Source organism: Platalea leucorodia (assembly GCF_965183815.1).
Source record: "Platalea leucorodia genome assembly, chromosome: 4".
In the NCBI taxonomy this organism is placed as follows: domain Eukaryota; kingdom Metazoa; phylum Chordata; class Aves; order Pelecaniformes; family Threskiornithidae; genus Platalea; species Platalea leucorodia.
This window is the reverse complement of record NC_138826.1, coordinates 70140453-70210692: the sequence shown is the minus strand read 5'-3', so window position 1 is coordinate 70210692 and position 70240 is coordinate 70140453. Positions and strand designations below refer to the sequence as shown.

Sequence of the window (70240 nt, the reverse complement as noted above, 5' to 3'; positions counted from 1 at the left end):
CCTGGTTCTGGAGCTCTCCCTTGTCCATGATTTGCCTGGCATGCCCACTGAAAAAGCCTTGCAGGCTGGTGCTTGTGCTGTTCTTTGGGTTTTTTTTTTTGGGGGGGGGGGGATTGTTGTTTGTTTGTTTTTTTCAGATAAAGGTCTAGATCCCTTCTTGCCCGTTTTCTCCTGGCTCCATTGTGACCCCCTGACCCAGTATCCTCACAGGGGTCTGACAGGACTCCACAATTCTTCTTGCCTCCTCCTTCCTTGCGTCATCTGCTCACGCTCTTCACGTTGCTGTATCCAGACATCTCTCACCCGTCAGCCTCACCTTGTACCTCCATCCTGATCTTGGCTTGTAGGCAATAGGGCATGAAGTCCTGCCACTCTCAAGTAACCTCCAGCAATCCAGACCCAACCATCCCTCCTTCCAGCCTCACCATCAAAAGCTGTCAGAAGAGTGCCATTATAAGGGATGGAGCAAGGAAAGAGACCAGAGACAAGGACATGGTCTCACAACGATCTCAGTACTGAAGACAAAACAAGGGGACAAAGAGGCCAAGCAGCAACGGTTCTTACTCTACTCTCCATCATTCTCTGTCCTCCAGGTCTGATCTTACATGTTGTTCTTGGACAGGCTGTGGCTTGGGGGAGGAAAATTTCTGGCCTGTCCCAGAGGACTTGAGCATGTCCATATCTGGAAGAAGCAGTTCCAGGCTTTTTGCAATCCCAGGGATTTTTCTGCTTGGTGCCTGAACACTATGTTGGTAAGAGACATCACAAATACTAGCTCATTCTCCTAAGATAAATGGCTGGATTCTTCCTTGAAAAACAATAGACAGGTACAATGGAGACATCAAATTGCAATTTCAGATGTTTTAAGAAAACTATCTGAGGATTCAAGATAAACTTAGTACGGCAAATACCACGGCTAGGAGTCCTCTCTATCAGAATCCATTACATCCTGTAAAAAGGGTAAAAGGTGTAAAAATAAGGACTAGAGGTATGGTTGGAGCAGGTCTAAAACAGAAAAGCCAAAACAAAATGTGTGCTGCCAAGAAATCCGTGCTGACAGGAAGTTTGTGGTGTGGGCCAGAGGTGGTGCCTTAGTCCCAGCCTGTACCAGAAAGTCGGGTTAGGGTTCATCACAAGAGACAGCCTAGAGTTGCCATTGTAGTGGGGCTGGGATGGAGCTGCCAAGGCACTATACGTTCTGCCAAGAGAGGTCTACGTGAGATAATGACTTTTCATACCTATGCTTTACTACAGAATTATTTTTACATAGTGACACCTTTTAAAGACCTTGTCTTTCTAGGTGCTTTGACGAACACTTACCTCCTTTATTCGAGCTTCCAATCAATTCTTCTTCTTCCATATCTATTGTCCTTTCAGACTTCTGCTCATGCCTCTGTGCCTTACCACCTGTTGATTTCTTTTCTTTCTTTGTACTTCTTTCTTTTACCTCTACTTTGCATATGGACAATGTGACAATGCGACAATGCTGTCTGCCTGCAGGGAGGAAACTTTTATTTCTTCTTTTTCTCACTGAAGTGAGAGTCTCCTTAGTATATCCTATTAAGGTGGGTCCCAGACAGAGAGTGTCTCCCCATCTTCAAGAAAACCCAATCTGTGGGGTTTTTTCCACTTTCTAGCATAGCTATAAACTTTTTAACAATCTGTCTAGCATCTTTCTAGAGAAGGGTCACTCAAGCACGTTTGTGCATTCTACTACTTCTCCAGGTAGAATGATTGACAGCCACTTTGATTCAAACTCAGTCTAATACAATAGTTCACAGACCAAGAAATTGAACAAACTTCAGGCTAAGGCTTGTTTTTCTGAAATGGTTTTCCCATCGTTAATTTACCTAAAGTGGGAGCAATAGCAAAGGTAAAAACAACTCACCCATGCTTTTGAGACCAGACCAGGTTACTGGGTGAGCAGATAGAAGCAGCTCTGTCAACTACATGTGTTTGCTTTGGATTCAGTAGCCATACAACTTCATACCAGTGTGCTGATAAATTGTGCATATATATACAAACTCCTTCATCACACACACTAGAATATAACTGTATAAACACTGCCCGCCAGCCTGCCTGACCCAGCCCTCAGTCACAACTGCCATAACCAACACATTCAGAGTATGGCATTCAGAGGTATTAATTAGTGTCAGGGCCCTGATTAGTGCACTAATGAGCCTTAACTGCCCTGACCAATCTCACCTGGGGCTTCCACCCACACATCCTATACCCATGGCCCCAGAGGTCTGTCTAAGCTCAGGCCAAGGCACCCACTTGTAGTGTATGGTAGTTGTGTTGCTCCTGAGTGGATATGAGATTTGTTGCATCATCTTGGTTGACCAAAGTTTGTTAATAGATCTTGTTGCTATCACTAGCCCTGCTCAGGTAGCGTGGTATCTCATCCCAGCCTGTGGGGTCACTGCCTTGCCCATGCTTATGTTACCCTTGGCTTCTGACATCCTTTTTCATGGAGCAGTGCTCCTCTTGTTGCTCCCTGACAATTGATATTCATCTTTCTTTCCAACCATAACAAATACATATTTGCCACTCTTACCTGTCAGGTGAGGACAGTATCACCTGAAAATAAGAGAGGAGAGAAAACTGCCAGTGTTATAGGGTGATCAGAAACACACTTATACTTGCTTTACTGCAAAGAGGTGGGTATTTATTCGTTATGAACACAAACAAATACACCATACTGTACTGCCAGCAAATCCTTTCTCCATCCTTAAGCACATGCCCACAAACATGTTCCCCAATACTTCCTCACTGCGGTAATATAATGACTGTAGTGTACTGTGCTGGGTAACTATTGCCTTGTTTTTCCTTTTCTCTGAATCTCTGTGGGTGGGAGGGGAAAAGAAGATGGATCCTGATATCAAGACTAGGAGGTAGATCAAAATGACTGTGGGTGAAGGCACATGGGTCTGTAGCAGCCTTTGAGACTTCTTGGTTACACATATGCATTGGTGCTTATGGTCACCCAGCCAAAATGGGAATCCTGATATAATCTTCCTCCTATCTCTGATGTTTGACACCTGCACAGTCAAACAGCAGTGCAGAACAAACTGCACTGTTCCCAAAATCATTCCCTTTCTTTGCCTGAGTCACTTAAAACCATCTCCCCAGAAAGTCCTTTGCAGAAAGCACTTCTCTTGCTTGTCCTTCACTTCCCTTTTCCTGAAGACTCTTCAATGCCTAAAAAACTCTGAAGGCCCATGCACACAGCCCTTTGTGGTTACAGCTATGCTGAATTCATCCCGTCTCCAGTCTGAGCACTGTTCTCAGGCTGTTCACACTGCAATTGTTAGCCCACTCCTGAGCATGGCTGTGGCTTGTGCAAATGAGCAATCTGCTATATGAGGTTCATGCCTGGCTTGAGGGAGAGCCAATGCCAAGGGTCATTATATGGCCTCCTGTTCAGGTAGAGGAAAGTAGAGTTTAACTATCTGAGTATAAGCTGTCTCAGGTCACTTGGATTTGGCAAGTAGGATGTTGAGTCTATGGCAGCTTGACCAATGCATAGAGGGCCAGCTCCATATTCTAACCTGGTCACAGACGTCTAGAGTAAATCCTACTCACTTTCCTCACCTCTGTTCACCCCCTACAGAGGAGCACCAACCAGTCTGCTTTTGGATGCTCAGTAGTCCAAGCTAGTGGAAGGATGGCAGGGATGGCTTTGACAACTCATTTGCACAGTGCCTCAAAACCAAATCTTGGCAGGGGATTCTGCTGACCCCTGCAATGCAGCCAAGAGGGAATGCCAGAATCTGTATTTCAAACTTTCTCCTTCCTTTACTCCACTTAGTGCTTCATATCTGTTTCTTGGAGGCAGAAGAAAGTAAGTCTTGCCTTCTGTCCTTTGCTAGGTATATGTCTGAGTGTGGGTTCATGTGCATTGCGTAGGGAGTCACTTTCTTCAAGATACAAAAATCTTTGAAAAGGAGTGGAGTGAAAGACGGCAATGACAGATTTGTTGAAGAGGGGGGTTGAACCTGAGATAACTGTTGTTGTCGGTACTGGGAACACCAGTCAGGCTGGGCTGGGGAGACAAAAGGAGGGATGGTAGGGGTTGGGGCTAGGGATCAGGAAGGGAACAGTCCGTGTATCTCAGCTAATGCTCTCTGGCAGAGTAGCAACACTAATGGATATTAAAAGTGTCAGCTTCAAGATTTAGCAAAATGGTACCTCTCCTGATGCATCTCATCCTGGCACACAGAGCCCAGAGCAGAGGAGAAATTAGGGCCAACAGACTGTATGTGCTGAGTACGGGGTTGCCCTTTCCTCTTGTCAGGGAGCTTACTCCTATGACTCCGCATCTCACAATGACAGTCCTGTGCGGTGCTGTTTGCTCACAGCATGCCTGTTTCTAGGTGGGAAGCCATTCTCCAACACTGACACAGATCTGCTCTCCTCCTCTGTGCCCAATGGTGCCTTGCCCTTGAGAAGAAAAAAGGGAGACATGTCCACCCTTCAAAGGGAAGGATATGGATATTGGATATGGAGCCATCTCCCCCTGCCCCTTGGAGTGGAGTGAGGTGGAGATGTGGCAGGAGTGGCTGGCCGCTGGCTGGAGCCCTATGAGTTGAGTCTTTCCTGCCTGTCCTGGTGGCAGTACCATCCTCAGTCAGGTATGACTTGCCCCTCTGCTTTGTGGCAGAGCACTGGCAAATGAAAGATTGTCATTCCCCAGCCCTTGGAGACCCTCTATGGAGAGGTGGTGGAAGGAAGGGATTCACCTGCTTTTCCTCACTGAGCAGATGGGACACCACTACACATGGGGTACCAAAAGGAAAAAGGGACGACCAAGAGCATTTAGGGATAGGTGGAGCAATGTACCCTTCACTAGTTCCACCCCTGCTTCCCCTCAGTCCGCCCTGCCCTCACCTTGTATCTGTTGTGGTGGGGTTTTGGCACAGCAGTGGTTACAACTGGTGTCTGATTTGGGTGCTGGGAGGGAAGGCTAATGAAGGGGTAGGTATGATGTCCCAACCCTCTCCTGCTCATAGTGACACTAGGATTCACCCCTATCTATCCATACCCAGGCCTCACCTTCCAAGGTGCCAAGGAAAAGACCCAACTGAGTTTTGTCCTTCTACTGCTATGCAGCCGCAGCCTGGCCTGACAGAGCTGGACTCCATTTCCCTCCCTGGTTTTCCTTGGCTGTGTTATGATTTGATCCGTCTTTTTGCCAAGTGGCTGACTGCCACACTGCCAGCACTGGAGACGGATGCTCTTGTTACCCAGCCAGCTAGGGAGCATTGCCCCTGGGCCTCTGGCCAGTCAAGTTGTCAGTGACCCAAGCAATGCGGTTTTCCTTGCAAGCTTACTCACAGCTGAAGAGCAAACCCTCAGGTGCGTTCCTGGCTTCCTCTGGGCTAGAAAGGAGCAGTGCGCACAGAAATGCCTCATACCTTCCTTGTGTTAATGCCCTCCGTGTCAGAGGTGGCCACCCTAAATATTCCAAATTACACTGACAAATCTTCCCTTACTTTAACCCACTTCTCTTTCACTTCAACTCAGGCTTATATTTTGGGTTGAGGGGGCTGGAGAGGGAAGGAGGCTAACTCTGACTCTGTCATGATGGCCAGGCCTTGGGGTCAGATGGGCTTTTGGGGCATGCATCTTGATGGCAGATAAACCAAACCAGTGTGGCAGGGAGGTTCCCCAGAGGCAGCCTGACAGTTCCCTCCTACTCTCCCTGCCTACCTCCTCATTGTAGTGAAGGAGAAGCCACGCTGGCCAAGAGACAGCCATGTACAATCCCACTGAAGAGCTCAGGAGAGAGTTAAGGAGTAACCATTGAAAGAGAGAGTGGGCAAAGCCTCAGAAGAGTGGAAAAACATTGGAGAAATAGGAAGAAATTATGTATAGGTAGGAATCAGGTTCTCCAGAAAGTGAATCAAATTGTGATTGTGCTTATGATGAAGGTATCTGTGAGTCTGCAGCCCACCCTCTCAGTTATGAATAGTAGAGTTATTTCCAGTAGCCCCAACAAGAATAACAGTATCATTGCATGCGGGCACTGTGCAGCTGTAGTAACTGCCTGACCCCAAAGAGCTTGCAGCTCAGTAGATGAGGCAACCCATGGAGAAGTGAAAGGGTTACTTCAGTATAATGTCGCATTTTATAGAGGGAACATAAGGAAAATGTAAAGATGAAATAGCTAACCCCCAGCAACACTGGGAGATCTGACACTCAGCTCTCCACAGGTGAATATTGCCTTCTAATTCAAGGTGAATTCTTGGCCTTCAGGTGCTCAAGAGGTAAGGGAGTGAAAAATCCTTCTTGCTTTTAAGAGAGTTTTTGAAGGGGCTGTTGCGCCCTAGTTCCTCCTGGCAGTCAAAACCTCTCTTGATGATGAGGTGGTTTCCTCCTGCCTCATATTCTATGCTCTGATGAGTGGCCACTACATGTTCAGGCTAAAATGACCAGGCAAAGGGGGAGTCCATAGCAACACCACTAAATAAATGTGAGCACAGGCTGCCCTGGTGCCTCTCTCTGTGGATCTGCCTGCTTTCTTCTCACTTTTTCCTTCATTTGTTCTACCTTGCTCATCTTCTCTTTCAGTCCTAATCTTGTCCATACTCCTCCTTTCCATCCTGGGCTCCCAGCAGACCCATACCCCAGGTCTAAGCAGGTTCCCCAACCCTGGAGCTGCACCCCAGAGTCAGCTCTGTGGGACAGAGACCACTGTAATGCCTGAGGTGAAGAACTCCTGATCCAAAACACACTCAGAAAGCAAGGCAGGAACAGATGTTCTAATCAGGCTTCTCAGTTGTGCAAGCCCTGCCACTGCCTCTCATCTCCCTGATGCACAGGCATCTCAGGCCCTTGCCCTTTATATGTTCTCCTTGCTGCAAAGTGTGGGTCTCACCAATAGATTTGGGTGTCTGTGAGTTAACCAGGCCACAGGGTTTGGGAGGGAGCCCCAGGCCTTCCCTGCCCTCACCCCTTCCGGGCAGCTGCAGAGCTGGGCAGGTAGCACAATCAGCCTAGGGTGGTAGCACACAGCCTTGGAGTGCCATGCAAGATGGAAGGAGGGTTTGCTCTCACATCCACACTTATTTCTCATGTTGTCTTCTTCCTTTTAGGTATTACAGCCTGAACTGGGTGGAGGATGGTGGGGTGTGGTGGTGGTGGTGTAGGGTCTCTGCAGCAGTAGGGAAACAGCTTTGCTAAGTGTATCCCCCAGAAGGCATTTGACCTCCTCACCTTCTCTGGTGCAGGGGTTTTAACAAGATGAACTCTCTTAAACGGTTTGCAGAGGAGAGGCAGAACCAGTACAGCAAATCCCAGCTTCCTGATTACAAAGTGACTTTTTCTAAGAGAAATTTACCCTATGGGAAATAATGCAGATATCCCCTCTAAATGCACACACCCCCACCCCTGCGCTCCCCTGATGACAGACTGCAAACCCTTGTTCAGACCCAGTGCCTGCCCTCTCACAGCCCCATCTCCTGGCTACCTTTTCTCCCAGACCCCTGTCCACACCCTCCTTATTCTGAAGACATCCCTCCCCAAAGCCATTCCTAGCTCTTTCCCTGGAGCATTCCTCCTCCCATTTTTCCTCCATGCTCTTTCTTCATGTCCCATTTGTCATTTGACCTGCCTCTTCCCAAGCTTCCTTTCCACATACGTCTGACCCACCTCCCCAGAAACTCACTTTCTTGCTCCTTCTTCCTAGGGAGCAATTCTGCCCTGTCCCTTTCACCACTGATGTATTCCCACCTATAAATGATGCTTATCACATTTGTAAAAGGAGCAGAGGAAGAAGCCAACAAGCCTATGGGACTTGGGTGGGCCTGAGGGTTAAAGCCCCCCTTCCTCCTGTACAGATAGACGTCCTTCTGAAGCCTTAGGGTTGGGACATGCACTGCAGGTAGGGGGAGAGGGACTGGAGGAAGAAGGAGGTATTGAAAGCATGCCTGATGAGGCAAGATGCTGAGCTGGTTTGGGTATTCTGCTCGCAGCAGCATGCAAAATCCCATTATGGCTTTACTATGGTGAGTTTAATACACTGAACCCTTTGTTGCTCCAGCTGCCCCTGACAGGCATCTCTGAAATTCACAGCAACAGGTTTTCAATCTCTTAGCAATTCCCAGCTCCCAGGAGCAGCCTGCCTGCTCAGGGAAGGGAGAGAAAATATGCAGCAGCTCCCAAACCTTCCTAGAGGACAGAGGCTTTCTTCTTCTCCTTCGTCCCCCACAGCAAAGACCCCATGGGTTTGCTAAGGGTTACCAGAGCCCCATGGTTTCATCTGCAGCTCTGGGTTTTGGCTGCTCAGGCCAACAAGCCTGGCTCTGGAAGGGGGAGAGTTGCCCACAGCCTAACAGTGTAGCTGGGTAGTATCCTACAGCTAAAGGACTGGAGGTTTTTCAGAAGGGGGTTGAGCTGTGGGCTGTGCAAGTGTAGGGATTTGACATGAAAATGGTAGCCTTGCTTTCTCCTAATCAGACTGAATGACGTGGGATCTTTTAGCAGCCTGCTGAACGCTTTCTAACACTTTCTGATTTTCCTCAGGGTACATGCTATAGCTGCTTCCTTGATGAATTTAGGAAACAGGCATGAGGAGGTATCATGGAAGAGTCTGTAGCAAAGCTGGGAATCATGGAGATGTCTGTGGGAAAGCTGGGAAGAGACTCTGTATCTTGCCCTGTGGCAAGATAAACATTGGCCTAAACAAAAACAAAAACCAGAAACCAAAAGAGTATTTCTGTGTGTGATTGCAAAGGACTAAGCAGAGCTGCACGTGGTGCATAGATGTTTTGGTTGGGTGCACACAGGAGGGAAAGCATTTGGGAGAAGATCTGAGTGTAAGAGCATGCCTTACAGCAGGAGTAGAGGTGTCCGATGAAAGGATTGCAAATTGAAATGATGCAACCTCTCACCATTTTGTCCTAAGCATGATGTTAATATTTTCCTTAAAGCCCCAGCACCTAGAGTCAGTGGAATCAAATGACAATTTTAATTCTCATACCAAATACAAAAAAGGAAGGACGGAAGCACGTTTCTTTCTCTTCTCCAGAGGGACAAAATATTCTCAAAATATAACTAGGCAAGTGTCCCTTGGACATTCAGATAAAATCCTGTGATTTTTTTAAAGCCCAGTTTTATGTTTGGGGAAGTTGTTATATTTTGGTCTAGCTTGGGAAAGATGAGATGTGGTCAAATGGTAAATGGGTATAAGAAGGTACTGTAGTGGAAAAGGAACATATGTGTATGTGCATGAGTTCATAGAATCATCGAATGGTTTGGGTTGGAAGATACCTTCAAAGATCATCTAGTCCAACCCTCCTGCCATGGGCAGGGACATCTTCCACTTGAACCGTTTGCTCAAAGCCCCGTCTAACCTGACTTTGAACACTTCCAGTGATGGGGTATCCACAACTTCTCTGGGCAACCAGTTGCAGTGCCTCACCACCCTCATCATAAAAAAATGTCTTCCTTATGTCCAATCTAAATCTGCCCTCTTTCAATTTAAAATAATTGCCCCTTGTCCTGTCACTACAAGCCCTGGCAACCCCTTTAAGTAATGAAAGGCCGCAATAAGGTCTCCTTGGAGCCTTCTCTTCTCCAGACTAAACAACCCCAACTCTCTGAGTCTTTCTTCACAGGAGACGTGTTCCAGCCCTCTGATCATTTTCATGGCCCTCCTCTGGACCCGCTCTAACAGGTCAATGTCTTTCTTGTACTGGGGACCCCAGAATTGGATGCAGTACTCCAGGTGGGGTCTCACAAGAGTGGGGTAGAGGGAGAGAATCACCTCCCTCGACCTGTTGGCCACGCTTCTTTTTATGCAGCCCAGGATATGATTGGCTTTCTGGACTGAAAGCTCACATTGCTGGCTCATGTCCAACTTTTCATTCACCAGTGCCCCAAGTCCTTCTCTGCAGTATGGCTCTCAATCCGTTCATTACCCAGTCTGTACTGATATTGAGGATTGCCCTGATTCAGGTACAGGACTTTGCACTTGGCCTTGTTGAACTTCATGATGCTCACATGGGCCCAGTTCTCAAGCCTGTCAAGATCCTTCTGGATGGCATCCCTTCCCACTAGTGTATCAACTGCACCACTCAGTGTCATCCGCAAACTCACTGAGGGTGCACTCAATCCCACTATCTATGTCATTAATGAAGATATTAAATAATATTGGTCCCAGGACAGCAACACAACTCATTACTGGTTGTCTACCATTGGTTAACTACTGGTTGTCTACACACACCAATGTGTTGTCTACCATTGCATGAATTTTAACTGTATCAGAGCAAATGCATCACTGTATGGGCACCAAGCCGTGTGAGGTGAAGCTGTGCTTGCCTGGGATTTAGGGTCAGCTGGAATTTCCAGGAACCTCTGAGTGCACTTCTTCCCCACAGCACGTGGCTCTGAGCTGCTTGCTCCCCCTGCCCTTTCCCACTGCCTCTCTTGAAGTCCCTCAAGCCTCTTTGTGTGTGAAGCACACTTTCTCCTGCTGAATGCCCTCTGGAGAGGAGGCCAAGCAGCCCATTAGCTCCTGGATATTAAAATCACGGCTCCAGAGCACAATGGTGGAGCTGACAAGGAAAGTCAAGGGCTGCAGCAAGGAAAACAGAGCTCTGCAGAACAGAGCCCTCGTACACTGTGATAATGATTTCAGGCTTGCCAACCCTCCCTTCTCTTCCCTCCCCTGATACTTTGTTGTTTATTCTGGGTCTATTATTGGCTCCCATTTTTGTATTTTCCTAGTCCTGTATTGGCTCAAGGCCAAGCATAATCACATGAGAAGAAGGGGATATCTGTGGTGCAAATTTGGAGGACCTTCTCTCACCCTGCCACCAAAAGCCACAGATTCTACCCATGCAGAAAGTAAAAATGTGGCCTTCACTGTGCAGAGCTGTCTCTGTCCTTCTCCCTCCACTGAGGGCTGGTCCTGGAAGCCCTGCTGGAATTTGGGGTGTTTTTCCCAGTCAGAAGGCAGCAGGCAATGGGCAAATCACTGTTATCTGTGTCTCTTCCTTCTCAGAGAGGGCTGTGTATCTTTTTTCATTTAGGTAATAACAGGCTTCTGGCAGTGCCTCCAGCACAAACCCAAGCTGCAGGTGAGCAGCAGGAGCTGAAGAGTTTGGCTCAGGTTTAGCAACTCACTTTCCACTGATAATAGGGGGGTTTCCCAGAGCTCTGCCAAGGCAGACCGAGCTCCCAGAATGGAGTCTGTCCAGGGAGCAGGAGAGCAGGAGAAGTGGCATCGCCTGTCAGGAAAAGGGAAGAGGGGGGTTTGTTGAAGGTGAGAGGACAGTAGCAAGTTTATGGAGAGGGAAGAGCAAAGCACAGAGGGCAGAAGGCACCGTGGGAAAGAGAGGCCAGGGACAGAGGTGAGGTGAAAGGATTAGAGCAGGGGGAAAGCAAAGGGGGAGAATGGGGGATTCTGGAAAGGAGAACAAATATGGGCAAAGTTGAGAAGCATCACAATTCTGGTGATGACAGAAAGTCCAAACAGTAGTATTTCTTGAGGAAATAAAATAATAGCTTTATGTACACTTTATGCCATGTTGGAGGAAGGGTCAATGGCAAGCTCCAAGAAACCCCTGAGTATTACATGACTCTTCAAACAGTTGCAGGAGTTTATATTTCTCTTCTCTTTATTTTCTCTCCCATGTTGCAATAGAAAGTAAATGAGAGAGCACAAATAAAAAAAAAGAACAGGCTCAAACTCAATCATGGGTTAAGTCTGTTAATATATCAGACTATTTCAAGGTGTCTCTCCCCAGCCAGCCAATTTTAAAACTTCAGTTTTTCCTCCCCTGAAAAAGGATTAAATAAAATTCTCCAGTGGTTCCTGTGCCTCCCATGTGCAGCAGGATGGTTATACCTTTTGGGCCTTTTGCCCAGTGGGAGGTCTGTGAACCCCAAAGGAGGCTCTGGTTTAACTGTGAATGTGATTCCAATCAGATGGGGCTTCACTGTCACTCAGGAGCTTGCTGACTAGCAATAAATATTCATAGAACTGATTAGACATTAATTGCGCAAATCACCACCTCTTCAGCCAACCCCAGGAACCTTGTTGCCACCCTCCATAGTTAAAGAGGCAGCAGAAAATGTCTTTTCTGTAGGTGCCTTAAGGTCAGCCTAGTACCTCAGAAGGAAGAGGGGACTGTTAAATGCCTTACCTTGCACTGTCCCTCAACATAGCCACCACAGTCCTTCCCCAAATTCTGTCCCAGGTGAAGGGCTGTGTTCCCACTAGTGTAGCCCCCATGGGGCTACACTATGGTCTACACTACCCTATGGTCTCTGTGGACCTTACTGCAGTCTGTCCTACCTCCCTCTCCCCACATACTGCTTGCTATCCAACCCCAAAAGGACTGCCCTTCCCTGCTGCTGTGTGATCTCTGTTCTTCCCTTACAGACTGTTTTGCCAGAGCCCTTCTGCAAGGAGAGGGCAAGGAGAGGCATTGGGCTGGGATGCATGTGGATTGCGTGTGTACCTGTGTATGCACAGATGTTCTTGGGTATGTGTGACTATAAGTGTGCAGGACAGCACACACACACATATGTCTATACCTGTGTTTGTACTCACATGCAGAAAGGGACATGTAACCCCACTTATTCAGCAAGGTAGAGGAGCAAAGACATGCTGCGCTAGCAGGGCATATGGTCCTCTCCCTGCACATGCTGTGCCCTTGAGGGCCCAGATGTGATGGCCACCTTGCAGCACCTCCACTCTCTCCCTGCAGCGTTGGGCTGGCAGGTCTAGCAATACCACTCTTCAACCCCATGGAAAGAGGAGAGCTGTTGAGATATGGAGTGCCCCTTGGTGGTGTGACACAGTAGCTGCGGTAAAGGTTGCAGGCTGTTCAAGGGATGTCATACCTTGCTCCTGACATTCATGGCGCCCCTGCTCTGGAGCTGAGGTGAAAGCCATGTTCTTGTCACTGCAAGTCCTTCGTCATCAACTGCCCACAGAAGACCCAGACTCCTCCACCCTCCCTAGCTCTTTCCTTGTAGTCCCCTCTGTCCCACCATACACAGCCTCCTTGCAGTTAGCCCAATAGCATCAGCCTTCAGGAGCAAACTGATATCTGTATACAGGCTCACACACACAGCAATGTGATAACCTGGGTCAGGCCACATTCATCTTCATCGTAGGGCTGCAGCAGCATTGGAAATGGCGTGGCGAGATGAGACTGCTGCATGCCCCTGTCGCAGGCACTTAGAGCAGAGCCTCTGCAGATATGATAGCAATAACACTCCAAGAAACCCTGGTCAGGTCTCAACCCCAGTCTGCCTGGGCTTCCTCCAGCCCCCAAGACTGGCCCTCTGTCAGGCTGGAAACAGAAGTGAGCCAGAACAAGGCACAGCAGAGAGACCATGGTGCCTTTGAGAGCCATCCTGCCCTTTAGATTTTTGATCTGTACTTTCCATGTAAAACACATTTTCAAAGAACGTTTTAAGAGGGAGGAAGTGCAGCAAGGGATCCCCTACCCTCAGGTAGTGAGTTGCTTTCCAGCTACCAAACATAAGGGATGGGAGACAAAAAGAACTGCTCCTGTTGGCCCCACAAATCTGACTGCACCGTTCAAACCAGCTCCAATACAGCGGGGCTGTGATCCTTTCCATAGAAGTGACTGATCCCAGAGGGTAAGAAGACTGGCTTCCATCCCTCTGAGGCCCTTGTAATAGCCTTCTGTTCCTCCAGGTTTATGGGACAAGCTGGCAAACCTGTTGACCCCTCTTGGTGGCAATCCCTGCATTGCTGTGGAGGGGCAAGGTGTGTGGGCTCACATGGTGTATCACAGAGGGAATTGAAAGGCTGGCAGTCCCATGCCAGATAACCCTGTTTAGCTAGCAGAAAAGAGCTGCTTGATTTTCCCTTTGCACTGAAGGGTGTGTGACACACAGCTGAGCACTTCCAGGCCTGCCAATAATGGACCATATCTCAAATGGGTGCTCCCACCCCACCACTGAGCAATACTCCTGGCCAACTCACTTACAGAGTCTTACCTTCCCACAGGCCTCTATTTGCTCATGAGCTCCCATCACCAAGGGCATTCATCCCCTGGAGAAAGATAGATTCAACTCATGCCTTTTGATTGGTTCTGAATCCATAATTCAGGTCAGTCTGTCTCCATTCGTACACTGCCCTTCCCCTCCACCTCCTAGAGTTTTTCTCTACCTTTTGCTAGATACCTAAGCTGTACTGAATGAGACTGATGGCTCTCCTCACAGCTGCTCCATCTCTGTCACTGCAAACAGTTTCTAGAAAGCCTTTTAAAAATGTATTAGCCTTCCAAAAAGGAGCTGATAAACAGGGGACAGGAGGAATGGAAGAAGCGGGGAGGAGGCAGGATGCAGTGATGTAGTCTGTTCCACACATCTGCAGTATTATCCTCCCAGCCCTTTTATTAAAATAGATGGACATTTATTATGAAAATGAATTACTGGGCGTGCGCAGGAATTGTTAGGCAGGCAGGGAATAAGTGTCAGTCTTCTGTGTGTATGTCTGTGTGAGCCACATACGCTGGCTATGATGAGAAAGAGGACCACATCTACCAGCTAGCAATCCGTCAGATTTAGTACCTGAAGGGCTCTGTGTGTGTCTGTGTGTCTGCATTCATGTGTGTGGTGCTGCAGTTGCCCTCAGCAAAGGGAATGTGTGAGGGTGGCCAGTAACACATTCCCGGTGGTGCCATTCTAGTTGCACAAGTTGTTCCCATCATAAATTTGCAAGGGCTCCAAGCACGGCTGTCAAAGCACATGGATATGAGTGGATGATCAAGTTTTATAGACCTGTCCTGAGACACCCTGGCCAATACAAAATGCATTGGTATTCAGCAGGCATGAGGTCAGGGATACCACTTGGAGAGTGCACATGTTGCATTGCTGGTGAGCAACATCAGGTACCATTGTGTTCATGGCACTGAGGAGATTGTGGCAGGGTATAGCAAGGAGTTTGGAAATTAATTTTCTGTGCTGGAGCCAAGGAAAGGCAACAGAAACTCAGACTTACTTTCTCTCTCTCTACCTCATTCTCTAGGAGAGAGGAAACCTGGTCCATCTCCACCTGACTCTTGTGGTTAGTTTGATGGATGGAAATTACACAATTGCCTGACCCTGTGCATTGTTTTGCCTCTCACAAATTGTCCTTCCCACCCTGTCCCTGCTAGGAATAATTCTGCTCTGCAGTGCGTGGGTATCTGGAGGAAGAAAGGAGGGGAAAGGATATAGGCAGCCTGAAGAGAATTGCAAGGATTTGGGATGAGGAGGGACTGGGAAGACCTTGGATAGACCCTGCTGTCATAAGAATGATCCAGGTTAATTCTAGGGAGGGCTTAGCCTGGATTCCCTCACCCAAGACCAGATTGTGGGTAAAAGAGAGACTCCAGGCTACATTTTGATGGTTGTCACACAGAGCATGAGCCTGAGAGGCACTAGAACAGACATTGCTCACCCAAATCCTAGGCTCTGGGGCATCTTTCACCAATATCAAGTGCATATTTATATTTCCCTTATATATATCGGAGACGTTGCCAAGATAAGGGGCCATATTCTGACTTCTCCTCCCACTGCTGGACGCAACCCTGCCTCCCTGCATTGAACTCAAAGCAAGAGTGAATGTGTGTGTAAGCACATGTGCTCTAGAGCAGTGGGCAGCAAACTCACTCTGTATCACATCAGTGACAAAGAGATTCAACGCCGGAGACATTTGCAGGCGCGAGCAGAAGAAAACCTTCACGTTCCTTCTCCAGGGTGAGCGCGTGCTTCAACTCCGAGATACACTCCCTGCCTCTTGAAATTAATTCAACATTCCTGTAGCTTGGGCAAAAATAGCTAGAATGAATAATCGGGCTGTGCTGGCCCGGTTGCAGATTGCGTGGTAGATAGAGCCCTCTGCAGGAAGAAAAAAGGCAAGAGACTGAGACAGCACCAGTGTTTACTAGAACAGACCTGAAAGGTAACAGATGAAATAGCAATAGCTTATCACGTCTTTTAACCCTGCAGGTGTAATTGTCTCTAGCGAGTCTCTGATATTTACCTCCGTGCTCTTCCGAGCTTACAGTGTTACAGGTCCCTGCACCTTTCCTCTTGTCCCATTGCCTGCTCCTCCCTCCCACGCTGCCCAACAGCTGCCTGCTCGTGCCATGCGCTCAGCCTGCCTGCATTTTGGGTGCAGTGCAGAGCTGCGGTGGTGCTCAGGCTGCTTTGCTAGGCACAGGAACACGACACTCTTATCTCACATCCTCTGCCTTTATCACTAAAACGATCATGTTACCCTGAGTTTTGGGCTTGTTTCAAGCACTTTTATTTCTTTCTTTGCACAAGACACAAAAAACCCCAGACTCCAGATGAAACCAATGTGTGAAGATGGGAATGCCTCTGTGTGTGTGTGGTGTGTATAGAATCATAGAATCATTAAGGTTGGAAAAGACCTCTGAGATCATCGAGTCCAACCACTAACTTAACTGCCACGTCCACCTCTAAACCATGTCCCTAAGCACCACATCCACACATTTTTGAATACTTCCAGCCACTGTGATTGCACCATTTCCCTGGGCAGTCTGTTCCAATGCCTAACCACTCTCTCCATGAAGAAATTTTTCCTAATATCGAACCTAAATCTCCCCTAGCACAACTTGAGGCCATTTCCTCTCGTCCTGTTGCTTGCTACCTGGGAGAAGAGACCAACCCCCACCTCGCTACAACCTCCTTTCAGGTAGTTGTAGAGAGCAATAAGGTCTCCCCTCAGCCTCTTCTCCAAACTAAACAACCCCAGCTCCCTCAGCTGCTCCTCATAAGACTTGGCTCTAGACCCATCACCAGCTTCATTCCCCTTCTTTGGACACGGTCCAGCACCTCAATGTCTTTCTTGCAGTGAGGGGCCCAAAACTGAACACAGTATTCAAGGTGTGGCCTCACCAGTGCCAAGTACAGGGGCACTATCACCTCCCTGGTCCTGCTGGCCGCACTATTTCTGATACAGGCCAGGATGCCATTGGCCCTCTTGGCCACCTGAGCACACTGCTGGCTCATGTTCAGCCAGCTGTCGACCAGCACCCCCAGGTCCTTTTCCTCTGGGCAGCTCTCCAGCCACTCTTCCCCAAGCCTGTAGCATTGCTTGGAGTTGTTGTGTCCCAAGTGCAGGACCCAGCACTTGTTGAGCCTTGTTGAACCTCATACAGTTGGCTTCAGCCCATCGATCCAGCCTGTCTAGATCCCTCTGTAGAGCCTGCCCTCCAGCAGATCAACACTTCCACCCAACTTGGTGTTGTCTGCAACCTTACTGAGGGTGCACTCGATCCCCTCATCAAGACCATTGATAAAGATATTGAACAGAACTGGCCTGCACCTCCAGTTTTTCATGCCTTCTGGCTGCAGGCTTTTCAGCTGCAAAGCCCAGGCCTCTGGGGTGGTACAAGGAAGCAACCTTTGTTGGGGAGCCATGAGCCAGGAGGAGAGCTAGTGTTTGGGTTTCTTCCCTATGGAGACCTGTGGTGGTCCCTGAGTCTCAAAACAGAGTGACAAAAGACCCAGAGCCGCTTCCCTGGTCCCACAGCCTCTCTACACTCAGTTACCCCTTCTCTCCCCATCCAACATCTTTAACTTTCTAAAACCTATGACTCAGTTACAGAGCAGGGACTTCCCAGGTTTACAGCCCTCATGGCTATAGGAAGAGGTAGAGAGGCCTCTCTTCTGAACAGAGGGCTTCTTATCTTCCCTTGAACTCTGGTTTCACAGTGAGGTCTTAAATATCAGTGTTCCCTTCTCCAAAACCACTACACATCTGTTTGTGGAAGAGAAACCACTGGGGTTTTTCTGCTCTGCAACTGACTGGACCATGCTTGGCTGCTCCGAGAGCATCTGCATGGTTCCTTACAGAAAAATACCCAGGCCTAATTTGATGGTTGGATGGGCTGGAGACATTCTGGAGACATTCTAGTCTCAGATCCTGTCCTACATTCCTGGGGCTATATGGGAGAACCCAAAGGCCAGTTGCTCTTAAGCCTTTATGTTCGGACATGGGAAACACCATGCCCGCAGTTCTGGCAATCCTCAGTGGATTGCACCCTGCACCTCCGCCTTCAGTTTGGAAAGGGAAGAAGCATATCTGGCAAGTTGTCCTGTCAGTCATCTTCCTGCCAAGTGGGAGGCAGAGGGAACCAATGCTCCCAAATTTCTTCACTGGAAGAGCCCAGCATGGGAGGGAAGCTGTCCAATGACTCCATCTTCCTGCTGCCAGTGACCAGGTCAGAGCTCAGTTTTTGCTGGCAATCTTTTTCTTACGGGCAGAGACCAGATCATAGAAAGGATCCTGTGTGATGCTGGTCCTGGAAATAAGAGGAAATGGGAGCAAAAGTAAGAGATTTAATGCTGCAGAGCAGCACAGGCTACCTAACTGAACTTGCACAGAGACACCACTCACCAAAATGTAGGACCGGAGATCTGCAGACCCACAGCAGAGAATTTAGCTGTGGCTAGAGATTCTCTAGAAGGGCCCTTGAAACTCTTTGAAGTCAAGAGGTACCATAGTTGCTAGACTGAAAACATTTCTTTCCACCCCCTTTTTCAAGCTCTAATAGCCAAACAAACTTCATGGCCATTTGTCCCTGGGGCTGATCAAAGGCAAGCTCAGGCCTCCAGTTTTGGTCTCCTCACCGTATTGCCTCAATCCACTCATCACGTTCTGCTGGTGTGGCTGCTGAGATCTTGTAGGACTGATGCTTGCCTTCAACCACCTTCCCATCCCCATCTGTTTTGCAGGCTTTGATCTTCTGCCCTTTGCAGTTGGGATTGAAGAGCTCAAAGCAGTTCTGTCAGAAAGGGAATAAAATGGAGCAGTAGGGGAGGACAGGGTGGACCAAGGAGATTATGCTGCTTTCAACCATGGGTGACAGGCTCAGAGAGCTTCCAAAGGGGAGGAGAGCATTCTGCCTCTGAAATGCAACAGAGCCTTTCCTTTCCCACTCCAAGAATTCCCCTATGACTTAGATCTCCAGGCCCCCTATGACTTAGATCTCCAGGCCACCGCTCTTAGGTAAATACAACCCTCCCATGAAGGACTGGACACTAAAACAGGCTTTATGGAGAGATGGATCATCAACAGTTATCAGAAATCTAGTATCTGTCACTCTGCTCCACTCATGAAGATCTCTTCCCCCTAATTTTAAGCAGATGCAACATCCTCTCTTCTGCCTGCCACCATGCAGATAGAAGGCGCTTTTCCCAGATTCATGACACATCAAAGAGTAGGTATCCACAAAAGACACACAGACAAAGAGTGTCACTTCCTGGGCAAGTTTCCTAACACCACAGCACTGTCTGGTCTACATGTGCTGTAACTCATGGAGAGTCCCAGGGAGAGAAATTGAACCCACATCTCCTGGTGCAAAATGAATAAGCAGTCAGCTGTGTGCACTCAGCTCTGCCCCCCTACACATACACACACACGTGAAAACCTACAATACAGCCAGCCAAAGGACAGCTCTCTATTCACACCAGGTCTTCCCCGGTAAAATACAATCATGTTTAGATTCCTCACGTTTAGATGGGGGGACAAAGAGGTTTGGAATGGTACCTTCCCTCTGAGAAACATGGTAAGAGTAGGGTGTGTGCACCCTCTCTTCCCTCTGTCTGCCTGAGACCCTGTGTTGGCAGAGTACCAAGCAATGGAGACTTACTGGCTTTTTGGGATCATCCACCTTCCGGACTGATAGGTTCTCCAGGGGGATAATGCCCAGAGGCTCTTTGTCCTGAAGGCAAGGCAACATGAATTAACATCCAACATGCTCCCCACATCTATGCCACTATTTACAGCCTCTCTGATTTCCCAGATATGTGCCTTTGTAGGGGTGACAAGGGCAGTGTATGCCTGGGGAGATCCCCCTCCAGTTACACAGTGGGAAGCTTAGTTAACAGGAGATCACAGCAATAGCTGCAGTGTCCAGCCTCTCTCCTCCTCAGGACCAGAGGCAAGGAAATAGCACAGGAGAGAAGGGAGGTCTGAGTTCAGTCTGGGAGCATAGGGTAGAAGGGAAGAGTTTCCCCCTACCCTCTGCTCCTCCCTGGCCCCTCAGAGGCTCGTAACCACCCAGAACACAGTTTTCCCATGAGGAGTTAAGCCTTTACCGTGGTATATTCAAAGTAGTACAGGCAGTTATCAGTCAGAATGAACCAACGGCGTTTCCAGGTTTTCACACGTCCTCCTAAAGGCAGTGAGGTTCAAAAGCCATTAATCACACATTTTGCTGTCCTTTCTGCTCCCCCCAACCTCCAGACTTGCAAACACAGGCATACCCTGCCAGCTCTCCCTGTAGATCAGCCCCAAAAAGGCAACCGTGGTGCTCACCCGCTGATGTGATGCCATATGGTGGACACGCACACACAGGGAGCCAGTTTTGCTCCGATGGGGCTGGGAGTGGGGAGGGGTGAGGGATATCTTTTTGAGTCCCTTTTTGAGCAGACAAAGCCTGCAGGAGCTGGGAGGAGAGAGCAGGCGGCTGGTTTCAACAGCAGGTGTCAGCCTCACCCCACCGCAGCAGACAGGAGGGAAGGACAGCGGAGATGCTGGTGGGTTCCTGGGGGAGATTTGTGATGGGGGGGCAGGCAGGCAGGGAGTTCAGAGGAGCTAGGGGAATACTCCCCCTTACCTAATTTCAGGAGCCAGCCCTCACGGTTAGGGTTGAAGAAAGTATGCGTGAGGTCGTTCCCATCATCTTCTGGTATGGAGAACGGCTCATTCTTTATGCTCTCAAACAGATTCTGCCACAGCGTGTTGGTGGGGGAAAGAGAGAGGGAAAGAGAAAAAACGAAAGACAGATTTCTGACAAAGCTTATACACAACTCTCCTAGGTCCATCTGGTTCATCACTCTGTTTCCATAGGGGCAGGCAGGTGAATGGGGAGGGGAGCGGGCAATGAGCACTGGGGTACAACAGCCCTCAGTCTACACCTTGCAGGGTCTCAAGGGGGATCACCAGCTCTTTTCTGCATCCTGCGTCAAAAAAAGAGACCCAATTTGGAAAGCCACAAAGACAAAAGTGTGCACCCATATCAAGAGAGGCTGCAGTGACCAAACCCAGCATGTCACACTAGTGCCACTGTGGGTAGTACTAAGGCATAGAGAGGGGACAGGACATGGCGGAGACTGCAGCCCCATTTAGGCCCTGGGGTGGTGGGGCCAAACACTCTGCTGAGACCTTGTATGTAGAGACCAATACACACATCTATACGACCACAACGAGACACATTTCATAGAACCAAGGCTTTTGCACTGAGGGACACACAGTGTGACATGCATAACAGTAGAGTGACAGGGAGGTAGGTTAGTAGCTTTCAAGGGATACAAAAATGTTGCTCACATCATTGGTCTGCCATCATTTATTACATAAATCCCAAGAAAAGGAAAAAAAAACTACAGGCTCCTGCAACTTCCCTCAAATTGCCTGAAAGAAGCGGCACTCTGGAGAAAAATCTAAAGCCTTTACCCTGAGGGGACGCTGCTCAGCAAACCCAAGTGTAGGGTGTAGGCAGCCTCTTTGACACAAGACACAAGCTATTCTCCCCAGGTTTGTTGGGTGAAGGCACACATGTAGGCAGGCTGCCCACCTCTACCTTGCCTCATAGGGCAGGTCCCATGCCTACTGAGCCTTTGGGAAAATGGTAGCTCCAGCTTTGCTAATGGATGCATGCCCTGTCTGTCTCCCCCGCTCTGCATCTTCATCCTCTGGGATCAGAGACACCATGGACCTGCTGAGAGCTTTACAGATGCTGGAAGAGACCCTGACACTCATTTGAGGCTTTTTGGTTCTACTCACTCAAAGATATATGCTGGTGTAAGAGAGGTTAGGTACTGGTGTCCTGACTGATGTGAACACTGGAGCCAGCTGAGATATTTAGATACAAAGGAAAGGGTTTCATAATCTGGGCCATGGTGACATTGTCTCACACACACAGGGACACACAAGAAATGGACAGTCCCCTTGGGGGCTCGGACTTCCAAAGCTGGCCAAAAGACTCAGGTGCCCAGCTACCTCCCACAGAGGTGGGTGCCCCATTCACACAGCTTTATACCTACACGACACACAGACACCCGCAGCTCATGTCTTCCTCTCTCACAGTTACAGTATCTGCTTTTCTCTCACATAGGCACACTTAAAAGCCCAAACTTAAATCAATACTGCTATTCCCTGAATGTCTCCAGCCCTGCCTCTCTTGCTCCATGTCTTCACCAACAAGCATATGTGCAGCCCCTTTCCGAAGCAGTTTCCACATTTTCCAGCTTTGCTTTTGTACATACTGCCCTCTTTCCTAGTACAGCCCTTCCCCTTGTACAGCAGAAGGTCAGCTGGCCTGTATTATACTGAGACTGTGGACCTTTGCTTCTCAATGGACACCAAGCCAGAGAGAAAAGAGGGACTGATCGGAAAACAGGAGGTCTTCTTACCTTTAAGAGCTCTTCTGGCAGGTCACCTCCATTGTCAATGCCTCTGTTGATGGATACAAACCTTTCAAAGGGGGGTTTGTCTTTCACATTGGGGTTGTGCAGGCTGGTGTTAAGCATGATGATAGAGAAGGAGAGTATATAACAGGTATCTGGCAACAAGAAAGAAAATGAGGATGGGTGGCACTTGTCTTAGAGGACAGATCAATCCACACCCTAACAGGTGGCTTGGTTTCCAGTCATTGGAGAACATCATCATCCTCTCATCTGTAGGAGGAAAAGGAAGATGTCCCCTCTGCTAGGAGAAAGAGGGACAGAGTTGATCTCCTATGATCAAGCGATCCAGTCCCCTTGGGGTAATGGGGCAAGTCAGGTAGATCTGGTCCGATAATGTCTCTGCCAGCAGGAAAGTTTCTACACGCCCATGTCTGTCAGTGCTATCCTTGCTGTGATGAGGGGTACCTCATGTGGGGCTGGGAGCACTTCTTAAGTCTATTGCCCATGGGGATGAACTGGAGCACAGTAGCAAAAGGAGGACTGAAGACCCTCAGCCTATTGAAAAGCTTCACAGGAACTGGGCTGCCTCCTTCAGCTTAAGGGGAAACATCCACACTTCCAAGTGATGCCCTCTGCGCTTTGTGAATGGAAAAGGAAGGTTCCTCTCTCTAGCAAACAGTGGAGCTAAGCTTTACAGGCCTTCTTCTCCCCACAATTACCTGTGGACTGGAATACTCCCGGGTTACACTTGCAGTACCAGTTGGCAAAGGCCTCCATCATCCGGTCAATCTTCTGTGCTTCCCCAGGCAGCCGGAAGCTCCATAGGAACTGTCTATCAGGAGCAGCATGCCAGAGAGTCAGATTGGGTGCAAGGGACATTTATCCCTTCCCTCAGCCCATGAACCTTTAACCCTTCCCTCAAACCATGAAAATAAAAGAAGTCTCATCACACTGGGGAGACAACACAGTGCAGGAAGCAGGAGCTCTGCTCCGCTCACTAGAAATTGCCTGGGCTCATCAGCCTCAAACACCCTAAAAGCAGGAAGCAGAACTAAGCATCCTGGAAATCATGGCTCCTCTTCCCTAAGGAGTGTCCTGCAAGGCAGCAGAGACCTCAAGAGAAAGAGTTCTGCCAGGAGGCTGGTGTATAAGAAAACAAGATGCCCTAAGACAGAGTCACTGACATAATGGGCACTGTGGGCAGACATGTTTCCTGGTGCAAAAAACAACTTGCCCCTTCCCCCCAGCCTTTGAAGCCACAGTGACCCACTTTGCTTTTCCCACCTTCTCTGCACATGGCCAGTCCAGTCAAGGTGCCATGAAAGAGTTCCCCCAGGAAAAGGTGTTAACAACTCACAGAGCAACAGTCTTTGAGCCAACATACGCAGCAGGGCCTTGGGAAGCCCTATTTCAGCCCCGTAGGGCTTCACAACCTTCCTGGGTGATAAGACCCAGTGGCTGAGCAGGCTCCTGCTCCATCCGCTGTGTCCTGCATGCTCACTCACCTCAGTGCCTGCACCAGGTTGAGGTTGGCAAACTGGTGACATGCCACAAAGGCTTGGAGGATCTGAATGTTTGTGGGGTCCCTGGGAGAGGGTAGAGAAAAACAGTCAGAAGAGAGCTTTGACCCTGCTCAGTTTGGATGCCCCTTGGTGTGACAACATGCACCTGGCTCCATCCCAGCCTCCACTTCCCCTCTGACCAACAAGAAGCCAAGATGCACACTCTTGTCTGGGAAGACTGACCCCGTTACAGGCAGGAGGAAAGGTAGCCCATACAGCCAGCCTTAGCCACACTCCAAAGGCCCCCCTCCCCGGGTGTACTGCCCACCCAGCCCACTGCAGTTCGAGGTATCTTCAGTCTTGGCACCTGACTGAGGTCTGCCAGGGGTCATCTAAAATTGTATTTGATAGGGGCCAGGCATGACAGGGCCTCCAAAGGGCTTCCTCATCTTGGCTGTGTTGCTCACCTCCCACCCAGGTAATCCCCAATGGCTGTCTTGTTCAGGCCTTCACCCTTGTGGAGGAATTTGGCGATCTCCTGCAGGTCTGAGGACAATACCTGGTGCTCGATCAGGTACTGGATCCCCTGGGGGAGGAGAAACAAGATAATGAAATAAGACAGCTTTGTGGGCTGATGAGAAAGTAGGACCCCAACACGCTGATATCAGCCTTCCTTGGCTCTGATGATGTTGCCTCCTCTGTTACTCCGCAGCACCTTTATGGGAGACCACAGCCATGTTCCCACCCTTATTGCATCCCTCTTCATACCCCATGGTGGGTCAGTCCCACTTCCATTTCATCCCTAGATTTGGATAAATGTTTCACTGGGATGGAAACTCAAAGAAACAAAAAATGGCAATGTACGTTAAAAGTCCAAAAAGACAAAGTCAAAATAGTTCCTTTTAACATTTTCAATCAAAATATCTTAGTGTTCTGTTCCTAAATGTAATTTTTTTCTGAATTAACTTAACTTAAAGAAAAAAATGCTTTTTTAAAAGGAGACATAATTTAGAAATGTACTCAGAAAAAAATATGGGCTTGAGACAACTTCAAATTATTTTTTCCTAAATTTTCTTTTACGCTACAGAAGCCTGCGATCTTTTCAGCTCCATCCTCCCCAGCCAGTAAGGATGGAATATGTTTTTTTAAGGAATATAGAAGGTCTGAGTTGGGCTGCGCAAAGAGTCAGAATCCTATTTTAGAGGGAATTTCATGATTTTCAAAGTCACAGAAAGTTGAGGCTTTGCTCAGATTCTTAACAATATCTAAAACCACTGCAACTCTCCAGATCACTTTGCAATTCTCCTCACAAAATACAATAAAGGAATGAAAATTGGTTTAGATCCATCAAAATGTTCTACTTCAACTGAATCAATTCACTTGCCTTGTAATATATAAGAAACTATTTCTAAAATGCCCCAAAGAAAAAGCAGTTTCAAAAGAAGAAATTGAAACATTTGTGAGATTTTTCCACACTATTTTCCTTTCTTTTTCCCCAGACAGAATTTCAGTAAGATCAATTTAATTTTGCAAAACATTGCTATGATGATAGGTCTCCATTTTCCAGAAGAAAACGTTTCTCCCAAAAGGTTTTGTTCAGCCAGATTCCTAATGCTTACCTCCTCTAGCCTCCAGAACTTGCCCTGAGATCTTGGAGATAGGAACTAATTTAAAGTATCAGCATTGCATGGATGAAGTGTAACCTTAGCAAGGAGGGGCAAAGAAAGTTCCTTGCATTGCAGCATCTCTCAGCCTATGGCATGTAGCAAAAGGGAAGCAATAAACAGATACGCATAATATAGGCACATAGTATAACATTTAGGCCTGGCTGATTGGCATTGAACTAATAAAGCTGGATTGGTTTGGGGTCAGAAGTAGTTCAGGTATTTCTGCACAGCATGGCACAGGGCCACCAAGAGAGATGCCTCTGGGGCCTCAAACCAAGGTCAGACAGAAAGACAAAATGAAACCTGCTCTCACGCAGGCTGTAAGTACTGATATTGCTGCTCTGAGACAGCTTCCGCTGGCAGAGGGACGTCCAGGGGACTGGCAAGCACTCCAGCTGTGATGTAGACACTGGGGAAGACATCTTGAGGGTCTCATCAGGGCAGAGGAGGAGGAGGCATGAAAAGTTGTCACTCAGACCAGCAGCCACCCAAGACGCTAGCTGTGGGGGTTAGCTGATGATGAGCAATCGTTCAATCGCAGCTTGTGGTTTTCCTTACAGAGCTCAAAAAATGGTCCACCAGTGAGGAGGGAGGAAGAGGAAACTGTCTTTGTCACATCTTGTCTACTTAATCATGACAATCTTAGAGCTTTCTGCAGAGGGCTGAAGGCTATGGAGTCTGAACCCCACTGGTCAGAGTCCCAGAAAGTGGAAAACCTGGATTCACTCCACAGTCCAACCAGTGCTACCAAAATCAAAACTACTTCCAAAATGACAAAGGCAGCTTGTCCTCTTCTGTTCTGAACGAGCCAAGGAACCTGACACACTCTCAAAACTTCTCACCTTCTTCGTACTTCATATGTATGGGGGGAGGCAACACAGCTTGATCATATCAGAAGACCTTATTCAGGGACAGGATGGAGGGTGCTACTAACTGGAGCCTTAGTGAGGTAGGAAACCAGCCCCACACTCCCATGCCGTAGTTCCTTTGACATGGGTGGCTGCAAGTGGACCAGTGGCCAACAGAAGCTCTTCCTCCCAGGTTTCTCCTCATAGGTGGAATGAGCAAATCCTACCTTTGCAGGATCCATGTTGAATTTCTTCCGGCCCAGGGACAGAAGTTTATCCCGCTGTGATAGCTTGCTGCAAACACGAAGAAGAAGGGAAGTCAGACTTAGAATAAAGGGCCATGTTTCAATTCACTCGCAAGGTAACTCAGATATCTCAAGGACAGGTGTCTGACTATCCAGGAATAAAGAGAAATCTCAGAAGAGAGAAGGATATTCCTTTCCCTGTCCTTGTTGTGATCCAAATCCCATCAGTGTTTTTGTTTTCTCAACATCAAGAGGGAGACTTTGTAAACAAAGGAATACCCATCTTGTCCCACTTGCCTGGTCTGCTCCCCAGGATTATTGTCTGCCTCTTGCCTCTCCTCTGCATTTTGGAAGCACTCAATCTCTGCAAACACTTCAGCAATCTCTTCCTTCAGCTTCTGCAAAAGAAATATCAGGAGGATGAGGGCGATGGAGGGAAAAACAGCAGACACATACAAAGTGTGTCTTACTTCTTCCCTCAATCATAGGAAAAGTACAGGTCAGATGGACACGACCAGCCAAGGATGTCTATGAAATGGGCATGGCTCTGGGGTGACCCTGCTGGATGCCAGATGAAAACAATGGGAGAGAGGGGCAGAAGGATGTTCTCATGTCTGTTGTCAATGAAGGCTGGAAAATCAAGCTTAGCCAGTGTGGAAAGTGTCAGAGAAATCACCCCAGTGTTGATTTCAGTTCCTCAAACAATGTCAGATGTGAGACTCCTTCCATCGTGCCCATTTCCTTCTAGCTTTTAGTTTGCATAGCTGTGCTACACATCCAGGAAAGGAGAAGTGGAACCAGCAACTGTGAGGTCAATATGAACCTCAAGTGGCCACACTGTGAAACACAGAGTTTTTACAGTACCTATCATTCAAATACCATTGAGCAGATACCTGTCTTTAGATGGAGAAAGAAGAGAGGAGGAGTAAAAGAAGAGTAATGACTGCCAAATTTTAAAAAATCAATTGTAGAATTCAGTTTCCTTTAGGCCCATGACAGACCATGGCCTTCTTGGCTGGATATTCTACATTAACAAGGAAATGAAGATGTCTGTATCTCCATGCTTCCATCCTGCAGTTATGGTTCTCCTCAGAGCCAGAGTGCATCACAGCTCTCTTCCAGGAATCACTCAAATTCTTCCCCATGCAAAGCAGAACAGGCAGCGGAAAAAGGGTTGTTTTATGACAGATCTTGCTTCAACAAGGAGTGAGGATGTGGCCACAGTATGCACCCAGATAAAGAAACTGAAGTTCTCCAATATCCTGTAATTTAAAAGAGCTCCTGGATTTCAGTTTTGCTCTGGCCTTCATTCTGTTGTGCTTCATCAGCCTCCAGAGCTGGGAGTGTTCCTTACTAAGCTTTAGCTATTGCACAGATGTAACAAAGCTGTGATCTTAGCTCCTGAATTTCAAATGATTATCAGTTTTGTTATTTTATGCACTGCTGTCTTTTGGCGGTGTAACCGGCAAGTCTAGAGCCATCCTCTCCCCCCACCAGACATCCCCCCAAGCCTTTGTATTAAAGGGTATTGCTAGATACTTTCTGAAGAAATCCACCTGGGAAATGTCTCTAGTTCTAGGTACTCTTCCACCTAAACTCATCCTGCTCCATTGGACAATGCATATCCCATTGGTTAACAGCTTTGGGATTTAGAGTATGGATCTGTGTAGTCTAGCAGCTTTTCTCTGTCCATAGTGGGTAAAAAATGTAGTATTCCTATTCAAGTATCCTGCCTCCTGCAGTGCCCATTGCCTATTCTAAAGATTGAAGAGATAAGAACCACATGCAAGCAAACAACATGCACATACATTCATAGCCCGTTTTACAAGAAGGGACAAGACACCATTCCAATTTGCAGCAGAGATGGTGAGTCTAGAAGCCTGAGAAGCTTAATCGTTTATGCAAGGAAATATAGCACCTATTCCCCAAGGATCTGGACATTTTCATGTTGTGGGAAAATCAGTGTAAGTGCAATGATTCAGTGCAATAAGCTCTCTCAAATGGGAGATCACATTCCACAGTGGTGGAGGCAGAACAGAATAGAAAGCATACGGCACCATGCATGACTGCCATGCAATATTACTGACTGATTTTGAATATATCACTTTCTGACATTTTAGGATTCATTGGAGAAATGTTTGCGTCTGCTAAAAGAAAAGAAGAAAAGCAAGTTAAACTACGGAAACTTGTGTGGAAAGTCCTGCAATCACACCTCTCTAAAGAGACAGGATCCTTCATGGAGGACTTGTTAGAGGTCCACAAACCAAAAAAACAGTTTAATGAACACAGGGGGATGCAGTGGGTGACTAGGACTGATATGTCATTAGCAGGTAATCAGTAATCAAAAATAATCATAAATGCTGCGCCAGATCCCTGGCAGTATGACTTAGTAAAGTCATACTCATTTCCTTAATCCTAAATATGCAATCCCAGCTCATCCCTGCTAATGAACTGACCAGCCTTTCTCAAATATCCCATTAAGGTAGTTGATGACTCCTGCAGCAGCGAGTACCACAGGTTGGATGTTACTGGTGGCAAATCTGCCAGGGCAGCCTGAAGTTCAGAATTCAAGTTGGATCATGCCAGAGCAAATGTCTCCTGTGCAGGAGCACTTCTGCATGGCCTAGACTGTTATGTGAAGACTCTCCTTTATGAAGACTCTGCTTGGTGAAGACAGTTTTGAGAAGGCTAGGCAGACAGGATGAACAGGATGGTCCTTACCTTAATGTCCTCCAAAAGCTCCTGTCTGTGCTGCCTGATTGTCTCTATTTCAGCTTCTTCAGCCTCACTCAAGTCAGTTGACTCTGGAAGAACAAAGATGCCTGTGAGAATAGTGCTAGGGCCAACATATCACAGGAAAAGCTGCCTCAAACTCTCAGCACCTATCCTCTCCTAGGGTCATGCTACAGCAACTCTGGTTTCTGTGTTTCAGCATCTATGTTTCCTGCTGTTTCAGCCACTGCACCTCAGCTTTGCCCTGCAAATGGTTCTCGGTCCCGAGTGAGCAGCACAGACCCTCCTAGCAGCCAGCCGCTGTGCTGGTAGCCCTCTGATCTAACCCTGCAGCAACCCACCCCGCCTACTCAACCAACTTTGCTTGCTGCGAGCACAATGAAGAGGTCCTACCAAATGGTCTTTGGTGGTTTTTATGTCAGTCATCTTTATGTACTGAAAAGCTGTGACCTGAATACTTCATCTACATCCAAACCTCCCGTGAAGAGCCACTGGCTTCATGGACTGATCCACCACAGCTAGAGTCAGAAATGGCTTAAGAGAGAGAATTGAGGTTTTTCAAGTCTGAGGGCAGGATCTGGGGGGATGAAAGCCTTGCTGAAGAAGGAGCACCTGTGGGAGGCTGCTGTTCTGTGGACTACAGACAATGCAGAAATATGAGTAGGCTTCCTTGTAATGTACAGGAAGTTAAACAGATACCATCAGAGCCAAGGCGACCACAAAATGATTCATAAAAGACTTAGAAGAATTGGGGTGACAGCACTGCTGCCAAATATAATCCAGGTGAAGCACAGCCTCTTCAGCAAGGAAAAGAGAAGACTGCAGCCCTAGAGAGGCAAAGCAGATTGTGAGCCCCAAGAAAAAACAGGGGGATCACACAAGGATGAGAGCACTGGAGCTCCTGGGAGGTCACTGCAGAACTTGCAGACAGGGTCCTTGCTGCACCTAAGCACTGTGAGACAAAGCTTCCCCAGAAGCTAGGTCAGGTCACTGGATGCCCTGCTCCACTGTTTCATAAGCCAAAAATCCCTGGGCCTCTCATCTTCCTGGAAAAAGGGGAAGTGGTGCCAGCTGCTGTGGAAATTCTCTTAGTGTGGATCTCACAAGCAAAACAACTGCTATAAATATGAGTGGGGAAAAAAGGGGAAGGAACCAGCCAAGACAGGCAGAAGGAAAAGGGGACAAAGGCAGTCATCTCAGAGCCCATATGCTTCTTTCCTGTCATGGCCACAACAGCTCAGCGAGACCTGCCTTCCCCCATGCTAATCCTTCCCCCATCCTCCTGGCTGGTTGGGTTTCCATGTGCCAAGTCTGTCCTATTACTTTTCTCAGGCTGCAGCCCCTCTTCCTCCTGCTGTTTTCAAGCATTGCATTCCCTGGGGAGAGGCTGCTGAGCCTCAGGGAGGAAAGCACTGGGCAAGGAGCCAGCACAAAGCCAGGACTGGAAAGGACCCATGTCCCCTCCCAGCTCTGCAAGCAGCCCTCGTGAAGAGCTGAAAGCAGCTGACTGATTGCTGAAGCTGGTCAAGGGACGAGGAAAACCTGTGGCATCCAGCAACTTGCAACAGCCAAATCTGTATGCGAGGGGAAAACAAACAAACAAACAAGCAAGGAAGAAAGCAAACAAACAAAACCAACCAAACAAAAAGAAACAACAAAAACCCCTATGCAGTGGCTTTGCTGCTTGTTAAGCAGGATGCTGACTTCCCCTTGAATGTCAGCCCTGCGCATGTGAGGGGTGCCTGGGTATTTCAGCTTACTTTATGTCTCCCACCATTCTGGTGTCTGCAGGAGATGAGGCCAGCCTCTTGGTCTCCTCAGCTTTATCTCTCTCACCCCTACGGGGGCTGGTAATTGTGGAATCACTGAGGTGGTTCTTTGACAAATAACCTCTAAGACCCTTTGTCCTGTATTTCTTTCCACAAAAGCACTGTTACAGGACATACCTGAGGAACCTCCCCTTCCCCCACCCCATCAGCAAAGTCTGTGGTGTGGCTGGTTTCTTTGCTTCATTTGTTCTGTGTCTACTGAAGCAGCCTAAAGCATCTCAAAGAGACGTGAGGCTCCCAGAGGACACCATATCACCCACACGACCCCCACGGAGACTGTAAATAACTCAGTCCCCCTTTGTCCTGAGCATCTGAAAACCCCAACTCCCAAGTGTCAAATCCCCAACCCCAACCTGCCCAGTTTGTCAGAATGAGGAAAGTGTGGGAAGGGCTGTGTGTGTGGGGAGGGCGGGGGGCAAAAAGCATACAAGTCATGGAGAAGGGGACGGAATCAAGGGATAAAAAAACAGGAAAGGGTGACGTAGTAAGGAAAAATACGGATGGATCAAACTTTCAGAGCAATTTAGATTGAGCTGCAGAGAGGGTCCTGGTAATGTTTCCTAAGTTTTTTAAACAGCTTAAGTTCCTGATTGCCTTGGAAAAGAATTCTGCACGTTACTCTGCTTCCCTAACAGAAGGCCTGATGCTCTGCTCAAGGCTGTTTTGAGGCTGTTCATCAATGTTATTGCACACATTGGGGTCTACAGTTAGGGGAAGTGACCACAAAAGGCTTGTTTGGGGAACCATCCACAGAAAGGCAGCGAAGGCAGCAGAGGCAGCTGGGCAGGCAGCAGATGAGATAATGAGAGCAGGCTGCTTTGCTTTTCCTTCCCTCTCCACATTGAGAACAAGCTGAGCTGGCAGGAGAGGGATGCTTCGAGTGAAGCACTGCCTGCCTCGCTCCGGCTGCTTGCAATGGCAGAGGGAATTCATCCCTGCACTGGGGGACTGAGGAACAGCTTCAGCCTCGTCAAAGCCCTCAGAACCACCAAGTTCCACTTCCCTCTAGGGCTAGGTCAGGACACAGATGAAGCATAGCCCTGGTCAGGGTTCTCTGCACAGGGGGAAATTTCACCCCGATGAAGAACACCCCACAAAAACACCCGCAGGTTTCAGGGGGATGCTGTCAGCCAAACCAACGCTGAAATCTTCCAGTTCAGACACAAGACAAAAAACTTAGGCTAGCACCCTCTCCAGAGAGGGCATGAAGTTGCTGCTTGAAATTTATTTTCAGAGAGCAAATGTTGAAAGGAAAGCACATCAGCATCACATTTGTGTGGCTTACACCTGCTCTTGAGGTTGTTTCCCCACTCTCAGGGCAGACCCAGATGGAGAGACCTGCCAGTTCTTCACGAATTGCCTAGGCTTGTATTTTTAGTGCTCTCACTCATAACAGAACACAGACTTCAATTCCAGTTGTGGTGCTTTACGCCCTCAGCCTCCCCATCTGGAGAGCAGGACGGAATTACCCAAAAGTCTGGGTACTCATGTGGCCAGCAAAGAGTACTGTGTTTGCTGGTCTCATTTCCCATTGCAAAGGGCTGTGCAGAGCTGTCCAGGTGCTAAGCGAGGCTTTCAATCCCAAGCAAAAGTATATGAATAGGAAGATAGCTTTCGGAGCACAGAGATAAGTGGCAAGTGACTACCCAGGAAAGCTGGAAGGATGGGCTGCAGAAACAGTAGGGGAAGGTTATGAAGAATGACTGCATCTGTAGTAGTGTTACAGACTATCCACATGCTACCCACTCGCAGTATAACAGCAGCAGTTCAGCTGGCCCATTTGCAAGGCAATGTAGGGCTCCGAGTGCGGCTGCTAAAGGGTTTGGGCATTTCCACCCATGGCAACAAGCAAGCAGAGCAACCTGATGGGCACCTTCTGCCTGGATGAGGCTGTCTGGTGGAAGAATTTCACCTGAAATTCCTTTTCTTTTTTGATACGGCTTCTGTGTCATCTCCAGCACAGACCACCACCTCCCCGGCCAGGTTCCAGGCTGGTACCGGGCAGATAAGAGGAAGCCTTCCAGCTCCTCAGTTCCCTCCAGCCCAATCTGTTTCCCTTCTGCAGCCACTCCACATTTCTCTTCCAGCTTGTGTCAGAAGAAATTCAACATGGGCCTCACACAGGTTTTATTTGCACATTCCAGCTATGGGGGGAAAGGTGTGAAGAAGAATTTATGTTGTCTCCTGGTCCCCTTATCCCACATGACAACTTACAGCAATCAGTATAGCTTCCAGCCACTTTTGCCTATGGCTCTCACCCCACACATTCTAGCACATGATACCACAGTACCAGTCTGCTCTCCTATGCTTCACACACCCAGCTCAAGGATTTGGCATACTGGCTCTGTGGCCTCACCCAGACAGTCGCTAGAGGGTCCTGAAGGAAGCTGGAAGAGGACATCCGCTGCAGGGAGAGCAGCCTTCCCACAGACATAGGTCTCATCTGCACGCAGCTGTAGCAGACAGGTACCTAACAGGACCATTGCATCTCCAGGCAGGAGTGACTCCAGGAAAAGGTGTATGTGCTCCTCTGACCTTCAGGAAAACCATGTCACAACTGAGTAACTTTAAACACATCCAGTGCTCTAAAGCTCACTGGAAAACTACATCTGGCAGCAGCCTTGGCTCTCAAGGTAGAGCAGCATCAAACAAACCCACTTTCCCACCTGGCTGTGAAGTGACAGGCTGGGACTGAGCAAAGACATCAGTCAGAACCAGCACATCTCTTCAGGCATTGCCTGTCTCCAGGCTCTGCCTCTAGCCTGAGCTGAGCAAACCCACATTGTCGCTGCACAGGATCTCATTGTGCTATTGCAGTGTGTAACTTTTAAGACATAATTAACTCAATAACACATAACTTGAGGGAATGACTGTGTCAGACCATCAGTTCTGAGAGCCTCAGTTTCTGTGGAAAGAACACCCCAATATGAATTGCAAAACAGGAGGTACCCGCCTCCTCCTGCCCAGCTTGTCCTGCAGAAGCTTTGTCCACAGTTGCTTTCAGGTGGTGAGGGCTGGGTGATCTGAAGAGACCAACCTTCACCAACATTCATAGCCAGATTCTGGCAAGAGCTCAGCTCCTACAGGCCCCACGAATTTCCCTGACAAGCAAGGCTGGTATGCAGTTTGAGCATGTCCTTTCCTTGGCTACCCACCTAGGAGCTAAAAAGCACAGAACAGTTGTAGAAACTGGGCACTGCTTTTTCCCTTCGCTCTGTGCTCTGTCTCGTATATGCAAAAGCCTGTGAGGACACAGTCAAACATGGCAAGGCTGTTGCAAGATGATCCGTTTTCTTCCTGGTCCTTGTTCAGCCTATTCCCGTTCGTCTCTCCCTATCTGCTGCCTTTGCACAGACACACACTCAGACTTTCCTCAGCCAGAGGCTAGAAATGTTCAGTCTGGGAGTATGCCGTTCCCTGCTGAATCCCAACCATTTTAACCACCACCTGCCAAAGTAGGAAATAAAACCCAAGATCTCTCTCAGTTCCTTAGATGTGGGTTATCTCCCCCCACCCACATCTGCCTTTTGAGGTTATTTCAGGACCAGGCAGGCCCACCTGCAGGTCACTTGGAGCTCATAGAACCCTAATACAGTCATTTACCTTTAACATGGACATAAGCAAGAGAGGCCCCAGTACCAAAAGCCTTGCAAGCATGTTGCACTGGGATACCCAACTGCATAAGAGGCTCTGCAAAGGCAAACCAGCTCCAGGGGACTGTAGGGAAACACTGAGGAGCTTGCAAGCCATGCCAGAGTTGCATGAAGAGAAGCCAAAGCTTATAGGTGCTCATCCCAAGTGTCACATATACCCTTGATACCCCTGAATCAGTTCCCAGCTCAGCTCAGGATCACCAGCACAAGGGATCACAGCAACAGACACTCTCAGCACAAAGGCCATTGAAATCAGTGGGAAAATTTCTCCCGATGTGAAAGGAGTTTGCTTACAGGAGAGCAAGTAAAAAGAAAACCATGCCTAATCCTGAAGGCTGGCAAGCAATTAACTGCACCACCAGGGATGTTCCACCATCTCATTCCTCCAGCCACCAGCCACAGCATCCACTCTTGCTGCTGGGATTTCATGGTGTGCTCTGCCCCACCAAAATGAGTGCACAGCCCTCACAGAAAACAAGGCAAAAGATGGTCAAGGCTTACCAGCAGGACAAAAGTCCATCCTGAAGAGTGCAATATAGTTTCAATAAAAGTGTTGTTCCTCCTTGCCTTCTGCTTGTTCAGATGCTTCACAGAACTGAAACAACTTGGAGCCAGTGACCAAGATCGTAGCAGCATTAGGGGGGCGGGTTGCCTGTGACTCCGCCCTTCCTCTCCTCATTCCTCCGACCACATCTCATGAGCTTGCATCAGTGAAGGAAACTGTATGTGCATACTGCTATGCGCTAAGAGAGGTTCCTCGGCTACCTCTGAAATGCAAATCCACAAATGCATTTCCATCCCAGCAGCTTTTTGGGCAATTTCTGAGCACACATCTCTGTCTGAGGGGACTGAAATGAGCAGTGAGAGGCCAATAGCACTTTGGGCTTTTGTCTGAGATACTCCAAGGGGGGGGGGGGGGGGGGAGGGGAAGGGAAGTTCTTGATTCAGAAAACCCATCTGATTTGGGAAGTGGTTTCACGTTAAAGGAAAGATTCTTCCTGTGCTAATTCTGCAGCAGGTGGTGGTGGGATGAACACTCCAAAACTAGAGGATGGTTGATGGAAGGGAGAAGAGAGTCTTTTTCTTCTTTTCCCTCCCTCACTGCCCACTAAGTGACTTTCACTCTAAGTCTTGCTCCTTTTATTTTCCACTAACAAACTCTTTTTCTTGGGAAGCCTTGTAAGTAAGGATGGAGTGAACTGAGGATGAATGAAGTCCTCTCTCAGGTTTAGCGATATTCCTGCTGCTGGGAGAGCAGGACCGTTTTGAAGGCACTTGTGCTGTTCTGTTTACCTGCAAGGCAGAGAGGTGCTCTTTTTCCTCCATCCCCTCCACACGGCCCCAGAAGGCTGTACACTTTCCCTTGAGTTGTGTTTGGTTGCCATGTGATTTATGTGGTAGATCTCTGATGTAGGCAGTGTGGGAAAAAAGCAGCATGCAGGAGAGCACCATGTCAGAGTCAGAAGAACTGATGATTGAATAAATAGGTCAAGGTAAAATTCAAACCAGGTGTGATGCCCAGACAGGGTTCTTGCCTCCTCTAGCAGGACTGAAACTGTAGAGAGATGGCTTCTCTCCATGCATGAACACTTACCTCTGAAACACTCTACATACTTTGCTCCCCGCCCTGTTGCTGTACTCACAGCAGGCCTTGAGCAAGACAGCAAAACAGGTCCAGACTTCTACCTACTGTCTTTCCATGAGACTGCAAGGTAGAGTTTGCAAGAGCATTGCATGTGTAGAAAAACAAGAAATGACCCTTTGGCTTGTTATGCAGTCAGAGCTAGCAGCTATGTACACTTGCCACCATTTAGAATAGGCTCCTGTGAGGCTGAAGATCCTTGACTCACTAGGAAAGGAAGAGCTATTACCTTCCCACATTCCCATTAACTGCAGCTGGTCTGAGATCCTCTGGAGAGAATAACTGGTGCTTTAAAAGGCTTGATGAAAAAGGAGGATCTGCCTGAACACTCTGGCTAAGGTCCATTGCTCTAGGGCCATTCAGCCTCACAAAGGCAGACACAGATTGCCCTCCCTTCCTCTCAGTCTCTTGCATTTGCTCTAACCTGTGGTTATGCTATAGGTTCAGTGCTGTTACTGGAGAGGATAAGCACTCCAATGAACCTCCAGTGAGGTGTGGGAGATATCCCAACCTTAAAGATCTCAACAGGTGGCAGAAATCCAGAATGAATCCACACAGGCAGCTGTAGACAGGTGTCACAAATAACCTATGATGTTTAGGAAGAGTCAGTGGCAAACATTTAGCACTCACTTTCCATGGTCAGTGTCAATATTTTCAAAGAAGCAACTAGGAGCTTATTTGGGAGGGATAAAAGGAAGAAGAGAGCAAGCTTTATTAATGCAAACTGATTACAAACCATTACACCCATGTCTGCCATGACCTTCATTACACCCAATGTCCATGCTTAAAATTTATCAGAGGCCTGCATTTGGGTCATAAATTGGCAAGAGCCCTGCCCTTGTAAACTCAATTTCTGTCTTGATATTCTGGGCCACATCAGAGGAGAATTCACTGCCCCACAGTCCAGCCCAGTGTCCCAGTTCCTGCAGTGGGGCTGGGTCCAGCATATCACCTCCAGTCCTTCCATAACAGTTTTCCACAAAAAAATTGTTTCAGCAGTATTGCAGCTGACATCAAGCAGACATGCCAACCTAAAGCACTGCCTTGAAAGACCTGATCTTGCCTGCCTCAAAGTTGGGTGACATATATAGGCAGCTTGATGAGGGCTGTTCTTATACACGCGTCTGTGGCCAGGTCAAACCACAAGCACCCTGCAAACACCAAAACTGATGCGTCTGTGCACTGCAGAAGTACTCTTAGCCACTCCAACAGAAAGCAATGCAAAACCTGTACCTGTGTCTCTAATCCATACTTGATTCATCTCTTAACTCCTTGATGCTTCCTTCTTCTCACAGCTTTTCCTGCCTGTCTGTTGGAACCCCTAACTGCCCTGTTTTGAGACCTTACCTACTAATTCAGTTCAATGATCACCTCTACTACTTGCATTCTCCTGGTTCAGGTAGCCTTGCTTTTAGCAGTGGTTGGCCTTGATGCACTTTAAATGCTTTCAGCTATTTCAGCCAGAGGAATCTGAATGGGAAATGCACTGTTAAAAAAATGCACAAGTCTATTTCATGTAAAAATGAAACACCTGTGAGATGTTTTCTCATGAGGGTACACAAGAAGTGAGACAGGATCATATAACTAAACTAAGCCTAGAGCCTCTCCCATTCTTTCCAAAGTGCAGGGTATGTCTCCCTCTCCAGGTCCTTGGTCCCCCACTCATTCACATGGTACACAAATTAGTTTGGTTCCAAGCTTACCCTGGAGCAAAACAGCCAGTTCCTCTCTTGAGAAAACCTGGGCCCAGATGAGAGGTCAGTTTGCTTGAGCATCCCCGACAGGCAATACAGATCTGTAGTGAACTCAGGTGGATACCAACACTACCCCAGCCAGCAATGTGTCTGGAAATGCCCTTAAGGTAAGTAACACACATTCTGTGGTCATGGAATGAAAACACCATGAAAGGGCTACAACACAACCCTCTCATTATTTCAAGTGAAAAAGGTGGGGAGAAACCAAAGGAAAAAGCAAAGACAGAGAGAACAAGGGAGAACAAGGGAGAATGAGAGGAAGGAAGGAAGGAAGGAAGGAAGGAAGGAAGGAAGGAAGGAAGGAAGGAAGGAAGGAAGGAAGGAAGGAGAGGAAAAAAGGAGAGGAAAAAAGGAGAGGAAAAAAAGAGAGGAAAAAAGGAGAGAAAGGAAGCAGGAAAGCTAGCAAGCATAAAAGCAGGCAAGCAAAAGCAAGCAAGCAAGAAAGAACACATAAAAATTAATTATGCCCCAGGGGCATAGAAACATCAAATGGATCCTAGGGGAGATGAGATTTAAATGCTATAGAGTGTGGTCAGAGCCAGCCCATAGCTAGTGGCTCAGAGTACATGGGTTCTCCCACTGGTATTATCAACAAGGCCAACATAGATATAGCCTAGGTCAAATACAGACTAAGCAAGGAGAATTTGACATGAAGCAAAAATCAACTTATGCTGAAAGAAACCCACATCCAGGGGACTGACTCTTACTTTGGGCACTGATTCTGGCATATTCCTCCTTCTAGAGACATCTGTGGCCTATACATTAAAAAAAACCACTATGATGACTGCAGCAACATGTGGGAAAAGAGCAACCCAGATGAGATCAAGGGCATATCTCACCAAGGAATACACTCCTTAGAAAAGCAGGAGACTGGAGGAAGAACCAAAGAACATTTTCCAGGTGACAGAGATTAATTCAACAAGGCAAAGAGTAGAGCTGGGAATGGCAGCTCCTCGCTCCAAGATATACCTGGCTCAGAGGTGCAAAGTTCTCTTAGCTGTGCAAGAAGAGGTGTCAATAAGGGAACAAGAGGACTGGGTGGAACAGGGTGTTGAGGGGTCTACATAATATCAGGGTAAGTGAAGGGGACTGAGACAGGTCAGATATGTCTTGGGTTGGATTGGGGTGGGATTTGGTCCTTTTTGTCCCCTCCTATCATTCCCCTTCAGATCCATGACCCCACAGGTAAGGCAGTGCGTCTCCTGTGCCTCCAGAGCTGTTGGGAACAGGGACTGGAAGAAGCAGACTCCTGGAAATCAGCACTTCTGATACAGGACTGGGGTTAGATCCAGTAGCTGCTTCTGCCACTGCACCTCCTTCCCAGCTGTGGTTGTCTCAGGCTGGGGCTGTGCAGGCAAGAGGTGGGAGTGTGTGCAGCGGGGGCATCCAGGCTGGTCCAGCAGTTCTCACCTCATCAAGCATGGGCAGATTAGGCACACTGCTGCAGATCAGGCTGCTCCCTGTGCCTCCTGTGCCATGAACCATTTTTTCTCCCAGGATGCTCCCTGACTGTACACAGAGACTTAAATTGGAGCTGGAAATATCTGTTGTTCTGCTGGTCACAAAGGAAAATATCAAACCAACAGCATGCGTGCACTTTTCTACTGCTTGGTATAGCTTAAAATAATTGTGTAAATAAAAAAGAAATATAAATATTTCCTACTACTTTCAAGGGGATAAAGACAGTGACAAAGTGCCATGTATTTCTCTGTGCTGAACATGTCAATTTTATTCCCACAACTATCTATAGAGAGACAAAGTACAGGTCTGTACAAATTCAATAGCCGCTTCAGGATGTTTAGCCTGCCATTCAGGTTAGGCTTAGGGATTGCAGTATCTCAGGAGAGAGTGTAGCACTTCTTAGACGGTAGTGTGGGGATTATGAGCTGCACAGACAGTATTTTGATGCAAGGTAAAACAGCACTAGAGCAAAGACAATAACAGGATTTGTCATATAACAATGGGGGCGGTCTTCTCAGAGCAGGGGGTCTGTGTTCGAAACCTCTCCCCTCAGGTTGGGATGCCGCCTGAGGAAATTTCCCGGGATTGAGTGCCCTCACCTCCTTCTGGTGAGTGATTTCTTCTGGATATCCTTGAGTGAGCCCTCACATGCCTCCCCCCACACCCCCCTCCGGGTGAGCGATTACATCTTCTGGGTACCCACGGGAGGGAGAGGGTTTCCCCCCCTTTGTGAGTGAGAGTGTGCACGCACTTTGGATCATCACTCTCGTGTGTATTGCTGTGCAATAACAATACCCGCACGACTGACACATCGGACCTGTTATGTGTTAAATGTTATCAGAGTGTTGATTGATTTCGGTTTACCCCTGTTTCTCACTGTTTTCTGTTGTGTGGTGTTGGTTGTTTTGTGCAATAAAGTTGTTTGAGTTCGTCCTTCGTTTTGGTTAGTTTTAGTGTACCTCCGTGACAGAGGGTCACTTAGAGTCTGATAAACTTGAATGAAGAGCCAGAGGGATTTTTTTGTTGGACTCAGAAGTGCAGCAAGGTTGAAGCTTCAAACCTTTGAAATTAAATATTAGAAGTCAAGCAAAAGATTTTACTTTGGTAGTTCAGGAAATATTAGTCTTGTAAAACAGAGTAGCTATAGATTTCCTTAGTACTCTAAACAGCGCTTTTCATTCCCTGATGCAGCCTTCCTGGAAGATACCATAGCTTACTAGTAAAGATATGTATTAGATCTGGTTTTACAAAACATATTATATCTAACATCTGATAATGTATGAAGAGTACTAGCAGGCAGGGGAGTCAAGTCAAGCAGTTGACCCTCAAGTTAGAATTTACATGTGTAATCTCTAGTCCCTGTTACCTCCCCTCTAAAACAGGCAGGTGAAAAAACATTGTTGAACCATCTGAGTACCGCATGGGAAAGGATGCACAGTCAGATATCGATCTGTGTTTATCACCATTAAGTAACAGAGTGGTATCAGCGAGATGGGGGTTGTCACTGGCTGAGAACAAAATATCTGTAAGAATGGAAACCCATATCAGAATCACTGGGGACTTGCAGAAGTACAGAGAACCAGATAAGGCCAACCCATAAAAAAAAGGGTATGATTTAGAGTCTGCGAACAACTTCTCAACTGAGGGAAGTGCAAGTGTGAATCAGCCATCACAGAGAACTTGATGCCCAAAGGTCTGTGCCATGGTCTTCTGCTTACCCAAGTGCATAGTGGAGAAGAGGTGGAGGAGGTGAACCTCTTTCAGTGCTCAAGATAGGAGCATGGCAGCGGACCTGCTATTTTGCCCCAAACTGGAAAGGCTGAGAACAGTCACACTCTGAAGACAGAGGAGCCTCCATGACACAACGTGTCAGGAATGGACCACCTGCCCCTGATTGCAGTAGGCCTGGTCTCCAGAAAAGCCCATGAGTAAGACAGATCCAAGATTCAGTAAACACCATTTGCAAGTTGAGTTGCTTATGAGTTACGTCATAAACGTAGGTAGTTTGTGTCCAGTGAGGCTGGATTGGAAACTTTTTTCCTAACCTTTTACTTGACAGGGTAAATTTAGGCTAGAGAAGCCCTTGGTATGGCCATATTAGAAAACAGACCCTGTATGAAGCAACTCCACAACCTCTCTAACAAGGACTGCAGAACATCATGGCCTGAGGTGCATCGCCCCACTTCAGTTATGATCTGAGGTTTGAATTCAGGGCAGGCTTTTTGAACAAGCGTGGCAGTCAGTGAGAAACCACAGCAGCGAGGGGAGAGGGGGGCAGCAACAGGGAGGGGTGGGAGTTTTGGAGGAGAGAAGCAGCAAAGCAAGAACTAAAAGCAGGAGGCAGATGGTACGAAGCTGTGTGAATGGGGAAGTGGGAAAATGCAAAAGGGGAATATAGCAAGCAGGGACAGTTTGCAGCCCAGCCAGGCTGAAGCAAATTGCTCTCTTCCCTGGTGGAGGCCCAGCACACGCAGAAAAGGTCTCATGGCCGCTCAGGATTGCCTGAGCGACAGCTCACATAAAATAAATCCTACCAGGGCCCAGGGTAATGAGAATACCTGCTGTGGCCATGCCTTGTGTGCGCAAAGAAATGAGCCTTGTGTTCCCCCCCAGGAAAGGATTCCCCCTGCTACTCTGTCTGTGCTGAAGGACAAGCATCCTGCTCAGCTCCTGCTCTCCTGTGCAGGGCTGTGAAGTGCAAACATCATTTCTGAAAGAGCCCCCTCACCCTTTTCCCCATCCTCCCTGAGGGAGCAGAACCCCACAGAAAGAGGGGGAGAGATGGAGCACTCCTCGCTGCTTTGGATCCTTGTGGGGGGAAAAATGGTATCATGCATTTCCTCCCTTGCCAGCCGTCCCACATGGGTGCCATGCAAACCCAGCACTCGGAGGTGACCCAGCCCAGAGCCCTGGAAGTCAGAGCAAAATTGTCTCATTGAGCCATTCTTTCCCATTAGTGTCTTCCTCAAACTCAGCAAAGGGAACAAGAAACACCAGATACGTGCCTGCCTTCCCTCAGCCCCACTGCACATGCAAAAGGAAACTCAGGTCAAGAGCACCTCTTGGTGGTGTGAGAGGACATCAAAGCAGCAACAGATCTGTATGTGCGCAGTTAGGGGTTATGGGCCTGTTTCCTGCAGTTTCCTTCCCTTTCCTGCAGCATGTGCAACTGAGAGATTTTAATGTAACAGGTGCCAGTTGTTTTCAGGGTGATTACAGTATGTGTTATTTGAATGTAATATCCCATTTTTAATAATTTAAATATGATGGAAAGAAACACCCTAAAAGCCTTTATGCAGACCCCCGTCATCCCTCTACAGAGGCACTGCCAGAAGAGGGACGTTTATAGATTCACAGCGTAGACCTCTGACTTGGATGAGAACTGACTATCCATAGCAGTAGCAGGCAATTCTCTTCCAAAAGTAATTTGCCTAGAAGTGGGTTGGAGATATACCTTCTTGCCAGGACTCCCACATCTCATTGTTGGCCATAAAGAACTACAGTGTCATTGACATGGGGCTCACCTGGACATGGGGTCTCAACAACAGTCCCTCCTCCCTGACCAGTTTTAACTTGTCTTCTTCTTCCCTTCACTCCCTTCCACACTGCCAGTCCCACAAGCCCATATGCCAGACTACAAGGACAAAAGCACACGCTGGCATTCAGCAGGTCAGTGGTCCTTGTCTGTCCCTGCCACCAGGTCCTACTGTGCTGCTGGCTGGTTTTCCATCCAGTCTCCCTTTGTCTGAATCCCATCCCTAGCCCCAGTATCCTCACATGACTGTCCCAGGTAAGACTAAATGTATTCTCCAGCTCTCCCCAGCTCTTTTCCACTCAGTCCCCTCCCTTCCCACCCCGGGTGTTCACTCTCTGTTCTTCCCACCCTGCTTCTTCCCAGGCACATAAGGGTTATTGGAAACCTTCAGAGAAAAGATCTGGTGAAAACGGAAATGTTCCTTTGGAAAAGCTGATTCCGAATGCAGTTTTAATGATGCCCAGAAAGGGGTTAGTTTCCTGCTTGCCTGTCCCAGGCTTCCTGCCCAACCTAGAGCTCCCTGAATCCCTAGGGACTCCACCAGCTCCAGCTCCTTGGGCCCTTGTTTGTCACCCAGATGTCTCCCACAGAGAGCTCTCAATGTGCCCAGTTGCCTAGGGAGCTGTAATGGTTGTTCTCCATCCACCAGTAGGATTCTCTAGAGCCAGATATACCTGCCTTCTCTTCTGACTGAGTCCCTATCTCCTAGCCCACTATATTCTGTGCCTGCCTGCCCTTTCCAGCTCCTGCTGCTGCTCTCCCTGTAACAGCCTTTGTCAGTCTCCCTTCTGTCCTTCTCTGACCTGTATTCCTATGGCCTGTTCCTGCTCTCGCTTGCAGAGGAATCAGTGGGTTTCCTTCCTCTCCCTTCCCTACCACCCACAGAGGGAACACCTAGTATAGCTGGTTGCTTTGTGCTTGTGAAATAGCTGCAAGACTTGGAAATGTTCCACGGTTGAAGGTTTCTGGGTTGTGGCCAGTGCTGAGTGACAGATGGGAGAGCTCTCCTCCTGAGCAGGTCAGTTGCAACAGCCTCCTGTGGCTGCAGCAGCACAAAGGTCACCAACCTTTGGAGAAACACTTTTCTTCAGAGTTCATTCCTTCAGGAACATCGCAGCTGAAAACCCACTGTTCTTGGTCTAACTGGCCTCCTTAGAAAGCCTGGAAATTCTAGTTAATTCTGTGTCACTACATCCCTTCTTCTGTAAAACATGTCTCCTGCCCATCCACTCATCAGTTCAGGCTGGAGCACACAGATGTGCACACATACGCACTTTTCCAAGCGTAGTGTTGCATGGGAGGAGAAGGAAGGAAGAGAAGGCAGGCCCTCATTTTGAGAAGGGAAAGGAAAGAGTAGAGCCTCCTGGGATCTTTCTGCTCCTTGTCTCCTCTTTGCTTCCTTCTTCTCCTTGCTGCTTAGCTCTAAAATTCTTTTATCTTCTGAGGGCAATGAGGACAGGCTGAGACAGTCGGGGTTGTTTAGCCTGGAGAAGAGAAGGATTCGGGAATACCTTATTGCAGCCTTTCAGTACATTAAGGGGGCTTATAAGAAAGATGAGGACAGACTTTTTAGTAGGGCCTGTAGCGATAGGATAAGGGGTTATGGTTTTAAACTAAAAGAGGGTAGATTCAGACTAGATATAAGGAAGAAATTTTTTATGATGAGGGTGGCGAAACACTGGAACATGTTGCCCAGAGAGGTGGTAGATGCCCCATCCCTGGAAACATTCAAGGTCAGGTTGGACGGGGCTCTGAGCAACCTGATCTCCTTGAAGATGTCCCGGCTTATTGCAGTGGGGTTGGACTAGATGACCTTTAAATGTCCTTTCTGACTAAAACCATTCCATGATTCTGTGATTCTATGACAAGATGGAAGAGGTTTGGCAGCAGCTCCCACTGGCTGCTTTTGCACAGAAGCAGGGAAGAGAGTGGATAGGGAGAAGCTGGTTTGCAGGGGCTCCTCTCATCCACCAGACTTGGCTCTCATAGGACCAGGGGAGAGAAAACAATTCATTGCATCCCTTGATGCATTTGCCCCACTTCATGGTGAATGCACAGGTTCACACAATACTTTTTTTTTTACTAGTAATCTGGGGAGGTGGGGAAGTGTGGGAGGACCTTGTCACCACAGGAGAGGAGGAACAGAGCAGCCATGGGGTGGCTACTGCTTCCTAGAGGCTGCTTAACTTCCTTGTTCAGCCTTCACAGAAAACATTGTTCCTTGTGATGTTTTGCCATTGACGCTCCACGGCACTGGGAAGACCTGAAAAATCTTCATTGCCTCATGTCTCCCCACTACTCCCACTTCAGATTCCCTTCCCTGCTTACACCTCCTCCAAAGTTTGGATGATAAAGGAGGGAGGAGGAAATCCACCCCTCCACTTTCTCACCCCGCTTCCAACCCTTGTTCAGCTCCCCTGTAAAAGCAGTTTGGTGCCCCCAGCTGTTCACTGGGATGGGGTGGGAAGGGAGTGGGTGAGACAAACGAGGAGGAAAGAAAAATTACAGCAGTCATCATCTCAACCATGAAGTCACGCATGCTCCGCCTTCAGCTAACGGCTTTGGCTGCAGAGCTGCTGCTGTGGTGGGAAGGGAGGAGGGACCAGAGGGTGATCGTCAAGTAAAGTTCCCTCTTCCACTTCCTCCCTCCCTGCAACCTGCCGCTCACTGCAGCACAAGGGCTGATACCCAAATTTGCCCGTCTTTCCCTGCTGTTTGCCTTGGCGTGACTTTCCTTTGCCCCAGGCGCTGTCCTCCACCACGGGTCCAGAGACATGCAAGCCATCAAGTGTGTCGTGGTGGGAGACGGGTAGGTACCCACTGGTTTGCTGTGGATGCAGGGAGGGAGGGGCAGTGACAAGGGGCAAGAAAGAAGGTGGTTGCTTGGTGAAACTTCCTCAGCTTTGCTTCTGACCTCCTGCAGGCTGCATTCCCTCTCTCGCTCGCTCTTTCCTCCCCAGGGCAAGGCACCTTCCTCTGGGAAGGGTGTGAGAGGGCATTTTGAAGGGCATCTGCAAAAAGGGCATGGAAAGTGGAGCAGGTCTGTCCCACGCACAGGAGGTGGTGGTGTTGCTGCCAGATTCAACCTGTAGGCAGGAGTCAGATTTAAAACCCAAGAGGTGCAAGCGCTCTCCTGCAGGTGATTGGCTCCTTGAAAGCCATCTGCTCACTGGGACTGACTGGGAGAGGGCACGGCACTATGGTCCTGATGAGATGTCTGCCAGTATCTCTGTGTTCAGCTTTTCTTGGCACATTATCTCTGTATCGGGGTGTGGGGGAGACTGTTTGGCAAGGAGTTTCTGTGGACACAAGGAGGAGGAGCTCTTTCCACTGAGATAGGCACAAGTATATGCCACTTTGGGAGTGAGAGGTAACACAACCTTGCCTTCACAGCATGATGGCATCACTGCCCACGTCCTGTAATCCCTGGAAACGGCCCGATCTAAGCCATCAATAAGTGAAGCAGTCAGTACTGCAGGGGGTGGGAGAGATGTGGTGAACTGGGCCTCTTCTTGCCCTGTGGGAAGAGTAGATGCAGGGAAGGGAGGGGAGGAGAGTCCACATTTGGCACGGGGTAGGTTAATTCATTTCCCAGCTAGGAGCTGGCCAGGCTGTTATCTGGGGCAGCTATCAGGTAGCAGATGAAGAGACATTTGCGGCAGCCCTGCTCCCCACAGTCACTTCCTCCTTCAAAACTTGCCCGGGGAAGAAGACATCTGCAAACATAACGGTACGTGTTAGACATATTCTCAGGGGCTGGGGCAAGGGGACAGGGAGAAGGGACAAGGAAGGACAGAGCCCCAGATAAAGACCATTACCTCTAAGAAAAGTCCCCCGAAGGCTGCAAGCTAGAGCTGGATGAACAATGCCACTGGGCATTTATCTGTTGCCCCGTTAACCCCCCAGTTTCCCCCTCACACATTGCACTAACTCTGTAGCCATCCCTCAAGGCAGCCTTCCCCTCATATCATGGCTAACCCCACAACACACCCTGCTCTCAACCCCTCTGACTGCAACTCCTCTTAAATGTCTTCTGTCCCATCATTTTGCTTCTCTGTACACTGCACCTCCCCTCTCACCATCTTGCAGCACAGCAGCCCAGTCGTCCCCGCATCGCGCTGAGCTCTTGGTTCACCACCCTTCACCTCCCTCCCAGCCATACCAGCCATGTCACCCTCCCTTGGCTCAACCTTACTGACCACAGGACCTTCTGCCATCACTCAGCTAAGCCCCTCATGTTGCCCCATAGCTGTTCTGGCCCCATAGCCCCCTCCACCACACATCACCAACCTCTTAAACAACCTGAGTTCAGTACCAGGAACCTGCAGGTGCCACTAACCTCACCTCTTCTCTCAATAGCTTTGTTGTAACCTTCACCCCTTCACTGACCCTTTGTGCTCCTCTCTGTTCAACCATCCCCTCTTCCATGACTGACACACCCACAGTCCCATAGATCTCCTAAGCCATTACCTGTAGACCTTCAGGGAGCCTCTGTGGCCCTCCCTCAATACCTCTATGATAAGAGGGAAGCAAGGGAGCTGGGGAAAGAGGAGGGACTGAGAGAGGAAGATCTAAGAAAGGGAGGTGGCACAAGGAAGAAACAAGCATCAGAGCATGCCAAAGAGCTCAGTTTCCTCCTCAGCTGCCCCACAGTGCAGTGACCAAGGCAGGTGCCTTGTGACCAGTGCGAAGATGCCAGCTGTGCCTGTCAAGGGCACACAAAAAGGCAGGGCTGCAGCTCTGCAACAGGGGACTTTGCAGGTACAGCTCAGATGGTTGGAGCATCCCCAGCAGCAGGACTCCAGCCTTTCCCCCAGGAAAGGCATCTCCCTCATCCTGTGGCTGTGCTCGCAGGCTGAGGAGGCAGGTTGCTCTCACCACCTCCATTTTCCACATCCTGTAACTGAAACATGGCCAGACTCCCAGGCCACACAGACCTGAGAAACAGCAGCCCAGCAGGAGAAGGATTCTCCTTCCCACACCTGTCCTGGCTGCTTTATCTTCTTCCAGTTTCTCTCCACTTCTTCTTTCCCTTACCACAGGCTTCACCTTGCCCACGACACCTTCTCCTCTCCTTGACAGCCGTACTGCCCCCTTTCCCACCTGCCTCACATCAATGCTCTCACCCAGTCTGAACTGTGCTGCTACCCTGGCTTATTTGCGCTCCACCCTGCTGCAGCATGGGTGTGGGGGAGGCTGAGGAGAGAGGAAGCACCAGCTTCTAGCTCAGAAACACCACCAGCAACCTCCAGCAGCCACAGGGAGAGACACCTTGCTGCTTACGGCTCTCTCTGCACATGATGCTGCAGCTTACCACAAACAGGCAAGACTGGAAGATGTTGAAGCTAAGGCAAGAAGAGGTGCTATCAGCTCCTGGCCACAGCACCTGCAGAAGCAGGCAGGACTGTCTGTGTTCAGGAAATGTAGCTGGCTGGGCAGCTTTGTCATGGCACTCCCACACCAAATCAATACACCTACCCTGGCTGTGAGCGTATAGCACTGTGCACACACTGGAAAATGGGCTCTCACCTCCATCTCAGAGTGGATGCGTTTTAGCTGAGTGATCTCTGTACCAGACCATAAAAACAAGCTTTCATGCTCAAAGACAACAAACATTTCTGGGTGACATCCTGTCTTTCTTCCTGCTGGTTGTCTAACGTATGGTTATGCACTGTCTGGTCCTGTGAATGTGTTTCCGCTTCCAGGGGTCTCCTGGCAGGGCTAGGTTAGAGGTGTGGAAGGATTGCCCCATCCCCATCTCACCCTAGCAAGACTGCCTGCACTACCATGACTTCCTGCTATTTTTTCTTCCTCTTCCAGAGCTGTGGGGAAAACCTGTCTCCTTATCAGCTACACCACCAATGCCTTCCCAGGAGAATACATCCCCACTGTGTGAGTAATGCATAAACAGGTCCTGGGGTGGGTGGGAGGCATGGAAAGCAGGATGCAAAGGGGTGTGGAAACCCCTTGTTGTGCGCTCTGAAGGCAGGGTTGCAGTCTCCGTGCCAGCAGAGGAAGGGCTGCCAAACCAGCGAAGGTGCCTCTACACTTTGAATCTGTCACCTTTCACCAGACACACAGGTGGCCTTATAAAACCCTGGTATAAATGGGATATTTGGGAGACACAAACCAACCTAAGGGTCTATCTGCCTGCTAAGTTTACAAGTAGTAGATGGGGTCCTGCTAGGCAAAACAACCAGGCATCAGGCTACAAAAATTAGGCCAGACCCAAGAGAAGGCAGTTGGATGGACAGGGGTCCCCACTTCCTTCCTTGTCCAAGGCACCTGCTGTCATTGGAGCAGGCACTGATAACCCTAATGGTAAGAGTGCAGGATTCAGCTCAATGCCAGAGTAGAGGCACTACGCAATCCAGCAGATGTATTCGTGAGGCTGGGACAGACCTGCAGACTGTTGGAATAAGGAGCAAGCTTAGGGTTGCTTTAGTTTGAGTGTTCAGATGCATTTGTGTCCCCACAGTGCATGGGGGTATGTTTGGAGATGCACACCACACATACTCATACCACACAACTGGGACATGGAGTATGACTACACACTCCCTGAGGTGGGAAGATGAGCTAGGCACAGTGTGTCAGACTGCCAGCTCATGTTCAGATTCCTTGGGAAAGACAGGTGCAGGAAAACCTCAGAGCCTCACTTTTTTCTCCAAATCAATTTGCCATGGACGTTGCAAAAAATGGCTGTGGCAGCAAGAACCCATCTTTTCTCAGAAGCTGGTTTGTGGAAGCGCACCATCCCTTCCTAGCATGTAGCCGTGAAGTGGCTATGCATTTTGTGTGTCACACACCATTTCTCCTCCTGTCTGAGGCTTGTGTCTGGAGATGTGAAAGGGAGGCCATTTTGTGCTCCTGGACAGCATGGCTTATCTTACAACGGCGGTGTGTACTGTGAGCACATTCACAAGGTCTTTGTGTTGGTTCCTTCCTATGACTGGTTTCCCTCACCTTAGCCTGAAAAAAAGATGTACCAAAAGGAACAGGAAATAAAATTTTCTAGGATGAGGGGAGGAACATCTCTATTGATTTAATATCCTTTTTTTCCATTAAGTCTTTGCTCCCAATCATGCAATCCTGACAGCTGTTCTCAAGTATTTCATGCTAGGTTGTCAAAGAGTAAGGGGACACATCTTCGCATATTGGCCTCAGTTCCAGCAGGGGTGTTGAGGAGTGCAGGGCTCTGGGGGAGCTACAGAGACATGGGTTCTTCTTCTTCACTTTTCAGAAGAAAGCTGGGGTTTAGTGCACAAAAAAGACAGGGGCTTGGCTAGAGCAGACACAGTTGTGGGAAGGATACTGGGGAACTAAGTGGGAAACTGAAGGGTTTATGGATCTGCACGCAAGGTCCAAAGGTGGAGCTGCAGCCAGGCACCTGTCCAGGACAGGTGGGTGATGGGGAGGAGGTTGATACTGAGTGGGAAGTCCATAAGGTAGAGGTTCACAGGAAACCAGCATCACCCAGGTGAGCTGAGAAGAAGAATCACTACCCTTTGCTCCTGGTTGCACCTAGTGAACCCCACCTACACTACTGGAAGGGCTCCCTCTTCTCCTGTTTGAGCCATGGCCTACGTCTCTGAATTTCAGGTTCGATAACTATTCTGCCAACGTGATGGTTGACAGCAAGCCTGTAAATCTGGGCCTATGGGATACTGCTGGACAAGAGGATTATGACAGGCTGAGGCCGCTCTCTTACCCTCAGACGGTGAGTCACGCTCCATACCCCTCCTCCCTTTTTCCTCCTTCAGATATGCCTCTGTTCCCCGCTGAAAAAATCAACGTTTGCCATAAAACAGTGACAGGACTGTTCCTGTCTCTCTCTGCCCTTTTCTGAGAATACCTCTGTTGATATACAAGTGCCTTGAAACCCTAAAGGTAAAAGACATCTAAGGGTATTTTGGAGTCTTTATCTAAACTTCATTACTGGTATAACTTAGCAAGAAAACCAAGATCTTCAAAGATACTTATGAGCCCAGGTGACACTGGTTTCAGTGTGGGGCAGATGCTTTACACAGCCCTGGTAAAAAACCCTCCTTTTGCGAAGTTAAAGTGGCTCAGGGAATTTAGGAGCTGAGGCAGGAGCTTCTCATGTTTCTGTTAAACCCACTATTCTGCCTTCTGCCTTTTAAAAGAGATCTGATATGCGGACACATGTATTTGATCTCCTGATGCCTCAACTAAGCCCAAGCCGCTAGCAAAACAAATGGATGCCTCAGATACTGTGTTCACCAGTTTTTCACGACACTGAGAGAGTGATTTCAGGGTTTAAAGATCACCTTCCCTGGAGGATGTTGTTCCAAGCAGTCTCTTGGCAAGCTCAGAAAGACCCTGCTGCCTCAGGCAGTGGTCTAAAGGTTGCCATTGTAACCAAAAGGGCTAGGAATTGAGGGCACTATTTGTTTCAGCTAGGTTCAGCCACCTAAAAGTCGGACACTTGGTATAGGCTGTTTGCCTAGACTCCTTCTGCAGTCAGTGCAAGCAGATGTATTTCTCAACAACGTGCTTGCACCCATTCTGGGACACATCCCAAAGATAGGTGGGGGAACTGTTCTCCAAGGTTTTTGCCTCTGATGGTTGTAGAAGTATGGAAATGGATAGTCTGGGCCTGACACCTTGTTTTAGCTAGGTGAAGTTGGATGAAATAAATATAAACCTGAAGACCTGGTTTTGTTTTGTTTTGTTTTGTTTTGTTTTGTTTTGTCTTGTTTTGTTTTGTTTTTAATGGAAGTCTAAATTCTGCCATGCCCAGGAGAAGCACTTACGTGGACAACCGAAACTCCACCTCATTTGCATCCTGCATGTGCACTTCTTGGGCTGAGCCTAGCTCTGCCTCAACAGCAGGCAAAATTATTCTGGCCTGAAAGCTCTCTGGTGTTCTATGAGAAATGAGCAGGATGCTGTCAGGCCATTTCCCATGAGGATGAGTGTGCCTACCGCAAAAACCCCATCCTCATAGTTAAACGTTTGGCTTTTCTGATAATGGTGGCTATGGTTACCATGAGTCAGGGGAGCAAATATCCTTCTCTCCTCTAGAGGCAATTATCACCAGTCAGGACTGTTTTACATTGTGAGAGACAGCTTTCCCTAGCATGACCCTCTGCTGCAGAGGGAGGATGCTGCCCACCCAGCTTTTCTCTCCCCTCCCTGCCTCCTGTCATGCAATTCCATGCTCTCATCCTAACTCTGAACCATGGTTGTATGCCTACAGGACGTCTTCCTGATCTGCTTCTCCCTTGTCAGCCCAGCATCTTATGAAAACGTCCGTGCTAAGGTGAGACAGAGTATCCTAGTCCATCAGGGGTTGAGGAGGGTGAGATTGGTGGTGGTCTTGCAAAGAGAGTGACTGTGGGTGGAGACCGCTAATAGGACATCTAGATTCAGAGGGGTAATATCTTTTTTGTGTCAGTCAGAAGGAACTAAATTATCGGCCTCCTTCAGATGTCTTTTCTGGGTCATCTCAAAGAAGGCGGCCAACCCTATTAAAGGGCTAGTATTCATCTTGCTGGGCTATTGAACTGTGAGACCACAGGCTTATATTCTGATGGTATCTTTCAGCCAAGATTGTTGCAGCACAGACACACAGGACCAGTCCATAGGTTATGAGAAGCAGATACCCATGGCCTTTGGATGGGAAGTGAGGGAAGAAGGGAGAGATTGATGGAGAGGAGAACAACATAGTATTTCCTTCCTTCTGCTTTCATGTTCCTCCCTGGGTTTCAGGGAGCCATGAACGGTGGAGAGCAGCTTGTGCTTTTGCTTAACAGAATTTGAGCTCCATGTCAGGGATTTTGCCTGAGGACCCAGCAACAAGGGCTGGCCTGGGCTAGGCTATAGTGGCCAACACTGGATGGAAGGGCTGTGAGGAAGGACAGGGTGTTAGCTATCTGGCTGACATTTTTTCAGGGGTGTGTCTTTGTTTCCCTTGTGCATGCCCATATGCGTGACTTCTTCTCACAATTTGCCATTTTCCTCCCATGCTAGTGGTTCCCTGAGGTGCGGCACCACTGCCCTAGCACTCCCATCATCCTTGTGGGCACAAAGCTGGATCTTCGTGATGATAAGGACACCATTGAGAAGCTGAAGGAGAAGAAGCTGTCCCCCATTACATATCCTCAGGGCCTTGCTCTGGCCAAGGAAATTGGTATGTGCTTGGGGCAACATCTTGGACCTACTGAAAAGAGAGAGCCAGAAGATAAGGGCTTCCCCTCAATCTAATGAGGCTTTCATAGAGGTATCTTGCAGCGGTATCTCCGAGGGACACAGGGAGACACATCAAGGGTCACGGGACAAAATGCACTTCAGGAGACTCAGGAAAGAGATCTGCTCCTTGAGGAAGCCTCAACCCCTCAACCCTCTGTTTTCAGCCTCTCTCTGGCCACCATCCTCCACACACGTACACAAATATACACTTGCACATTCCCCTCCCCTTTTACCCTGCTATTTCTATCTGGGCCAATATTTTTCTGTGAAAGCCACAGCTGCTGTGTGGGCAGAGGCCTCTCCCCCACATCCGGAAAGAGGCAGAAGAGTGAGTTTTCTAACATCTCTCAGGAAGAGTTGCAACTGCAGCTTCCCGTCGCTGCCGTTGACTACCGGGGCTTGTACATGCAACCCTGAGTATGCCTGTCTCACCCCACCATTAATCTCAGGGGCATCAGCTCCCTCCTGTATTTCGGGACGTGCAGAAATGCCTGTTCCAGGTAACGTTTCAGATGCAGCACGCAGAGGCAGCAGAGAGGGTAGGAAACACAGCTGGAGGGAGAAGTTTTCAACCAGGCATTTGGAGGAGAGGGTGTCTGGCCAGGATAACGTAGCCAGCCTCACGCAATGGCTCTGCTCTGGATACAAGGGTAGAGAATAGGCAAACCCTGGTCTTGTACAGCTGGCAAGCTTTGCCCTGAAGTCAAGGCTGCCTGAATGAGTGAGCATGTCCTGACAATGCTTAACGGCTTTGATCACCTGTGCTGTGTTTATTCAGTTCAGGCAAGAGCCAGGTGCCTTGCTTTCCAGCATAAGGTCTCTGAGAATTTAGGGGTACAGAGTCCCAAAAGGGAGGTGCCATGTGATTGGAGATGCCACCAGAGGTGCTTGAGCCCAGGCACTCTGAATGACACTTGAAGCCTGGGGAGACTTGAGACCTCATCTTAAGACGAGACTCGGTGCATTTAGGTGGTGTATTTGTGCCTCAGGACACTGTAAAATGGGCATTGAGAGAGGAGAGTGTTGTGGCTGTGAAGTGATGTGAGACAGAAACTTATTGATGATACAGGCACATGCATCTCTTTCTGCTTGATGTGATCTGTGGTATTCCTCCCGCGTGTTTCTCTTCTGAGCACCCTTGGCAGCAGACTCCTGGGTACCCCCACTGCCTGCCCCAGTTGCCTTCCTCCCCATTACAGCACCTGCTTTCCTCCTGACAGACTCCGTGAAATACCTCGAATGCTCAGCTTTGACACAGCGCGGCCTCAAGACGGTGTTTGATGAAGCCATCCGAGCAGTCCTCTGTCCGCAGCCCACCCGGACAAAGAAACGTGTATGCAGCCTCCTCTAAGCGAGTAAGTCTGAAAGAGATCCCTGGGAGTGACACTAGTGGCACTTTCCTGCTCTTGAACTCGGATGGTCAGGGCCACTGGGTTCCTATGACCTGCTGTGCCTGGTGGGATGGGTCACTCTCAAAGAGAGGGAGACAGCAGTCCTGCTTGGGGAAAGGACAGGACATGGTATGACGGAGCACACGGACCCCTGAACCACTTCCCCCTCCTTGCTGCTTGCCCGTGGGCAGGTTTGCCCCCATCTTCTGGTGCAGGGTGGCCCAGGATTTTTCACCTCTGCCCTCACAAAGAGAACTGTCACCTCCTGCCACAGAGGGAACTGCATCCAGGCTGCCCTGGAGATGACCTGCTGTGAGAGCTGTGAAGCCGCAGCCTTTTTCTATAGGAAAAAAAAAAAAAAAAAAAAAAGTTGTTCCTTATTCATGGAAATTGCCCAATGGCCCTTCCTCTTACCAGGCCCTGCTCACCTCAAGGGTGGTTTTTGTGTTGCTGTTCATTGGCAGGCAGCAGCTTCTCCTCCAGGACTCCTTTACTCCTCATATTGTCCCCACCTGCCCTTCCCCTTCAACTCAAGGCAGCAGAGGGAGGAGAGAGGCTTCAGGACAAGAGGCAAAGCTGGCCAGATCCTGAGGAGAGAGAAGAGTGAGAGCTTTCTAGCTGGGACCCTGCCCCTTTCTTCTCCCACCACCACCAGGGCAGAGGGAGGGAGAGCAGGAAAACAGCTGGGCTGGTTTCACGAGGTCTGTCGTGTTTTTGGCTACAGATCCCAGCCCCGTCCTGATGCCAGGCTCTGCCCAGCACGCAGGAGAGCGATGGCTCCAGCATCCCACAGCTCAGTACTTTGTGGCAGTCACTGCGCTTTTTACTTCTGTTGGCTTGAAAGACTGTTGTGGGTCTGTGGCACTGGTTTGTCTGTTTACACAACTTCCCAACACTTGCCCCACCCCACCTGCCCCTTCCCTTCCTCACCAAGCCCCATGGTACAACGCAGTGAAAAAGACCCAATAAACAGACCGTACATTCTTGTCATGTCCGTGATGTGTTGCACTTTGGGGGGACACAGCCCCGAAGCAGTGAGCAATGGGATAGCTGGGGTGGAGGCGCCTGCCAACTGTGTCCCTCCTTCGGCAGTGACAACCCAGGCAGCACCACACTGAGCGTGGTACTGGGGAGCCCCAGCTACTATAGGAGGACAAGACGAGGCCTGATTCATGAACTGAGTTGCTAAGTTCTCAGCTGAGCCCCCTGCATTCCTCAGTAAAGTGCAAATATCATGTGCCAGCCAAGGGCAGCGGGGTGATTACACCTTGGCTTTTGCCCTTCCTCTTCTCAGCCTCCGTGTGTTCAAAGGGAAAGTTGTCTCCCTTCCAAGACACACAGAGGATGAGATAGATAGATGCAGGCTTTGGGAGGGGACACCCAGGCCCAGACTCCTCTCTGTAGGGACTGCCCCTGCACATTGCTGGGGACAACGTTTCACCAAAACATTTCTGCATTAGCACTCCTAAGTTCATGTCACAGGCAGTCATATCAGTACCAGCACTCACTCACGCTGCCAGGCACAGGCAGAGCAAGAACAGGAAGGGGGAGGGCAAGGAAAAAAAAAAAAAAAGAGCAAGGAATGAGTCACCAGTCCAGACAAATTGCCTCCAAGTCACTAAAATTAAGCTGAAGAGAGTGGTCCCAGTGGTACTATGGATCTGGCAGCTGTGAGCACCTGCCTTCCTGATGCATTGCAGGGACTTGAGAGCAATAAGTGTTACAGGGTGGCTGCTACTGCCACTGCTTGCGGGAGGGAGGAGGGCTCAGGGTGCAATGATTGGCACGAAAAATCCTGCAGTCCTAGGAAGGCACAGAGAAACTGTGGAGTTGAGCCAGCTTACCACTCCCCGATGCAGCACCACTTCTGAGTTTCAAAAGCTGCTTCCTGCACTGAGGAGGTGCATGGGTAGTGTCAGCAACAACCCACCACAGTGAAGCCCCTGAGGGCTTCCTGCTGCCAGGGAAATTTCTGCAAATTCAATTCATGGTCGGATCTGAGTAAGGCAGTTAATTCAGTGGTATGACGCATTATCCACTGATAATGTCCAGAGCAACCCTGGAGGACATCCTGTGGCAGCGAGTTCCACAAATGTCTGCATTGCACATGGGCTGCCGGATGAATTGCCCAAGCCCCATCCAAAGGTAATGCAAATTGTGTCAACATAAGTCCAGAAGAGCAGAAATGATGTCTCTGCTGTGGTCATATGCCTGTGGAAGGGCAAGGGACTCAAAGCCCTTGAGACTGGGATCTAGCCTCCCTTAAACATCCTAAACATTACTCAAACCAATGAATTCCCAGTGGGTTATTACTTCCTCTCCAGTTTTCAACCCTTGGCTTTTACCTTCTCAGTCTGCCCTGTCCCCTACCACGTACAGCAATGCAGAGGAGAGGCTCACCCTGTACATGAAACGAAATTCATGTATCTGCCTCCCTGTGGAGGTGCACAGGCTGAGCTCTCCTTCCAGCGCAATTCAAGCAGTTTGCACAACCCCGTTGGAGCTGAGGCAGAGAACAGGGCAGGACTTCGAGCATTGAGGAAGCGAGCTGGAGACCTCGAAGCTGTGATCCTGTGACTGTGTTTATGCTAACAAGTCCTGCAAGGGGTAGCTGGCCTGGGTAGAGCTCTGCTGTTGCATGGCTCTGTTTCTTCTCAGACACGAGCTTGGGGGCTCCCTGCATGGTGCTGCAGATACCCGCCCTGCCATGACAAAGATAGCCGCTGGGTGCTGCCCATGCCATTCCTTCCCCGTGAGGCCTCATCTCTCCTGTGTGTCTCCAGACAGCTTTGAAGCCCTGTACTGTCTTCACTGTTCACCTTTGAGCAGCACTGGCTGGACATTGCTCAAGCAGGTTTGGAAGGCCAGGTTTTAGACCCTGGCTATGTTCCACTCGCAGAGATACTCCCTACTTCCGTTAAGGCTGGAATTGGCCCTAGGAGCTCAAATGCTAATAACAGCAGTGCCAAATGTGAAGAGCTGCATGACTGCACAGCACAAGGAGTCACTGATGTTGGCTGCAGGGCAGGGAAGGGGGTAAGGGCTACAGGGAAGCACTTTGTGCAGGGAATGGGATAGGAAAATCCTAATTTCCTTCCTGGGAGAACTGCATACACAAAGGAGCTTAATTTCTTGCCCTGCCCCATTTCTTCCGGGTCCACTCTTTGTAGCAGAGATGAAATCTGGTAGGAGAGTTTGGGGCTGTTGAACTGGGGCTTTTTTCCCAAAGAAGGTGCAAGAGGCATGAGATTGTGGAAGGAGCCAGGGAAGGGAGAGAGTTGAGACTGACAGCCCCCCTATTTGCCCATCTGCTCTCAGCTCCGTCCAGCTGGAGGTGCTGGCAGGGCAGAGCAGAAGGGAGAAGCTCTTGTGTGCTCAGCAGCCACCTCGGCTTCTGAGCATCTTGCCAGCCAGAAAGCTTTGCCGTATCCCTGCATCTCTGAGCAGCACCGGTCCTGCCCGCAAGATCCTCGGAGCAGGGAGCCCCTCTCCTGTGTGCCCGCGGGCATTCACAGGGCGCTTCGCACTGCCACAGCTCCCCCTGCCTAGGGGAGCCGAGCAGAGCCCCCCTTCCACCACACAGCTGCTCTCTGCATCCCTCTCCTCTTTCTCTCCCTCTCCCCTCCACCGTCCCCAGCTCCTTTTACCGCACTCCCCATTCCTCCATCCTCCCCTGCCCTGCGCTCCCCCTCTCACCTTGCCCCTCTCCTGCCCCTCCCTCTCCCCTTTCCTCTCTCCATCCCGTTCTCTCCCCCCCGCTCCTCTCCCTTCTCCTGCCCCTGTCGTCCATCCCCTCCTTCTCCTTCTCCTTCTCCTTCTCCTTCTCCTTCTCCTTCTCCTTCTCCTTCTCCTTCTCCTTCTCCTTCTCCTTCTCCTTCTCCTTCTCCTTCTCCTTCTCCTTCTCCTTCTCCTTCTCCTTCTCCTTCTCCTGCCGGTGTTGCCGTGCGTGGCGCCGATTGGCTGCCGGCATCCGTCCCCCGGTAGCCGCCGCTCCGCGCCGGCTGCCCGAGCCCGGCAGACGAGCCCCCTCTCCCGCAGATGGCGAGGGGAGAGCGGGGGAGAGACCCGCCGGCGTCAGGGTGAGGGACCGCGCATCCCCGGAGGGAGGCCAGCCCGGCCGGCCGGCCACCAGCGGGCACGGGCGTGGGCCCCAGTCCCACACCAGTCACGGAGGGGGCGATGGGCAGGTCCAGAAAGAAGGACTTGCGTCTCCGGTAGTGCATGGGGGGGGGGGGGGACTCGCTCCCTCCTGGGACAGCTTTGCTCAATTGCTTTTAAGAAAGGGGAAAAACATGACACGGATTCTCCCGGTGAAGCAGAGGAAAATGTACATCCCAATGACACGTAAGTACCAGGCGGCTCTGCCCGCTCTTCCCAGATGTCTCCCGCGGGCGTGAGTCCATGCAGAAGTTAACTCTGCAGCCCCAGAGAAGGAAACCTGACGACCCCACCCCGACCCCCCAAATCTGCCAGCCCAGCCTGGTCCCTACCAGGGAGCTCAGCCCCGAGGTGAGGCAGGGGGAGTCCTGAGCTGGAGCAGGGCTATGAGAAACAAGGTGGACAGGAGGGGAGGGTGGCAAGAGGGGCTGCAGGTTATTGGACTCTGTGGTCCCTCCCAGCTTCTATTCCTGTTTTGTAACCAGGTCTAGGCTCAGCTTTCAGCATCCACCTCCTCCTCTCATTGAATGCCGAAATATATGTTTGGGTTTTTTGTTTTTTTTTTTCCCTAAAGAAGGCAGTAGCACCAATTTACCATCTCTTCCTACCTCTCTGCCTTCCTCCTGTTCTCCAGATGTATGGACCAGGTATCTTCTGGCAGCACCTGTTACGGGATCCCAAGCCTCTTGCAACAGGTGCTATCCATCTCAGGGACAGACCCCAAGCAGATGCCAACACACTATCAGTCTGAGACCAAGGCTCCTCATCAATTCCTACCTATGTGGGTGCTGCCAAAGCAGCCAGCAGAATGGATCCAACCCAGATGAGGCGCTGGTGTCCAGTAGTTGTTCTGTCAAACTAGCCAGAATGTGTGATATGGCATTTGAGCTGGTAGATGACACTTAACAAAGTTAGAATGGCACAGACAGACCATGCCTGCTTAAAGACAAAATTTCTCCACTGCAGCTGTCTGAGCAGGAGAATGAGTTTATGAGAGTGATCAGTGCTCTGTGTTGCATGCCTTAGGATTTTTTATAGGGCTTTTGGAGCCCTGAAGCTGGGTTTACTGTATTGCTAAACCACAGCCTGAGCAATCAGCTTTGAGGTCTGGATGCTAGGCACTTCCCCAAATGCTCTTAAGCCCTATCACGACTGTCCCCATCCATATTTGACATTTGTAGGGCTCTGTCTCCAAACGCTTTTTTTGGACATTCCTTTGCATGCAGGAGGAACATCCAAACGAATTCCTAACTACGTCCCCACCTTTTAGAGGATCATCTTTTCATGAACACACTGTTCTGGTCTTTGCCGTGCTTTGCAGGGATCTTTGTGCCCAGAGCAGCCACTGCCCTCCCCTTTTCTTCAACAAGTGACTTGCATCAGTGGAACAGCACTGGAAAAAACTATCAGAGGAAAGATCCTCGAGCTTAGAAATAGTTTCAAATCACTTCCTACGCTGCCCATTCATTGCAGCCACTCATGATGTGTGGGACAACCCAGTACTGCAGGACCCCAAGACACAGGCTTCTATCAGGACAGTGTGTCACAGCCCAAGGCACCTGTAAATAAAGAAAGTCTAAACAATTCCAGGCCTTCAAAGCTCATTTAAGTATAGCAGGAAACATTTATGCAATAGACTGTAGAAATGGCCTTAAGACACAGTTGCTCAATTGTGTTTTTATGGGGCCTATCAGATGAGGTTCTTTCAGCATAAGATTTGATACATCTGTGGAGTCTGTTGGGTTTGCCTATGTGATATCCAAGGAATCCATCTAAAGCTCAGGTCTCCCCTAAGGTTTCCAGAAGCTGGAATGACATCTACAAAAAAGAATAAAAGCTGTAATATTAAGACATTTGTGAAGAAAGTTGTGATGCTACAGAGAATCCCATCTGGGAGAAAAGTCTCTGGAGTGTTTCTGGCCTCCTGAAAGTAGTTAATATGGGGACTCCTTTCCTTTGAGATCCCCAGTTTTCATTTCAATAACAAAGGAGCTTCAGAGCCCTAAGAGATCTGTTAGGAGGGGTAAGGGTGAGCCTCTGGGTTCCTGTTCTCTTCCACCAAGTCATCCTTCCTTCCAAGGAGCTAGTTCGTCAAGAGGATGACCCTGCCAGTTCACGCCTCCAGAAAATTTTGCCAGAGCCAGAATGATCCTGAAAGCATCACAAATCTCCCCCTGCATAAGGTCTGCCAGGGTATCTCTGGTCTGAAGTATGTGCTGTGCTCTGTATCTCACATATCTGGAGCCCTGACAAAAGACAAAAGGCACGTCCTTCCCTTATCTGTCTCTTCTCTCCCTGCAGATTCTCTCCCAGTGTCAGCAGAGAGCTGGTGGCGAGTGGAGAGCTTGTTTGTTCAAGGCTGTCTCTGAGTGAGCTGAGTGCTGTTTCCATGCCGAACCCTGATGTGATGGGCAATTGGGCACCTCAGATTAGGAAGGCTGGGACACTATTTTGGTGTTGCAAACAGCTGGGGCAGGCAGAGACTATTCCATTAGCAGTGTGTTGCAGGGTGCAGAAGGAGAGAAAACAAGAGAGAAAGAGACGAGAGAGATCTGGACCAATCCCTCTTGGTGTACCCAAAATAATCTGGCTCTTCCTTTACTCTCAAACTGGCATAACACAAACCAGCTGCCCTCCAGCGCAGGTGATGAGCTCAGCCTCTTGTCTTGGATTGAGAGGAGTGGAGGTGCTGTCATTTCTGCTGGTGGAGATAATAACCCCACAATAACCTGGTCAGTCCAAAAAGAGCTTCAGGAAGCAGGAGGATACTCAGTGAATGGCGGAGCAAGAGTTGGAATGGCACTTTGTCACTGGATGCTCTTCCTTCTTTTGTTCATAAGGCACCTGCTGCTCATAAATGAGAATCAGGCCAGTGGTGACTATGTCCTCAGTATTGGTGCCATTAGCAGAAAATGAGAAATTTCCCTGTCCCTATCCTAGTCTGTGGTTCTTTCCCCAGAGGATCTTTCCCTAGGGGTGAGGATCCATTGGCCCACACTGAGCCATGTCCCTGTTTGTCCCTCCACGCCCACTGTGCCTCCCAGGACCAGATGGGGTCGATATTGTCCTATGTCTTCCAGCGGCTGCCAGCATCCACAAACTCACCTCAACTTCCCATGCCTGTCCATACCTACACATAGTTAATGTGGTGATTTTATCTGTGGCTTGTTCAGCTGTGATGTCCCCAGTATCAATGGCTTTTTTTTCCTCCTCTCACCTCCAGATTGCTAACTGATCCTGGAAGGACACTGCCCCCCGCCCTCTTCCCTGCCTCTGCTATGGACACTTCTGCTTTCAGCCTCCCCACGCCGGCAGTGTCGGAGGAGGGGAATGCCTCTGGCAGCTGGGCAGGCTTCACCACCCCCAACGGCTCCACCACTGCCAGCCCCGGTGTGGTTGTCAGTGGTGTCCTCATACCCGTGGTCTACCTCATTGTCTGCGTGGTGGGGCTGGCTGGGAATTCTCTGGTCATTTATGTGGTCCTGCGGCACTCTGTGAGTGAGTCGGTGACCAACGTCTACATCTTGAACCTAGCCCTAGCTGATGAGCTCTTCATGCTGGGCCTGCCATTCCTGGCTGCACAAAATGCCCTGTCCTACTGGCCGTTTGGGTCTTTCATGTGCCGCCTGGTGATGGCTGTAGATGCCATCAACCAGTTCACCAGCATCTTCTGCCTGACGGTGATGAGTGTTGATCGCTACCTGGCCGTGGTCCACCCAGGGAAGTCCACCAAATGGCGGACAGCACGGGTGGCCAAGGCTGTGAGTGCAACTGTGTGGGTGCTGTCTTCCGTAGTGGTGTTGCCCGTGGTTGTCTTCTCAGATGTCCCTTTAGGGATGAGCACATGCCACATCCAGTGGCCAGAGCCTGCCTCAGTGTGGAAAGCTGGCTTCATCATTTACACTGCCACCCTGGGCTTCTTTGGGCCACTGCTGGTGATTTGTCTCTGCTATCTTCTTATCGTTGTGAAGGTTCGTTCCTCTGGCAGGCGGGTGAGGGCTTTGTCCTCCAAGCACAAGCTTTCAGAGCGCAGAGTGACCCGCATGGTGGTGGCTGTTGTGGCTGTCTTCGTCCTTTGCTGGCTCCCCTTCTACGTCCTCAACATAATCAATGTCGTCTGCCCACTGCCAGAGGAGCCGTCCCTCTTTGGTGTCTACTTCCTCGTCGTGGTGCTGCCATATGCCAACAGCTGTGCCAATCCTATCATCTATGGCTTCCTCTCCTACCGCTTCAAGCAGGGCTTCCGGAGGGCTATCTTCAGGCCGTCCCGCCGAGTCCAGAGCCAGGAGGTGCCGGCATGCCCCCCAGAGAAGACTGATGATGAAGGGGAAGAGGGCGAGATCAGCAAGATCACCCAGAATGGTAATGACAGGCAGGAGCACCCTCTAAGCAGCGGGGAAGGAGAAAGCAACAAGCAAAAACCACTCCCTGAGGAGCCTGTGGGATGTGAAAAGAGCAACAAGTTGCATGTCAGTTATTTATGATGAAAGGGATGGTGCAGGGACATGCACAATAGAGACATTGGGACATGGGATCCCTTTCACCCTCTGTGCTTTTCCACCTCAAAGGCAATGGGAGACATTGATACAAGGGAATATTAAAGTGCGAGACTCCGCTTAAAGATGAAGAGGGCTCCATGAACTTGTGGAAAAATCAAGGCATTGTTCTTGGCTTTGGAAGGGACACCTGAGGTTCGTGTGGTACCAGGTAAAGGAAGGACTGCATCCAGGGAGAACTGAAGAGGTGATGGGCACTGACAGTATGGACAGTGCAAGGTCAGCCCTAGATTGCATGATCCATCCTTAGATCACCCAACTGTGAAGGGCATCAGCTGCCATCTGACTGCAGCACCTTAAGGAAGTCCTCAAATGGCATATACAACAAATAAACATCCCAGTGCCTTGATTATCTTCCTTATAAACATGAGAAGTGGTTTACCCTAAAAGAAAAACAGGAAGGAAAAATGTCTGCAGCAAAGACATACCAGCCAGTTGCATGAATGGCTGACCCTTCTCTAGCTCTCCAGTAAGTCCTGGGGACAACTTTCCTACCCATGCTGGTTGTAGCTGGAGGCCACTCTGACTGCTCAAAGCCTCCTCTTTCTTTCCAGGGCTCTCATGGACTCTGGGCAGGCTGATGAGACTTACCTGGGAGAGCAAATGGGACATTTCTTTCCTGCACCTCTCATTCTTCAGGGTTTTTCTGGTGCCTCTGCACCCTGGTGGAAGGCGTAACAAGGGCAGAGAAGAAGACAACGAGGCATGGGTTGGAGGCAGGGTTTCTTACAAGCTGAAATGCCCTTTCCCTTTTCTCCTTCCTAAGCCTTATTGTAAATAAACAAAAAGCCTTTGGACTTAAAAGGTCACCTGGGCAGAACCATTCTGTGTGTTTAGGGGAAGGGGGTGCTATAGATTTGGCTCTCCTGAGAATATACAATGTCTTTGAGATGCGTTGATCTCTGTATGGAGTAACATTTGGCTGGTACAGGAGATCAAGGCATGTATCAGTAGAGGGAGCAGAGGGAAGTCAGGGGATCCCCAGTGTGTAAGAGCTATGGTTGCAGGAGTCTGGGCAATACTAGGAACTGATTTGTCTTGTGGGAAATGGTAGAGTATTTGGCTCAGGATGGAGAAGAAATGATGTGTCTGCATATGTACAAAGGTGGTTGTATGCAAATGTTTGATCACTGGAGTGTACCTGTATGAGAACAGCTGAACAGAATCGGAGATCGAGCAGTCAGGGCTGGTGGGAGATGTACACGGGTTGGGCACTGATGCTAATCTGTATGTGGTTATGGGGTGTGTATAAATGTGTACAAATGTACATAAGGGGTTATGCATGTGTATAAGCGTATACAAACACAGATGAGGAAGTGTGTTTATGTAATTGTGGGATGTTTAAGTGTAGATACGGTTGTGTAGGCATGCAAGTATATATGGAAATGTGCGCGCACATGTGAATGCTTGGGTAAGAGTGTGAGAGTATGTGTGTTGCTGTGAGTCTTGGATGAGTGCTTGCTTCTCTGTATCGGTTTTTGGAGAGAAGTTGTGGGTGGGCCTGTCTGAGTGTGCAGGCTAGAGGAGCAGCAATGTACGAGGGTGGGTGGGATGAAGGTCTCTCTCTCCACTTTGGCTTCATTCCTGCAGATTCTGCTAAATATCTGTCCCCACACCTTGAACTTCTCCATGAATGCTGTTGCTAAGCTACAGCCACCAAGACGACTCTCACACCAGAGCCCTTGGTTATATCTGGGCACTTTTCTCCACAAGTAATTTTGAGAAATGGGAAGGAGGAACCCGCCAGGAGGAGACTTGCCTCCCTGAGGTCAGGAGATGTTGGAGGAGGCAGTTCGTGGAGGGTCAGTGACAAGAGCTGGCTGGGTGATGGAAAGATGTCTCACAAGTCACTTGAGAGAAGGCAGGAGATGTGAAGGGATGGCATGGGGTCAGGTGTGCTGGGACAGAAGACAAAAGCCCTGGACTGGGAAGCAGAACAAGCTGCAGCAGCTGAGGATGATGGGAACAGAAGAACGGAACCACTTTATGAGGAAGCAAGAGACAAGGTCACCCAAAGGCGATGTAAGAAGAAGTGAAGGCCTGGCAGGCATCAGGGGAACTGCAGTGCAGGGCACCCGAGTTCAGGAAAGGACCGTCTCAGGGCATCAGATGAGGAGACATGTCCTAGCCAGGCCAGAGAGCAGAGGAACGGCGGGAAGGGACTGCAAACATGACCAAGCAAAAGACATTCAGCTGTGCTCTCAGCCACTGGTACAGCTGTCACCTCCCTGACAAAGATTGTCCATATGAATCCTCCATCCTCTTGTTTCCTCTTTGAGCCTGGGACGCTGGTGCCAAGCTGTCCATGCCTGTAGGCTCAGCCTCGGGAGCTGAGCTACCAGCAATACCACACAGCTATTGCTTAGCTCCTTTTACAAAGTGCGCTTGCTCCGCTGAGCGTGGGCAGTCAGACACCCAGGAGTGCAGGCTCAACTCATGGGGAAAAGAAAGTGCTTGGTAAACTCATGGGGAAAAGAAAGTGCTTGGTAGCCAGTTTCTATCCTCTGCTACCTCTTCACATCTCCTTCTTCCATCCATGCATCACCTGCCCACACTGTGCGCCCCAGTGAGAAAACCAGCCAAACTATTCATGGGCATGGGATACACAGTCTGTTGGACTAAAAAAAGCCTCTTTTTTTTTTTTTTTTTTTGCCTGGGAAGCTCCCACAGCATCCATTGGATGAAGTGCAATCAAAACATCCTAGCAGAATGAACTCTCAAAGCTCCTGCCTCTATATGGGGCAACAAACAGTAGGAAGGTTAAAAGGTCTGGCTACCAACTGGTCAGATAGATGGACAACACACCACTTTAAACGGGGGTCTGTGTTGCTCCTGTTGCAGTGAGGAACAGGGCAAGGTGAATGCTGGGTACCACTGGCACAGCAATCACTGTAGGACAGAGGAGAAACGGTATCAGCTGGGGACCATGTAGCACTGTTCGTGGTTGATGACCAGGCACTGAAGAAGGCATGTGACAGTGAATGAGGACCTTGCAGGAGGCAGCTCAGATGGGTGGGGGGCAGATATAGGAAGGGTTTCCTTCTCCACAGAGTGGCTGCCCAGCTGCCATGGGGAGATGGGGGAGTTCCCTGGCTGCCAACACGCTTAACAGAGACACTCTCCTTCACCACGGAATTGAGCTGAGACTTCATTTTGCACGCCTTTGCAGCTCCATCTGCTGCAAGTCACCACTCAAGAAACTCCACCAACTGGTTGGCTTCTTAAAATATCTACATGTCTGAAGAGCTCAAGCACTGCAATGCCAGCAACAAGCAAGTGCGCCAAGGAGACATCATTTTGATACAAGGAGTCTGAGCCCACTAGCAAGGCAGCTCTGCAGGGGAGCCTGCTGGGGAAAACAAAATGTGTTCCAGGGACACCTGCAAAAAACTGGGGGTCTTTAGTTTAAACAGGAGTTTAAAAGAAAAGGATCACAAGCATCATATTTTTCTGTCTTGTGCTTTCTTCTCCCCCCTATGCTGCATCCTATTTTTCAGTGACAAACTGGGAAAAAAAAATAGAGATGAACCAAAAATAAGACTGTGGGAGGGAAAAGAAAAGGTATTTTTTGTCCAAAATTCATGACGACAAAACGAATGCTACAAAATTCTGCAAACTATCACCATTGATTAAAACACTGTTTTTCTTAGAACAGATGTTTGGAATGACGGATGGTACCTTGCTGCCTCCTGGCCCCTGCCTCTCTTCTCAGCCCTGTCTCCCTCCTGGTGAATCCCCAGCTTTTTCTGTGGTAATAGCATTAATCTGACTGTCCTTGTGATTCTTCTCCCTCTCCTAATGATGGTGCGGTTGACTCCAGGCAACCCAGAGGCCACGGGTACTGTGCACAGTGGCTAAGTGAAATTCTGGCTGTGTTCAGGGGTATTTGTTCCAGTCAGATGTGGAAATGGATTTTTCTATTCTGGGTGCAGAGACACGGACATAAGGGCTCCATCAAGCCCTGTGCTGCACAAAAGGTTTTATTCTCATCACGTAGAGATCGGAGCTGCAAGACTAGAAAGGTCCGCAATGATTTCAGCAGCATTGTGCAATGCCTCTTCGCAGCAAACGTTTGATCATAGATGGGGTGTTAGAGACATGGAGAGCCCATTCTGCCAGCTGCTCAGAGAGTGCACATGCACACATCAGAGTGCACAAGAGCAGATACAGAGAAGCATATGCATGTGATGCATACAAATGAGTATGTATGTGATTACATGTGTGTATGTATGGGCACACGTGACTGTGTGAATGTGTATAAATATATATACATATTCATGTCCGTGGGTGCTTTGATTCAAATATATCTATGTGTGCTTGAGACCATATGTGGCCACCCACACAGATGCCCACATACCCTGACATGCACATACCTCTTGGCCTAAGCATGAATGCAAGAACACAGCACATAAACCTTCAAACACGCAGCCCAGGCATGGGCTAAAACTAGGAGATGACAACTGGACCTTGCAAATGACCCTCCCCACACACGGACCAACCATACATGCACACCCAAGCTCATTTCTGCCAGCCCAACAGTGGTCCGGGGCAGCTTTGGACCCACTCAGTGTGACCCTTTTGTTCCGCAGTGGATCTTCAGGAGAGAAACTGGAAGGGCAGTGAGTGGAGGGATTCCAGCATGGAGAGGCGAGGGTGAGTTTCCAGGCTGTTACTAACACAGCCCACACTTAATGTCATTTGAAGCTGTTGTTAGGGAGCCGCTGTATTTGTCATCAGCAGGAAAACACAGCAGCTCAGCTCAGGCAACAGCAAAACTGTCCAGGCCACGTTCTGCCTCAGCTGTTGTACAGGACCCTGGAACAAGGGGGTGTGGGGAGGGGGCAGGAGGCAGTTCATCATTTGTTGAAATAGGGTAGCCAGTAGACAAAAGAGGCAGGGAGACACAAGAAAGGGAAACACCCTTTAAAAGATGTTCCAGGCTCTCCTGAGGATTCGACAGAGAATTGAAATGCTTTATCTGCTCGAACGAGTGGAAAATATGCAAATATTTGCTCATGAAAACTTGGTGTTCTTTGCCTTCCCAAGCATAAAATATGCAAACGCCACGCACAAGGCAGCGGGCGCACTCAGATCTCACACTTACCACGTCATGCACAAACACACATACACACACCTACCCGGCACGTCAATGCAGCCAGCTAAAGACACGTGCCTGGGCTGCAGCGTGTCCTTCTACACATGACAAACAGTGCCGTGTGGGAAGGAAATATATATATATATGTGCCTTGACTCACAAACCCTGCGGGCAGGGACCGTGCCCCATCACTGTTTCCTCTGGCGGCCTTTAACCGGAGATGCGGTGGGCAGGAGTTTGCAGAGAGGAGGAAGGGCCGCCAGCCCACCCCGGTCCCCACCTGCCCTGGGCCACCGGTGCCACCCCCCGCAGGCCCAGCGGCGCGCCCTGGGCCACCGGTGCCACCCCCCGCAGGCCCAGCGGGCCGCCCGCCGGCCAGCGCCGGGCCGGGAGGAGGCGGCCCGGGGCGCTGCAAGGCGCGGCGCGTCCTGCAGGGGGCAGTCGGCAGCCGCCGGGAAGGGCGGGCGGGCGGGCGGGCGGGCTGCGGCCCCGCCGTGGCTCCCCGTCACACGCGGGACCTTTTCCCACCGGGAAACGTCCCGGGTTTGAGGCAGGACTGTGCCCGGCAGGGAGGCGGCACCAGGTCCCAGCACCCCTGTACGCCCCGCGGCGTGCTGACTGCAGGACCAAGGGATATCGTCGGGACTCTTTGTCAGGACCCCTCTGCAACACCGCTATCTTCTTGGAAATCCCATGTATTCACCATGCGGCTGTGTGGGCCTGGAGATCCATGCAGAGCCCTCTTGTTAGACCCTCAGAGGCACTGTAGCTACTGCAAGGCGTCGCACAGTTTCAGCAGAGATCTGGTGCTGTGAAAAGCATTAAACTTTACCACATGGGTATGAAACAACGCCTATGCCCTATGCCTTGAAGCCAGAGTGATGAACATGCTGGTGCTGGATCAAATGGCCAGACAACGTAGCAGGACTCTCGTCCTGTTGACTGGTTGTAGGACCAGACTCAGGACAGCGCTACCAAGCCATGGTGGAACCCCTCTGTTTCAAACCGCCCCTGTCTCAGGCTGGTTCCCTTAGTGGGAGGTACCCGTCACAGGTCCAAGAGTTTCTGTGAGCTCTTAAACGCCAGCTTCCCCCCTCTGGCCACAAAGTGCTGGTTTCTTTGGTGAGAAAGCTCATGGGTACCTCTGAAGAAAATCTTCTTGCCCTAACCGCTGCCCAGCTTTCTCAGCACTCCTTGCCAGAGCTGAGATGCCCCCAGCAGTGACCTACTGTTGATAACTGCTCAGGGCAGGGCTAGGAGCATGTGTAGGAGAGGACAGCACAGGGGTAAAAACTCCTGGGTCTACACAGGAGCGGATGGGAGGAGAAGGCATTCAGATGCAGAGAAGCAGAAGGCAGCAGGCTCAGCTGAAGGCTGTTTTTAAGAACTGGTTCAAACAGGCTGCAATGTCACCTGGTATCTCCCACCCAGCCAAGCCGTTGGGGCTGGATGCTCACAAGGCAGCGAGGTCTTGCTGGTTGCAGTAGGGTTAGCGCTTGTAGTCACGTGCCGGAGTTTGGGGGTGATTACTGGCAGTTTCTTG

At 49.4% G+C, this 70240-nt stretch overlaps 3 protein-coding genes across 6 annotated transcripts; 2 read left to right on the top strand and 1 right to left on the bottom strand.

The window, feature by feature from the left end:
- Positions 1-16261: 16261 nt before the first annotated feature.
- CYTH4 (cytohesin 4) lies at positions 16262-35475 on the bottom strand. The gene is made up of 13 exons (XM_082310375.1): positions 35395-35475; positions 29400-29482; positions 26972-27076; positions 26661-26723; positions 24386-24504; positions 23922-24002; positions 23136-23248; positions 22423-22571; positions 20628-20739; positions 20107-20183; positions 19659-19730; positions 18637-18791; positions 16262-18308 (listed from the first exon to the last, which is right to left on the bottom strand). The coding sequence occupies exons 1-13, from the start codon at positions 35411-35413 to the stop codon at positions 18236-18238; spliced, it is 1221 nt and encodes a 406-aa protein (XP_082166501.1). The 5' UTR covers positions 35414-35475; the 3' UTR covers positions 16262-18235.
- A 10408-nt stretch (positions 35476-45883) lies between these two features.
- Positions 45884-54848, top strand: RAC2 (Rac family small GTPase 2; the record flags this gene model as incomplete). 4 transcript variants are annotated; one of them, XM_082309390.1, is made up of 6 exons in its annotated part: positions 45884-46094; positions 49106-49177; positions 50885-51002; positions 52506-52568; positions 53279-53438; positions 54718-54848. In XM_082309390.1, exons 1-6 carry the CDS (start codon positions 46060-46062, stop codon positions 54846-54848), a joined length of 579 nt encoding a protein of 192 aa, XP_082165516.1. In that variant the 5' UTR covers positions 45884-46059. The 4 variants fall into 4 exon arrangements, with proteins under 4 accessions (XP_082165516.1, XP_082165515.1, XP_082165514.1 ...); XM_082309389.1 differs by having other exon boundaries at positions 54697-54848; XM_082309388.1 differs by lacking the exon at positions 54718-54848 and adding an exon at positions 53527-54690.
- On the top strand, positions 54790-64299 carry SSTR3 (somatostatin receptor 3). Its single transcript, XM_082309387.1, has 2 exons — positions 54790-54852; positions 62270-64299. Exons 1-2 carry the CDS (start codon positions 54833-54835, stop codon positions 63528-63530), a joined length of 1281 nt encoding a protein of 426 aa, XP_082165513.1. The 5' UTR covers positions 54790-54832; the 3' UTR covers positions 63531-64299.
- The last annotated feature ends 5941 nt before the right edge of the window (positions 64300-70240 follow it).

Bases quoted from the DNA above. Each gene is read 5' to 3' on its own strand.
- CYTH4 (XM_082310375.1), bottom strand. The intron at 27,077-29,399 runs GTAAGGACCATC...TTTCTTTTGCAG, and splicing joins AGCTTTTGGAGGACATTAAG to AAGCTGAAGGAAGAGATTGC. The intron at 26,724-26,971 runs GTGGGACAAGAT...GTTTGCAGCAAG, and splicing joins CTGGGGAGCAGACCAGGCAA to CTATCACAGCGGGATAAACT.
- SSTR3 (XM_082309387.1), top strand. From the start codon at position 54,833: ATGCAGCCTCCTCTAAGCGA. The intron at 54,853-62,269 runs GTAAGTCTGAAA...TCTCACCTCCAG, and splicing joins ATGCAGCCTCCTCTAAGCGA to ATTGCTAACTGATCCTGGAA.